At 40.2% G+C, this 59389-nt stretch overlaps 3 protein-coding genes across 8 annotated transcripts; 2 read left to right on the forward strand and 1 right to left on the reverse strand.

Moving 5' to 3' along the window:
- The first annotated feature begins 3043 nt into the window (after positions 1 to 3043).
- On the forward strand, positions 3044 to 25969 carry kcnip1b (Kv channel interacting protein 1 b). Of its 5 annotated transcripts, XM_069700645.1 has the most exons (9): positions 3047 to 3306; positions 3869 to 4113; positions 21931 to 22055; positions 22251 to 22320; positions 22411 to 22481; positions 22571 to 22678; positions 22763 to 22867; positions 24088 to 24150; positions 24399 to 25969. In XM_069700645.1, exons 2-9 carry the CDS (start codon positions 4026 to 4028, stop codon positions 24444 to 24446), a joined length of 678 nt encoding a protein of 225 aa, XP_069556746.1. In that variant the 5' UTR covers positions 3047 to 3306; positions 3869 to 4025; the 3' UTR covers positions 24447 to 25969. The 5 variants fall into 5 exon arrangements, with proteins under 5 accessions (XP_069556743.1, XP_069556744.1, XP_069556746.1 ...); XM_069700642.1 differs by having other exon boundaries at positions 3044 to 3306; positions 22251 to 22481; XM_069700643.1 differs by having other exon boundaries at positions 3044 to 3247; positions 22251 to 22481.
- A 1157-nt stretch (positions 25970 to 27126) lies between these two features.
- On the forward strand, positions 27127 to 33848 carry npm1a (nucleophosmin 1a). Its single transcript, XM_069700641.1, has 11 exons — positions 27127 to 27309; positions 28645 to 28724; positions 29256 to 29375; positions 29627 to 29720; positions 29939 to 30051; positions 30136 to 30185; positions 31451 to 31520; positions 31599 to 31679; positions 31818 to 31928; positions 32065 to 32139; positions 32715 to 33848. Exons 1-11 carry the CDS (start codon positions 27261 to 27263, stop codon positions 32763 to 32765), a joined length of 894 nt encoding a protein of 297 aa, XP_069556742.1. The 5' UTR covers positions 27127 to 27260; the 3' UTR covers positions 32766 to 33848.
- Positions 33849 to 38246: 4398 nt separating this feature from the next.
- Positions 38247 to 42327, reverse strand: LOC138622088 (claudin-7-B-like). 2 transcript variants are annotated; one of them, XM_069700595.1, is made up of 4 exons: positions 41886 to 42327; positions 39688 to 39852; positions 39495 to 39579; positions 38247 to 39254 (listed from the first exon to the last, which is right to left on the reverse strand). In XM_069700595.1, exons 1-4 carry the CDS (start codon positions 42106 to 42108, stop codon positions 39101 to 39103), a joined length of 627 nt encoding a protein of 208 aa, XP_069556696.1. In that variant the 5' UTR covers positions 42109 to 42327; the 3' UTR covers positions 38247 to 39100. The 2 variants fall into 2 exon arrangements, with proteins under 2 accessions (XP_069556696.1, XP_069556695.1); XM_069700594.1 differs by having other exon boundaries at positions 39495 to 39852.
- Between the last annotated feature and the right edge of the window lie 17062 nt (positions 42328 to 59389).

Here is a 59389-nt window from a genome sequence, read left to right on the forward strand (position 1 = left end):
CAAAGCTAGTCCTCAAACATTTGCAGCTTGTCTTTTGTAAACTGTTAAAACATCTTTTTTCTGTTTGAGGACTCTGCTTCACTATGGCAACAACATTTTCCTCAAACAAGTGCCAAAGTTTATTTATTAATATCTCCATATCACCATGGACACTATGAATCGAAGATTTTACTTCTCCTCCTCACCATCTTTTAGTTTTTTTTAATGATGTTGACCAGAAAAATGGTGCCAACAGGATTTCAAAAAAAGTTTAATGTTAAGAAATTTTTTATAGTGGAGGCAGTAATGTGCTCATATTCAAATTCCAGTAGGAAGCAGATTTATAAGAACAAAATTCATGTTTGTGGGTTGCATGTTGCATCCATGATTAGTTTGAGTTGGTATGATATACTTCATGATATGATATGTAAAGGTTTGGGGTCGTGCATGTGATGAAGGGCTACATAAATAGCTTGGCAGTGGTATCAACCCAGAGGTCATTCAGAAATTAGACCAGTGAATTATCCAGGTTGTGTGTGTGTGGTGACATGACCACGGCTGCTAATGAGCTCTCCGGGGCAGACATGATTACAATGAGTTTGTGGATGAAGGAGAATGCCACTGTGGGCTCACAAGGTGATTGGTAACTGTGGTGGAAAGTACATTTATTTAAAAACTGTATTGTAAAAGTAATTTACAGTACTTTTTCTTCACTTAGTGTTTCCATTGCATGCTATTTTATTCTTGAACTCCCAATGTTTATTTGACAGAATAAAATTTGATATTAAAAACAATGCATTGCTTTAGATTAAACAAGGTTTTTGGTTGTGACTCACCAAAAAGGTGCGACATGGATGTGGTCTAAACCCCTTGCCACTTTTAAGAGTTGTTAAGAGAGCCATCAAAAACTGTTATTAACCTGTTATTAATTCATTTAAACCAAATTGAATGTCATTTACTGATCATTTTTATGTGAAGTATGTGACTAAAACTGGTAAATTATACAAAATGTGGTTGGTAATATATCCACTTGCATTCACTTTCACCCTAATTTGACCTTTTGAGGTTTTATAATTTACAGGCAACATTCGCTAATTTTGAAGCCAAATTGTCTTAAAGTTTCTCACGTGTACTAAGTGCCTGCTAAAGAAGGAGGGGAAGAAGTAGGAGAGGCGTCTTGTTTGTTATATGGCTATCTTCAAAGGTTTATTTCTACTTTTGTTTGTAAATTAAGTTGTTAGCAAACTATATTTCCGGTATTTATTTGTAGCTGTTTTGGTTATTAATGGTTAAAACCGCGCGCGCGTGTGTGTGTGTGTGTGTGTGTGTGTGTGTGTGTGTGTGTGTGTGTGTGTGTGTGTGTGTGTGTGTGTGTGTGTGTGTGTGTGTGTGTGTGTGTGTGTGTGTGTGTGTGTGTGTGTGTGTGTGTGTGTGTTATTGTGCCAGGCTATACGGTAAAGTCCCCTTCATTGTCATTCAGCTGGGTCACTTTTGTTCAGATTAGTTCTGTTTTGTTGACTTCTATCAGGGACTTCTAATCGGCTGCGCTTTATATTTTCTCCTCTAACCCACCCTTTTTAAAATATTTAAACTCTTTGTCGTGTATCCCCTTGCTCCCTCCCTGACAGTCTATGTCTTCTAAGGTTTGCATAATGTCCCATTTTCTGCATGCTTCTTTTTACACCCTTCACAATAGAGGCACAAACTAACACTGTTTCAAAAAAAGTATGTTTGTAAAGGCTACTTGGGGCTGTGAAGCCCTGCTGAGACGAAACTGTAAGAGTCATGCTGTGGGATATAAAAGCATTCCTTTAACAGCTTATTTTTCCTGTTTGTAAATGAACTAAATCAATAACATCCTGTACATACAGGACATAGACTCCTTTTGACAGTGTGGCTAGCACTGTGCTATTTTTACCGTGCAACTCTTTTAGTAAAGTGCTCCTCTCCTGGGATCTGAACGGGATTGAGCGAACAACCCACCCCAAGTCACGAAAAGCAAAAGTCTTCCTGTGGTCATTTCCTTTATTTCCTCCACGATGCAGGACGTTTAGGATAGAGAGAGAGACCTCCTAAAATACGACTGCAAGAAGATAAATAGAATCTATAAGCATTAAATATAGACAAGTCTGGATGGAGAGGGAGGAAAAATAGACAGAGGAAGCACTGCGTCATGCCCTCCCCGAGCATTTCCCCAGTTCACTGGAGTGAGAAACAAAAAGCTCTGTCTCCAACAAGCAAATTGCAGGCTTACGTAACCTGTTTTAGAGTCCTTTTCAAGATCTAGTGGACTACAGTGTGTATGGGCGATTGCTTGCTTAGGCTGTATGTGAATTTGGCACAGAGTGAGGTTCCCTTTCAGTGATAGCTTCTCAGTTCTGGTGGGTGTCTGAACACCATGAGTGACAGAAAATGTGCATTCAGGATTACAGATTTCCTGCTGTGGCTGTACAGAGGATTATTTTTTTGTGTCATATATTTCTCAATTGCTTGTAGTTGCACAGCGTTTCACTTGATATATACTGAGAAAAATGATCTGCCATACTGTGCATAGACAGCATTCTCTTCTCAACTCAGCATTTAATGCATTACTGTACAACTTTTGAACACTTTATTATGCTGACCAGCAGCAGAAGTCAACCTGATAAGAGTGTAAAAGTATTTCAATGCAACTGTGGCATACAGATAATATGGTATAGCCTTAAATCTTCAGTTTATAAGGAAGACCTAGATGTGATTCATGAAGTCTCATTGGGTTGTAATAGGATATTTTGAAATTTGGTATATTCTAGTATTGTGTAAGTGTTGGTGCTATTTAAAAGTATTGATTTAACACTTTTTTCATAGCAATGTGGAGAAGTGAACTCTTCATTATAACCACAAGTATTTGGGCTCTGGTCTTACCTCGTAACCCAGCCTCAGCCTCCTTTTTGACTTCTTTACAAGGTTATTTACTGGTTACTTCAACTGTGTAGGTTTTAGAAATAAAAAAGGAAGACTGAAGAACATCAGGCAGAGAGTGAGGAGGCAAAAGGAGGGAGGGCGGGCACAGCGGTGGCTGCTGGCACTCTCTGCAGTACAGATCTGCTGAGAGCACCCGAGAGCAGAGCTCCTGCACAGACCACAGCCGCAGGGCTCCCACTGCAGCTCAGAGGAAAACCTAACTCAGAAATATACACTACGGGAGAAGCAGGCGCCTTGCAAGATTTCAGCACGGAAGGCAAGACGAAGAAGAGGAGGACCAGGAAAGAGTAAATGGACAGAAGTGGTGAGAAGAACTGGATGAGGTTCTCTGCTGTTTTATGGATAGATAGAACTTCCAGGGGGGTGAGGCTCTTCACATTCTACTTTTGGAGGCAATTCAATAACTCATCTTCTCCTTTTATATTTTGGTCTGTGGAACACAACTTTGCTCCTTTTTTAAAAGTTTGACGTAGAGATCTGGATTTTCTTTACAATCAATGTTTCTTGCCTGTTTGTCTCTTTCTGACAATTATAGGTCTGTTTTAATACCTACATCTGAACATCACCACAGTGTGTGTGTGTGTGTGTGTGTGTGTGTGTGTGTGTGTGTGTGTGTGTGTGTGTGTGTGTGTGTGTGTGTGTGTGTGTGTGTGTGTGTGTGTGTGTGTGTGTGTGTGTGTGTGTGTGTGTGTGTGTGTGTGTGTGTGTGTGTGTGTGTGTGTGTGAGGGGGGGTGAAGGTGGGGGGTGTCCATCTGTCTGTCTTTGGAGTGAGTCTCTATGAATAAGAGTGTGAAATGCTCTTGGGCAAGTTAACAGGCACTCGGGTGTAACTGCATGGAAGAGTATTGTGAGTGTGATTGTAATATATTGTTTTGACTTATTATTTATCTTCGGTCTTTTTTTTTTTTTTTTTGTCTCCACAAGGACTTCATCAATCAACATTATGACATCGCATCACAAAACCCACTGAGGCAGATTCTCCTTTGCAATAAGGATCGCATCCCGCAATAAAGAGGCTCAGACATTCACCTGAGATATATCGGAGGACACCTGTCCCACCTGCCTCTGCCTCTCCCTCAGGATGGCTGGCTGTACCAGCCGCTGCAAGCAGGGGGTGCTCAAATTAATCCAGTCCCTGCAGAGATTGGTCTCAGGAACCCTCACGAAAGGTAATGTGGCTCTTTGCTGATGCACTCACATATTTCATGCAAACTTGATTCGATGTGTTCAAGTGGGTAAAATGTTAAAATCTGTAACAATTTGATTTGATGACGGTTTCAAGCAATAATGTGGAAATAATTGGTGTCCTGTCTTTCAGTCTCCTTCACTTCCAAATCCACTTCACAAATTCTTTTTCCAAGTAGATTTCATTTGTATTCCACTATTGAGCTGTGACATGTTTCATACAGCCGGTGCAGCCATATGGTCAAGGGCGAGATACAGTTCCCACCACAGCCATAGTGGAGTTCATTCATCAACAGCCATGTGTCCTGTCATGGTGTCCTTGAGCAAAACCATGAGCCTTTGCTTTACAACTCTAAGTCTGTGTGGGCTTAAGTTCACAAGAATATCAACAATATTACCTCTTTTTTTTGTTTCAATGAGGCTTAAATTGAACACAGTTTGATGCTAGAATGCAGCACTTCTCAATCTGAATGTTTGATATAGGAGCTTGTGCTGCCAATCAGAGAATATTTTCACAATAGTGTTTGATTTGTGTACTGAGTGGTGATGTGTTTTTGGCAGCTATACAGACCAATCAGATGAGCCGGATAAGGTTTGAGGATCTGTGGCTCCCAATGTGGAGGCTAGTGGCTCCAAACCCAAACCTTAAGATAGATGGGAGTCATGAGATATTTTTGTTGCACAATTTTTATTTGTTAAATATATGTTCTCGCATCTGTTGGGCATTTAAACGTCTTCAAATGAAACAACCTGAAAAGAAGCTCATTCTTTCACTGAACTGCTTACAACTTCAGAGTTCATGTCCACACCAAAACTCCTGCAGTATTGATAGGACATAAGAAGACCTTGCTTCATTTTAAGGGCCCTTACAGTTTTCCACGTGGGACACGTGATCACATGTATGATACATGTTGAAACCTTCCGATAACATGGGGAAATGTTTTCACATGGGCTTCACAAATTGCACCATGAAATGTTTCACATGTGCATGATTACATGTATGTGATCACATGAGTTTTAGCACGTGAAATTCATGTTTTTTTTCTGTAAGTGTGGGGGTCACAACTCAAATAGGTTGCAGAGCAGACCACCCCTTTCACATGATTTTGCACTGTTGCAACAAAAATAGCAATTATTTAATTGAGATGCAATGAGTTTCAATGCCCTTGCTGCATTTGTCTTGACTCAGTTTAAATTTGACCTACTTTACAACCAATACAAATTTTAACAATTCTAGCTTCCTCAAAAATGAATTCTATTCACTTTCTCAAGTGCAAACAGATATTTATCACCAAGGGTGAATCACAGACTGGTAGGGTTTATTTGGGTGTTAAGAGTTTCTTTGGGTTTGCAATGTGATGATAGATTACTGTAGTAGCATAGGCTTTGGCACAAAGATTACTCCTGGGGTCTGTTTCACAAAAGCAGAATTAAGATATCCAGGATAACAGAGAAAAGCCAGGCTTGACCTAGCCCAGTCAGTGCATCCTGGTTTAATCTGTTTCACAATTGCCAAGCCTGGCGGATCAAGTGCAGCTAGTTCAAGCCAGGTGTAGTTAATCCAGATAAATGTGCATTCATGGCTGTCTTGAAAAGACCACAAGGCAGATCACAGATTCACTGATGGAGAAATGGAAAAGAGGCGTGTCATATGCTTAAATCCCAATGAGAAACACCTATCAATGGAAGCATATGAACAGGAAAAGGACAAAATATGTAAATAAAGGAACCACTTTTGCTTTAATAAAAGAGCATCAAAAAGTGTGGCAGACCATAGTGGACTGACTGAATGCGTTGTTTCCTTCAAAATAAACATTTACCAACCACAGATCTTAACTAAAACATGTGTTTATGGCTCTAATTATCAGTTGTACACATTAATGCCTTAAAAGTGAGCAGAGGAAGTAAATGGTACTTGTATTATTCACCAGGCAAGATGCATTATTAAGTAATAATATAAACAGTAGTCTTCATAAAGGTCAACTTCTTTTATTATTTATTTTATAGCAAAACTTCCCTTTGACAGGGAGTAACTGTAAGAAATAGTTTTTTGATCAGAGTAAATATTGACTGAAGGCACCAGGATTAAGTAGGCCTGGCTATTAGCCTGGTCTGGACCAGGTTAGTTTCACAGAATAAATCTCCATAGTAATTTATGTGCCACTGCTTTTGTGAAACCAAGCTAAGGCTTAATTAAGCCAGGATATCTGGAAAATCCCGGCTTAATCACTTCACTAGGTTTTGTGAAACAAGGCCTCAGGACTTCCTGTATGAGCTGGATGTTGAGTTCCTGGAAGCATGATCCTCACACACACACACACACACACACACACACACACACACACACACACACACACACACACACACACACACACACACACACACACACACACACACACACACACACACACACACACACCCATCAGCAACACTCATGATGCAATCTAAACCTCTCGTCCTCTTCATTGTCTCCGTGTTAAAAGGTCCGACTCTTCCATTTCACAACCTCTATCATCCCAACGGTGAAAGTTACTTTTCACCTTAGCTGAATAAACCAAATGCTGAGTCACCGAGTCGGAGGGCAGATGTAAATCAGTCACGACTGATAAACACAGCTCTGCCCTCGCTTTCAGAAAAAAACCTGTAGTCTGGTATAAATTTAAAACTAAGCCTACACGCATGTATTTGTGCAGGTGCAGCCACTGCGTCATTTAAACAGTCACTACGGGCCGTGAATTTCAGGTTTATGCTGACCATTTGGATACTCTCACTACCAGCCTCTAAATTATTTGCAAGCATACGCATTGTCAAGGTTTGATTTCTTGCACACATGACAAAGCAAACAAAGGAGCACCATTTACATAAAGGCAAAGCCTGCAGGTATGTTTAAAAATGTTTTTTTTTTTTTTTACTTTTATCAATTCTCCACTGTAGCAAGCTTTGTACAAATACAGCAGGTTGTTTATAGCTTCCTGATAAAAATGTAAATACATAGTTTGCAGGAGCAACAATATTATTACTTCCAATATAAAGCAGAAATCCCTCCAATTTCAGTTTGTACTCTGTTTTACTTTCATAAAAATCCACCGACCGAACTCTATGCCTCGTTACCTGTGATGCGGTTGACCACCAGAGCAGTGGAGACTTTTTTTTTTTTTTTTTTTTTGCATCTGTAATTAAAAGAAGGGAACAAGATAACAGTGAATAAATGCAATGAAGTCTGCTGGGAGTGAGATGAGTTTTAAACTGGTGGCTTAGTCAACTACTCTGCTATTCTGGGAACAATACAGCCTACTCATGGCTGCATGGGTTGACTATCTAGGTCATGCGATGCAACTAAACATCACTATTGTCTAAATACTGAAACTGATTCCAAATCAACTTTTATAGTAAAGAGCTCATCCTTAACTGCTTGGACTAATTACTAGTAAAATGTAATCTGATTCTAATATTTAGAAGAACAAATAGGGAAACTGTTTTCAGGATGATCTCTGTTTCTCTGTCACTCTTTATACTGTAGTCTTGCTCTCTCCAATGAAATGGAGAGTGAATTCTACTGAGCGTTTGGTGCCGGGCGGTTGTTCCTCTGCACATGTTTGCTGCTTCTCCCAAAATGTTCTTTTGTGCTTTGCTGATTGCAGCACATGGCCCTGACCTTTTCTGACTCAAGGTTAAGATGGCCGTGCATTGGATTCCTCAGGGGCCGTGTCTTTGTTTAGTTCCTTAATTCAATGTTAAATGAGTTAATTAAGAGCATCTAGTGAAAATAGTATGTTAGGAAATAGTCGAAAATCAGACCCAATAGTTCCATAATTTTGGTCAAGAAATAAAAAAAATTGGCACAACAGCACATAAGTTAATGTCTGTTTCCAATTGTGAATTATGCAATGTTATATTCTTGTTGTGATAGCTCAGAAAAAACACGAGCTTTGTAAATACAGTTTTAAAAGGGGCGGACACACTAGCACTTTCACTACTACACAATGAAATTTCATACAAAACTATAGAGCTGCAAAAATATAGTTAAATTCATATCGTTCTGCTTTAAAATTAAAACTTAACAAATGTGTTTTTGTGTATATTTTGTTAGATTGCTTTGTATTGTACAATACTGTATATTATTGTGTTGATGAATGATAGAATTCCAGAAATAACTCATTTCTAATAACTAAAGAGTCATAAAGTCCAAAAATAAAAGACTAATATGTAAAAAAAAATTAGCATGTGTATTTGAGCAACACTTGATTGAACCACATATGGTAAAAAAAACAAAAACATTATCATTTCTCACCCTATTGTAAATCAATGTTTATAGCCTTACTGATATAAACCAACTTTTTACAGTATCAGGAAATTAAAGACTTACATTTGGTGTTTGTTCATGGAGTAAAAAAAAATCTGGGAATCTAAGTGCATAGTACAAGTTTGCAGGTTTTGGGTTTAACTTTTGATACATCATCACAAGGAAAACTTAAGATTTCCAATCATTTATTTAAAAACAAATCAATAGATCTAATATTCTTCTGTGGAAAAAGTAAACCCCTCATGTCAGAAGCTCATATTTCCCCATTTAGTAAGAATAACTTCTTGTAAGGGTTTTGCATAATTGTCCATTAGTCTCTGACATTACCTTGCTGACACTTTTTACCACTCTTCTGAGCCAAATGCCTTCAGTTGCAAGATGGTTGAGGGTTTCATTGCACGCCAATTTCAAACCCTCTCACAACATTTCAATAGCATTCAAATCTAGGACTCTAAACCCCTCCATGCCTTCTTTTTGAGACATTCCTTTGTGGATTTGCTGCTGTCCTTTCTTGTTGCGAGAACTTTCAGACAGCTGACCAAAGCAGCGAAGCACCTCCAGACCATGACATTTCCACCACCATGCTTCACAGCTGTTATGCGATTCGAACATGTCCACTGTTACTGTGGCCAAACGTACGTTCATCGAAACGTTTTCCAAAAGGGTTTTGCCTTTGTGTTCATTGGCAAACTAGTTTGGCTCTTATGTTCTATTTAGACAGCTGTGGCTTTTTCCTGGCACGTCTGCCATGCAGGTCAGGTTTGTGTGATCTTTTTCTGGCTGTAGACACACTTTGACTCCAACAATTGTTGGTTACCTGCAGATCCTGTGATGAAACTTGGGTCTCTTGCAGACTTGGTTCAGCAATGGTTGGTCTCCTCTTGGGCTGATTTTGCTCGGGCAGTTTTTTCTGGACCAACCGTCGTTTGAAATCCACAACACTTGTAGATTATTTTCTTTAAAGTGGAATGATTTATATCTAATAATCTGGGCATTTCTTTAGTATCCCTTGCAGACTCATAGGCATCCTCAAGCTTTTTTCCCAAACGTCTTAGAGTGCGTTTTAGGTCTGGGAATGATGAAACACTTGACTCTAGATGTCAAACGAGTTTCTAATCATTTGCACTTCTGGAATCAATGATTCGAATTTCATAGTTATGAAGATGTGATAGATGACGGGTTGAATGAGTCAACAATAAATGTCAACAAAGCTATGTTCCCAACCAAAAAGGGGCAGAGGACTCCTGTTACTGTGTGATGTTTGGAAAAATTGTCTTTACAAAGTGATAAACATCTCTAGCCTTCCATTTAATTTCCGTGGTCATATGGAAAGAGTCGATCGTGCTATGCAGGGTTGCAGCATGCGAGAAAAAAGTCTCTTGATACCTTTCTCTGCAGAATTTACTCTTAATCATGTCTCAGAGGACCATCTGCAGATTGCAGCGCAGGAACAGCACATGCTATCATATGCATGGAAGAAAACATGAAAATATGCACACACACGTACATTCGCCTCCACACACACAAGCATGCCATTTGGACTGAAAAGTGTAAGCCCCCTTGACTCAAACACGTATCACCACAAGCTTGGTTTGATGCCTAATGCACATTTGCCTGCGCACACTTATATGCATAGTGAAATGAGCTATGAAGCCCTGCGTGTTCACCTTTAAAATGCTCTACACACAAGTTCAGCGGCATGTATATATTTATCTCAGACCTTTAAATGTTCCACACTGGGAATGCCAGAGTTGGGGAAACAGGGGTGGTGATGCACCTCGGGCCTGAAGCTGACCATACTCTGTTATTCTCAGGCCCCGACGAGTTCTTACTCTGAACTTTATACTCTCGTTTCACCGTCTTTTGCTTGTAAGAATGGTCTGGTTATCAACTATAAAGCTGTAAACAAGGGAAACTTCATGTGAATGCTAGTCTTGTTGTGTTAAACTGAAGAAGCAGGAGAAAGAAATTCTCTTTTTTTTTAAACAGAAGAAGTTTGGAATAACTGACTGCTGCTGCTCAAGTTTTCCTTCATTATGATGTCTAAACAACACTATCAAGACAGTACTCATAACTTCTGGATTCATTTGGGGATGTGACTGATAATGTGTCTGACTGATAAGTGTGGAGATGTATTTAAAATGTAGGTTGGAAAACGAGGGTTAGATAAAATGAAGGATATGAAAAACATCAGTTTACAAGTAAATGTTAAACATGAAACTGCTCATGCATGGACATGTTTAATGTCAAAAGTTGAATGTCTACCTGCAGCAAGACCTTATGTGCAATGTTGTCCTTGAATTGGGAGGAGTGATCTTAATTGAAAACACCAGCTGCCATAATATGAATTAAATCATAGCATGACATCTTGATTCAATGCTGTGTTCATCATCATAATCAGTTGTAACAAGCACACCAACTGTTATGTTTACCATTACATTTGGGTCACAGAGCGCAGTTTCATGCCACTTAAAAGCTGTACAGTACGTCCATGAGTCAAAGACTCTTCTAACCCTCTGGGTGAAAAAACACTCCATCCTCTGCAAGATAAAGAGTTGCAGCTGCATAATGCAGGTAGTCAGAAATACAGTCTGTCCTTACTGCGTCATGGAAAAACTGCTCAATACAAGAAAAACACAAAGCAACTGCAGGTCGTTGCCACAAATAAAGTTTATGTTGCGCAGCATAATCACATCACACGTGCATGCAGAGTGCAGCTTTGAACAGGGGACAAAACTGGGTCAAACTTTTAAATACACAGATACTGAAACCTGATTCTAAAGAGAGCAATTAGTCAATAACAAAGAAATGATTATTAATGGATGATTATGAAAAATAGAACATAAACTCCATCTTGTGATGTTCTGGTTGAAAAGACATGGTTGTTGATAGTGGGACACTGAGAGCAAACAGATCATTTATTCATATGTACTTGTTTAATCCATATTGCTCCCTAGATAAATTTTGATGATCAATTATGCTGCTACTAAATGGGCTACGGTGAATCAGGAGCCAAGATGCCGTAGTTAGATGGCTGTAAAATGTGGTCACATGATATTGGATTAAAAACAAGAATATTGCTATTAGATTCAAAACTAATTATTATAAAAGTAAGTTTTAAAGTTTTCCCCAGCTGTGAGCATTTTATTTCCTTTGTCCCTCTTTATTGCTCACTATCAGGTTGACTGGAGTGGTGCTTCAAATCAGTTTTTCTAAAAAAATCTGTCTTTACAATCTTTTATTATAATCTAAGAAATGAACATTGCTGTTGAATTATTATTATTATTTTTTTTTTTAAACAGCGGCCTGAACATTCAAAAACAGTATTTTCTAAATCATCAGGCTCTCCATAAGGTTTGCTAATAGTTTTTAAGGTGATACGCTGACAACTGTAACATTTCAGCAATCAAAATGTTTTGTTTAACTTCCAACAGACATTAAGCAATAACATACCAGGAAAGGTTGTGATTGGTTACCAGCCCTCATACGCTAAACTATTCATAATCTTAAATGGACCCGTATCGAAAAGAAACATCAATATATATTTTTATTTTGGTTCTCACAAATAGATATTGCACAGTGGGTTACAGTTGGCTGCCATCTTTATTTACACTGTGGCCAAGAGACACAGCGGGGCAAACGGATTACAAATAATGTTCATATAGCAGAAAACACAATATTTCTCCCCCGTCATGTGCACGTTCTTGTGTTTGCAGTTACACTATGTTTTGTGTCGACTTGGCTCTGATTGGAAACAGCAGGAGTGCAGGTGACGACAGAGAGCCTCTCATCCGGCCTCATGCTGCGCCTGTCTCTCGCTGTTACCACTCACGCACGTCCTCTAAGTGCATAACCTTGCAGCAAGAGTCACATCACCCCGCTCTGCAGAGACAGATTCAGATCTGTGGCTCAAGGCCCCTCTGATGTATAGCATCTATTCTGAGCAAAACTACAGCAGATTTACCTCGGTATTACCCTTTATTGGTACATTGCCCTCCTCAGAACCTATTTGTCAGCTCCCTCCTCTCGTCCCTCTTTTTTTTTCTTCCTGTGACTGTAAAAGCTGGTGGATTGGAGCTGACAGAGTGTGTCTCTGCTTTTAATTTTTTACATCTCTTCACTACATACTTTTATGTAACCGCCTTCTTCCAGATTTATTTTTATCTCTTGCTCTTGCTTCCTCTCTTGTGTGTCTGTGTTTCATTCTGCACTTTAATTCTGTCCAGGAACATTGTTTCACTATTTACATGAAGAATTTTTATTTCGATAGGAATCCATTTGATGCAGTGAACAGAGAGGTGATGGATGTGTAACGTTTAGCGAGGTACTACTTGTGCTTACACGTTCATATGTTGGTATACTCTGTCGATTTTTGCTCTTTGTGTATTTAATTAAGAGCAAAATGTGCTTGCAATGGTGACACTAGTTGTAGGCTGAGGAGTTACTGTACTCTGCTGCCACCTGTTGTTCAATATTGAACACTACAACACTGGACTCAGTGCTGCCTCCTGTCTGCTTGGGGAGTTAAAAATGTATGTGTGTGTGTGTGTGTGTGTGTGTGTGTGTGTGTGTGTGTGTGTGTGTGTGTGTGTGTGTGTGTGTGTGTGTGTGTGTGTGTGTGTGTGTGTGTGTGTGTGTCTGAGCAGGCTCACAAACAACTGCCATCACTGCGAGGACAATATTTGCTTTCCTGGTTTGCTTTACTTGTTACTTTGAGACAGTGCTGACTTGCATCAATCAGACTGTTGTAGAAGGTGAAAAGTTGATTTGCTACTTTTTTGCTCTTGCTGTATCTCATCGAATAGAGCCAGTGGTATATTTTAGTAGATGTTTATCATTTTGGTGTAGATGAATGCTGTAGATAGAGTATTTATTGGGCAATTTTCAGTATTTTTTTGGGATCCGATTTCTCAAACTCATCATTGCTGTCTTTGCAAAACCACTCACTGAAACCTGACCGAAGATTGGTACAAAGACATTTCAAACAGGTATTATTTCAGTCACTCGCTTAATTGATTATCTAAAAATGTCCAATGTTTGTTTGGTCTGACCAATCAATAGTCAGTGATTAAAAGCTTGATGGTTACCTTATAATGACATAAAAGAGAAAAAAGCAACTTATACATTTTTTTTGTGAGTTTTTAATGAGTAACTTAATTGATTATTATGTCCAAATGTTCCATAAAGTACAATTTTACATGAAGTGAAAATATACAGATCATTCCAAACTTGTCCTCTTCCTCCATGCAAAGGTTATAGTAGATTCAAAAGCTGTCCTGAAGCTCTTTTCCCACATTTTAGTCATCTTATAAAGCTTGACTGACTCCAATATGGAGTGTCTCAATGACGGGGCAATGTTAAGGTGAAGAAGAGAGCAGTGGAGACAAAATGATTTAATGATGCAAGCTCTTGTGTAACCAGACTAGAGAGACACTTCATCAAGTCTGAAACGGCCATTTCAGGCCAGAAAGGAGCGAAAATGATTGTCCTTCAAATTAAAAGACTTTCTTCTTCCCTTCTTCCAAAGTTAATTTAGTCAGCTTTGGAAAAGGTGTATTTTAGTTTCATTACCCTGATTGAGATGAGAGAGAATATACTGTATATGATGAATGAGTTCAGTTATACAGTATATTCTTCTGACACTGTACACGGATGCAGAGGGAGAGAGTGGAGCACTTTCAGAAATAGAAGGAAACATTACAGTAAAAAACATGCATTATAAATGATGTGAATTGCATATATGGTAATCGCCTTGTTACTACAGACTGAATAAAGTGAGCATCACCAGATGAAACTTTGTATGTGATGTTAAGAGATGTGTTTGTTCCAACCTATTCTGATTTTTTTTTAATTTTTTTTTATTTATAAGAGCTTAAAGTACAGTACAATGTTAAAGTGAGCCCCTTGGTGGTGAGCCAGCTCGTGTAGCTCATAAATTGGCAAAAAGATAATGAGCATATTATAAAGCCAGACTGCAGTGCAGGGTTCTCGGTGCTGGTGACGTTGCAGGGTGATATGGTGCAGAGAGACAGTTCCAGATGGCAAACATCTGTTGTGGGGATTATACTGGGTTACTTGTACTTAATTCCCTATCTACAAGTGTGTGTGTGTGTGTGTGTGTGTGTGTGTGTGTGTGTGTGTGTGTGTGTGTGTGTGTGTGTGTGTGTGTGTGTGTGTGTGTGTGTGTGTGTGTGTGTGTGTGTGTGTGTGTTTAGGGAGGGAGGGGGGTGGCCTATTTCTCTTTGCAATGGGAGGAGCAGTGAATAAAGGCCTGTTTAAATATCTGTGTCACCACTTAGAAACATTTAGTCATGCTTTCTGAAGTAAAAGTAAGAAGTCACGGCACAGAATGCATCAAAGTCAAAATGCATTGCATCACTGTCAAATGGCCGATAAAGATGACACAATATTTTTTTTTTTTTTTTTTTTTTAAATTAGTATTATTATTTGAGTGGATGAAATTAGGATGCAAAAAGGAAAAGGGCTGTAAGGAAAATGTTGACGACCTATAGCGTGAGAGGAGTGTAAATTCGTCTGAATTATGCATGACTGTATGTTTAATTAATCAGTGCATGGGTAGTTCAGACCTCAGCGTCATGCACCTGAGCAATCACAGGAATGACACACACACGCACACAGTGTAGACAAACACAAAGTTTTCAAAGCTTTCTATTCATGTGAGGAAATAAATCTTCAGTTTATGAATGACTACATATTTTTTTACATTGTCTCGTAATACATTGTAGATCTGGTTGTTTTTTTTCACTGTGCTCCATTCACATGACTTTTTTACTGCTGGGCACAGAAGACGTAGAACGCAACTTTCAAGAAACAAGGAGCTGTAACGGCATTGAAAAAATGGCACTCCATTAATTTTTTATACTAAGAGAGTTTTTATTCTGAATCTGTCACATATATATATATATATATATATATATATATATACATACATACACACACACACACACACACACACACACATGCAGACAAACATACACCCACAAAGAAAGAGGGAGGGAGAGACATTACATTTCTGGTCTGCAGCCAGTGGAATATTTAAAAAGACATTCACACTTCCTGTGCTCCACTCCATGCTTTTACATGCACTTCACACACACACTAAAAACTTTTAAATGTCTTTAAACTCTTTTAATTCTCAGCACGAATTCACTGTGAAATAACAGTTCAAATGATAATATAGGCTACAGCAGGGGTCTCCAACCAGTCGATCGCAGGAGCTCTCGGTGGAGAAATGGTGAGAGACCCCTGAGATACAGTACTATCATCATAAGACCTGTTTAATTGTCTAAGCAGCACGAGCACTTTTAAAGACTTCTGCATCCTCCAACTCTGTCTCATTTAATGCTCTGTGTTTGAAGGAAAACAAGCATTGCTCACTCCCACTGCTTTCCTTCCCCAAGTGCACACAGTCTGTTCAACGACAATTCACAGACACCAATAAACTCGAATGTTCTTGCTTATAGCACTGTAGGAAGAAAGGAAATCATTAGTTCTCAGTTAGAACGTAGTTTAATGTGAGAGAAAAGTCAACCCACAAAACTGGTGAGCTTACAAGGACACACACACACACACACACACACACACACACACACACACACACACACACACACACACACACACACACACACACACACACACACACACACACACAGCCAGCCTTCACTGCTAACATGTATCTCCATGCTCATTATGGTACACACCAAGCTCCAGGGAGCAGAGTGCTAATTGAGGTAGTATTGAACGAAAGTCATGATTAACCGCTGCGTTGAGCTTCGTGAGTGTGTGTGTTCATGTTCAGGACAGTGGAGAGAAAAAAATATATAATGAAAAAAAGAATAGGTATATAAAATGTGGAACAAATGATACATGTGTCAGCTTGAAATGGATGCTCTCCACCTGCCACCACTCACTTGTCAGTATAAGTGCTATTACTGAGCACAGGGCTCCACAATAAACACGAGGGCATGAGGAGGCAGGGAGCTGGAGAGAAAGGGGGAAAGGCTGACAGAGGAGAAGAGTGAGGCACACAGAGGGAGTGGCGCAGAAAGGCAGGAGCAGCTTGTGTGCGTGTGTGTGCGTTTGGAGAAAGGGATCAGAAATTCAAGAGAGATCAGCTCAAAGAAAGAGATCCCCCCCCCCCCCACACACACACACACACACTCCTTCCCACCACCACCACCAGTGACTGATCTGAAACCAGTGAGAAGACATAACAGGGGCACAAACTCCCCCCCCCCCCCGGTTATAAAATCCAGAGCTGTGGCGGGAGAGATAAAGACAGGACCGACAAGGCTGACAAGACCGTGGAACAAATAGAGGACTACTACTCTTTGGGCTTGTTTGATCGGGCTGGTTTCCACGGCGACAACAATGGGCGCAGTGGTGGGCACTTTGACCATGCAAACCAAACAGAGGAGACCATCCAGAGGTACGTCAACATTAGTCAGAAAAAGAGATGGCAAGGAGACAAAAGAGCAACAGAAAGCAACACTAAACTGAGACGGAGAGAGCACAGAGAAATCATTTTACTAGACCAGCTAATAACACATTCAGATAATAACTTAGACCAGCTGTAATTAATAATACACGCTTGTTTTAATCTTATTTTCTATGCACATTTATTACATGGAAAAAAAAAAAAGTTTTTTTTTTTTTTTTTTTTTGCCAGTTTCTGCAGAGTGATTTAAATGATTTAAACAAGGAAGTAGCTCAAACAGCTCAAATATGCTGGATAACGCATTTACTAAATGATACATACATCAAATTAAATAGCACCAAATGGATTCTACTGTACATTTAAAGTGCATTAAGCGGTAGCATTGATGTTGATTTATACGGAAAAACTGAAATTTTGAAGTGAAAATATCCACTGAAGGATTAAGCGGCTGCATAATTGTCAGGGATAAAAGTGCTACAAGTCCTCCACCAAAGGTTGAGTTGTGAGGTACTGTGTAGTGTGGTGGTGATGGAGGGTCAACAGGATGCCCTGAATTAGTATGTCCTTGAAAATAAACACAGAGCATAATCATTGCCCCTGACTCTGTCATCGTGTGTGTGTGTGTGTGTGTGTGTGTGTGTGTGTGTGTGTGTGTGTGTGTGTGTGTGTGTGTGTGTGTGTGTGTGTGTGTGTGTGTGTGTGTGTGTGTGTGTGTGTGTGTGTGTGTGTGTGTGTGTGTGCATGTGTGTGCGTGCGTGCGTGCGTGCGTGCGTGCGTGCGTGCGTGTGTGCGTGTGTGTGTGTGTGTGTGTGTGTGCGTGCGTGCGTGCGTGCGTGCGTGCGTGCGTGTGTGTGTGTGTGTGTGTGTGTGTGTGTGTGTGAAAGAGAGTAAAGGAAAAACACAAACACGGAACCACAACGAGGGTCCAGGCAGGAGCATGTGAATTAGCACGCAGCTCACATATCATACCTCTCCCTGGCCTTATGCTTGAAGAACCCGTTGTCATGGAGACTGGGTTGTGGGGGCATGAAAAGGAGAGTGTGAGCACATACACCGCCACGGTGAATGATGGATTTATAGCAGCGTTCGAAATAAAAATGACGAGAAAGCTGCGAACAAAGCAGTTACTCTCTGCCATCGATGTAACACACGCTACAAGAAGAGGGCAATGTTTTCTATTTTCTTTGCACGGTAACGATATTAAATCCTTGTTTTGATAAAAGCCTTATAAAAGCATTTCAACAAAACAGGACATCCCGGGGGGTTTTTTCAGCTCCATGAAAGTTGTCCTTTTAAAAAGTGTGTTGTGCTGCTTGCTGTGCAGTTTTACGAGCTATGATGAGGCCGATAACCCTTGATCCTCAGGAGGGAGCAGCAGCAGTAATTGGGCACATAGGCAAGTCAAAGAACAAACTAGAACTACAGATAACGGTATCGCACAGTGAATGAATGGTACACATGTAAACCAGAAAATGTTTTTTTTGTCAAGAAGAAGGACCTGCTGTTTGTGTCGTTGGCCACCGGTACAGTCATCCTATATATCACCCAGTTGGTGGATACATCTGTGCTATCTCGTCTGCCAGGAATCACAAGTTTGAAAAAACAAAAAATGCACGGTAGAAGAGAGTTGCAGCATAATCTGAAGATTTTAAAGGAACAGACAGGATTAAAAAAAAAATATCAATTCAAAATAGCTGCTATTATTCTGGAACAAACTTCTGAGAAAAATGTGTTGTTAGAATTAAAATAGTAGTTTGAAATGTAGGGACACACCACTGTTGTATCAAGAAGTAAATGTGAGGCTACGGCCAGCAACAAATGAGCTTCAAACAGATGCTCTGGCTCTTTATGTTATATCTTGTTTTTTACACCCAGACAGAAAACTAAATATAAACTACAATTATAGTCTCCGACTAGTAGTGTAGTTGTATAATGTAGCAATGACGATGAAGGAGTCCTTCACGTGTCAACGAAGCTCAGGCTGAGAGCACAAAGTTGTAACCATGACAATAGACAGCGCTTCAGATATTGATATTTGTACGAAATTTATTTGATATGGATTCTCGAATTATGGCCACAAATGTGTTTCGTGAGGTCAACCTGACCTTGACCTCTGACATCTGACCTCTGATCACCAAAATCTAGGCGCTCCTGCGATATTGCGTTCACAAGAGTGGCACAGGATGTGAGGTCACAGTGACCTTAATCTTTACCCTAAAAACCCAATCAGGTCATCCTCCAGTACAAGTGAACACTTGTGTCAGATTAGATGAAATTTCCTCAACGCGTTCCCGACATGTTCACAAAAAATAGGGCATATGGACAGATGGACAGACGGACGACCTGAAAAAGATCATTCCTTCGGCCGTGACTGTTGCTGGCACGAAGGCGTACTGTTCGCACTCTTTCTTGACCCGGCACAGTGAACCTTTAGACCTGGACCTTTAGTCACCACGACAAAACCGCTGGATTAAACAAACAAGATACAATCTGTTCAGCAGAGATCATTAGAGAAGCTACTAAATTGATCATTTTACCTTCGAACGGGACAAGGCAAACTGCTGCACATGCTGCAGCATTTGCCATTAACAGTGTGACAGAGTTGATACACACTTCTAATTATCTCCATCGTTTTTTTCACATGACACTTCCCTCTCAGTACACGCTCATACTGCTTATGTGCAGAGGAGCTTTCGCACCATGTAGGGGCTCCTTCTTTGGTAATCAGCACAGGTAATATTGGTTGAAAGTCAGAATCTTGTAAGAGTAACGAGTATAATCTGGTAATCCGTTGTTTATAAGTGTTTTAAACCACCGGGTGGTTAAAGATGAGCAGCTCACCCATATATCCGCCTTGCTCATCTTGCTTCAGAGATCAATAGTCTTTTTCATACACTAAATCTTGTCGTTCTTCTCACCCCGCCGTGTGTTTGTTCTTCTTCTCGCCTCACCTTTTTGCTTCACACTCTGCCACCTCCTTCTTCATCTCTCACTCCCTCCTCTAATCAACCCTCGGAACGCCCGTTTCATTTCCGCAGCCTCATGTCACTTCATCTGTTCGTTTTATCACACCCTGCAGGAAAAGCAAAGCAACCTGACGCAAAGCATTAACGCAGATGGGTGACACCTTTGTAGATTTGTTGTCTTGTAACGAGACACTTTTAGTCACCGGGAAAATAAATCCACAAACTGTGTTTGTCTCCTTATTTTTGTTTTTCCTTTAATTAGTTCATCCAGTGTGCACATCCCTGCTAACACTTATCATGGCTGTCTATCGCCATGACAACAAGAGTCAGTGAGATGGCAGCTGGAGCTTCAGAGGAAGATGGAGGGAAGATTGAGAGGAAGTAATACATGTATTTTCAGATAATAAGTCACACCACACTATTGCTTTGAGTCTTAACTCCATGGAAACATACATATAGCTGCAAGTAATACATAACAGAAAGGATCCTTTTTGAAGATGTTTCGAAGATGAAAGTAGAAGCAATTAGTTTCACACAAAGAAACTAATTGGATCTTATTGTTAGAACAGTTTGTGCTAAAAAAAAAAAAAGGGCAACCAACAGGATGTTTGATGTGAAATTAAAATAACGATCACCCCTGGCGGATGATGCATGATACTGGATACAGTTTCAGGTGTTGAGGATTAATCTTGACACCACTGATGAATGGGTTGAAATGAATGAGTCATCACCGCCATCCAAAAAAGCAAGACTTTTAGGATCATTTCAATCTCATTTTCTTTGAGTCTGTCTGAGCCAAATTATTCTGGCAGGATTACAAAACTTGTCTAAACTTGCATGTGTGCATTTGTCAAGTTATTAAAGCAAAGATTCCCAAGCTGTGGTGCGTGTACCACCTGTGGTCCGCAATGCTCCACCTGCTGCTACAGCAGCCTTGCTGGAAAGCCTATAACAAGTGCACTGCAACTGCCCGAAGTCCAAAAAAAAAATCTAAATTATTTTATTATGGCTGCCGGGTCCATAAAACAGTTGAGGCAAGTAGCAACACTGGACCTGACAGGTTATATGAGTCATCAGTTTAGCCGCCGAATAGCGCCACTGAAACAGTAAATATATTCTTTGATTTTGAAACAGGAATATTATGTTGTTGTTATTTAACTTTTCTAAAGCTAAATAGTAATCATTCTAAAGCATGGTTAAGTGAATTTAATTTTATGAAATAAATGGCTCGTATCTGTAGTGCTTTGAAAATTTAGTTTGCTAAATGGTATTTGGTTTAAAAAGTTTGGGAACCTCTCATGTGTTAGAGAGGATTTATGGAATTTTGTTCACATTTTTGTTTTAAAATTCTTCATTCAAACATATTGCATCCAATATTACAAGTAAGTATGTTGGTTATATCTCAGGCCCAGTGTAGATATGAAAGCAACTGTACAAGTTGCAGACCACTTGGTGTAAATAAACCATCCTGCTGCTCCACTATACGGCTTCAGATTTAATTTCTTCCCTACTTTTCTCTCGGGGACTGCAGCTGCCAGTGGGTGTTTTCTTTTGGACATTTGTTCGTGTTTGTTAGCTCATTGGTGTGTGGATTGTGCCAACCGCCGGATGTTGGGGATGTTAGTATTGGCTTGTAGCTGGAGACAGTCAAAGTGACAAACACTTGCCTGCAGAGGAAGCATCTCCTCACATCATTAACTGCCATCCATTTCCACCCAGTACTGCGCACTATGTTGCCATTAATAAAATACTTCAACTCCTATTAGGAAACCTAATTTGTCAAGGAGTACATTCTTTTCAAATCCGTCTCCTTCTCCCTTTCTACCTCCTCCTGCCTTAGTTTTCTTCCGCTTCACTTTTTACCTCCGTGAGCATTCCTCTGTGCTGTCTTGTCCGATTTTTGATACGTTTCCTGCCGATTTAACATTTTCAAGCTTTGCTGACTTGTCTCTTTCCTCTGTGTTACACTTTTCACATGACTGGGAGATTTTTTTAAACAGGCATTATAGAAGGCTTGAGTGTTAAACATGTCTCTCTGTCTTTCTCTCTCTCTCTCTTTTTCCCCTCCCTGTAGATAAAACAGATGATGAGCTGGAGATGACGACGGTGTGCCACAGGCCAGAAGGTCTTGACCAACTGGAGGCCCAAACTAACTTCACCAAACAGGAGCTGCAGATCCTGTATCGTGGTTTTAAGAATGTAATCACGCACTTTCTGATTTCATTTTACAACACAAAATAATGTCATGAAACAAATGGCTAATGTGCTAAAATATGCTTGTATTTAAAAGATTCAGAGCCGAATATGATAAGGGTAACACAGCTAAGACGGCACCAAACAGAGAAAAAGAAATTTCACGGAGTAGATTGAGCGTAACAATCCTCTTCCCCACAGGAATGTCCCAGTGGAGTCGTAGATGAGGAGACATTTAAACACATTTATGCACAGTTCTTCCCTCATGGAGGTAAAGTGCACTGGTTTCAAATCTCTTTCATTGCTCTGCGAAGCTTTTTAAATATTCGGAGACCTTACGCGTCCATTTCTTGTGTTGCAGATGCCAGCATGTATGCGCATTATCTTTTCAATACATTTGACACCACAAACAACGGCTCCATTAAGTTTAAGGTAAAATAAAATGTGCAGAAGTATCATTTATTTCTTTACTGTCTTGTGCAGGTATAGTGAATTTATGTCTCCTGCTGTACTCTTGACAGGACTTTGTTATGGGCTTGTCGACTCTGCTGAGGGGAACACTGAGGGAAAAGCTAGAATGGACATTTCACCTTTATGACATCAACGGAGATGGATTCATAAACAGAGAAGTGAGACGACGCTGTCGCTGTTTGAACTGTGATTCATGTGTCGCCTCAAGGTCTCAGCACACTGTGAATCTTCTGTTCTTGCAGGAGATGACTGAGATCGTGAGGGCCATTTATGACATGATGGGCAAGTACACCTACCCTGCACTAAAGGGAGACGTCCCACAGCAGCATGTGGATGCCTTTTTTCAGGTTATTTTTTGAAAAATTACATTTTATTTTATTCATACAGTCAAAGCACACATAAGTCATTCCCACAGGAGCAACAGCGGGAAGGAAAATAACCCTTTTAACAGGAAAAAAAAAAAAAAACTTCAAATAGAACCAGGCTCAAATGTGGGCGGCCATCTGCCTCGACCGGTTGAGGTGAGGGGAGAGCACAGAGAGAAAAGAACAGCATAGAGAGACAACAAATAATAACCACTGGGCAGGTTGGTGAAGCCAGTAACTGCAGATCAGAAACATAGAGCTGGAGATACGTGCAGGAGGAGAGGGGGCAGAGAAGAAACAGAGTTGATGACATGCAATAATAGCATGTACGTAAACGCATGCAGAGTGAAATGGGAGGTCCAGCAGAAGCCAGGCCTACAGCAGCATCACCTGAGTGAGCCGTCACGATACGCTTTATCAAATCGAAAGTTTTAAGCCTGATCTTAAAAGAGAGACAGTGCCTGCCTCCCGAACTCAAATTGGGAGCTAATTCCACAGGAGATGAGCCTGATAGCTAAAGGCTCTGCCTCTCTGTCTATTTTTGGAAACCCAAAGAACCACAAGTCAGCCTGCACTCTGGGAGTGAGAGAATCTATTACGATAATATGGTCCTATCAGGTCTTTAAGATATGATTGAGCTGGATCATTATGTTATTTTAGGTAAGGAGAACGATTTCAAATTACATTCTTGATTTTACAGGAAGCAAATGAGTAGAAGCTAATCTGGCAGATATATAATCTCTTTTCCTGTCAGTGCCCTGGCTGCAGAATTGTGGAGGCTTTTTAGACAGTTAATGAAAATACATAAGATGAACATGAATAGGAGTCAAAAGTCAACCTTTTTGTCAACAGTGACAGGTGATTTTAAACCCACTGAGTTTACACAGCATGATGGGAAAACAATCAGATGAATAATGTCTTTTATAATATAATACCTCTGTGATTTCCAAAAAATAAAGAACCTCTGCTTTTATTGAGACACTTTGCATTCACTACTTTTTTGGATTACGATATATAACAATAGCGTTCTCACTCCCTGCAGTCCATAGCAACTTTGTCGCCATGTTATTTTTGGTATTGTTTTCTAGTGTGTACAGTATTCTGCAGCTTGTGCCAGCAAAGTTTTATGCAACATGAAATGCTATTTCCATATTTCCACCAGAACATAATAATAACATTACTGGGTTCCTGTTTTTCCACAGAAAATGGATAAGAATAAAGATGGAGTGGTGACTTTAGAGGAGTTTGTCATAGCCTGCCAAGAGGTGTGTATTATCTTACATTTGTTTTGTGTAAAAGTGGGAAGATTATCTAAAGAAACACATCGTTACAGTTTTACTTGACTTGTATTTACAGTGAAGGTTTGGATACACGTACTCACCTAAGTGGGAATCTTTACACTGCTGTTAGCAGGACTGGCTATCCATTACAATACACAGTATTAGAGTGCAGCTGGTAGATAAATGCATCATTCTGTCATGATCACTCATCTTCCCTCTCTCCCCCCCCCCAGGATGAAACCATGATGAGATCCATGCAGCTGTTTGAAAACGTGATTTAGGGCGAGTGGAGATGAGACGATGACGTGGAAAATGAGAGGGCTTGGTGTGAGTGCGTGTGTGTGTGTGTGTGTATGCGTGCGTATGTTGCAATACATCCAGTCTCTCCTCCTCCTTCTCCTCCGCTTTTCCGTTTTTATCCGGCCGTGGTCCGGATACCGCCAGAATCCCTCACAATGACTTGAGCGAAGGGATTTGGACTAGAACGCTCTCAGCCTTCCTGTCGAGGCTTTTCTTTTTTTTTTTGTGCTACACAACACAAAGTGACTGATGGGACAGACTTGGACAGTAACACACCACTCTCAGCTCTGTCACAAAGATTGATCTACTAAAGCTCCTATCATTACAAGGCTGCTCCTGACCAGTGAGGAGCAACGTGTCCAACCAGTTGAAATATTTATTTTTTGCCAAAAGATATTCTTGTTTGCCAAAATATGATTGCATGCTTTCGCAAGAGCTTTTGTTTCATCTCAAAATATTAAGGAAATTTGGCCATAAGGACATCTATAGTCCTGACAAGCATCTATTGGTTGACACGTTGAGATATTTCCAATGTCATGTGTTGGTTTCACTGATGCAGTGACCCCTGTACTTTTGTGTTTTCCTGGCTGTCGCTTGCGTGCTGAGTCAGTCGTATGCCTGTTGTTAAATCTGTGGAAATCTTACAGTGGAAAGTGAAATTACTCTAAAACAGTACATTTCATGGGTCTTACTATGGTATGTGTGTTTGTCTGTCCTTTTTTTTTGTGTGTCTGCTGGAACTGAGAAAGAAATGGATTCATTCTTTTATATTTTCACCTGCTGCTTTGCTTCTTGTGGTCAAATTAGTGTATTGTCGAAAATGTAAAAAAAAAAAAAAGATACTGTAAAAAATGTGCATACAGTTTGGATATCCTGTATCTGAAGTGCCAGCAAAACAAAGATGTTGAATAAGAAGAGGCTCATAAAGAGAATATCTTTACGTGCAGGTGATAGGTGGGACTCAGATGGTAACCGTGACGACACACAAACCATCTTTAGCTTGCTAATTTGTGCCAGAAACAATCAGATGAAAGCTGCTGTAATGAAATCCTGCTATAATTAGAAAGTTTCCAGTAATCTTACAGGGAAATACCACTGAATGTCAGAATGTCGGAATCTGATATTTGGACGACACTGAGGACAGCTCCATCAAAAACGTTTGGCACTGCCTCCTCCATCCAAACTGGGACTGCGATATCACACTGACCCAGACGGTACGGACAGAATTGGGCAACTCCTGCAGTTGCCGGCCTGCTGATGGTTTTTCTGTGAGTCAGGGTTTATTTGAAAGCACCACCATAATAGAAAACTCAATAGGCTATAGTAGTTTAAAATATGAATCCCTGTTCTTTTTGCAGTCAGTGGAGCAGCTCTTTGCTGTGAGGTACATCTGTGTGGCATCAGAGACTCTGATCTCTGATATCTTGGTTTGGATTAGAGTTGTTCAGTCTCACAAACAGAAGATTCATTCTAAGCCATAAGAATAAATATGTAAATTCTTAAACTTAGTGGTGTTTTACTTTACACTGTGTATGCTGTTACAAAAATGTATAACTTAACTGTCATTTAGCATACAGAGGGGGATACATTAAATGGGAAACACACTCACGAGGTCACTAAAGGGTTCAATTAGTAGGAAAATAGAGTGAATCATATGGCACAGCCTTTGCATAAAGTATGAAATAGAATTATTAGAAAGTCAGACCTCACATTATACATTAAGGTCAGCAACATGTTGAATATAACAGTAATGTAATTTCATATTTTTCTCAGTAACTGCAACTGATTACATTGACCTGTATGTTGTAACTTAATCATATGTAACCAGTTACTCCTCAACACTGTTTATTATTGTAGCATGCATACAACTATGCCCACACTGAAAGTCCAAAAAATAATTTTCAAAATGAGATTTTCACCGACACAGAAACAAAGTTCATGCACTGAAAAAAACATCTGACTTACATGTAATTTTATGAGTTTCTTAAACGATCCTGGTAAGCGCAGATAATATAAAAAATAAAAAAAAATTCCCACTACTAATCACCTTCAGTTAATGCTCATCACTCATGCTGTATGGCAGGGGTGTCAAACATACGGCCTGCGGGCCGGATCCGGCCCGCCAGGGGGTCTAGCTCGGCCCGCCAGATGACTTTGCCAAGTGTGAAAATTACAGAAAGACATGCATTGCATTTCTATGAGAATATGGAGGTTTATGAGTACAAACGTTTTGTGATTTTTTTATTTTTTTTTAATCGATCCAGTAATTGCTTCAGAAACAGCGTAAATGCGACGTCTGCTCCGGAGGGAGAAGCTGCTGCTCGCTTTGTGACCCGTTAAATCTGCAGAGGAGAGCCCAGGCAGATAAACAGTGGGCTGATGTCTGAGTTTTTGCTCTTTATGTTTCTAGTTTATTGTAGAAAGACCTTTAAAATAAGGGTTTATCATCCAAAAACCTTCACCAATGATTTAAACATAGAGAAATATTGTCGTTATGTATGCGTTATTATGCTACGATTTTACTGGTCTGGTCCACTTGAGATGAAAGTGGGCAGTGTGTGGTCCCTTAACTAAAATGAGTTTGACACCCCTGCTGTATGGACTGTGCTTTGTGTGCAGTACATATTGTCGTCCTGTAGGTGGCGGTAAGGCTTTTTTGGGGGGAGGCTTTCTACGCAACATTAAACGGAGAGGAAGCGTGGAAACGAAGCAGCACGTTAGTCGGTGGTTGGTAGTAGTACTTGGTCATTCCTTCACTGTAGACAGCAGGAGGTGTCACCGTCTTTGTCTCTAAAATGAACGGATTCAGCGAGGAGCCAATGGCGCCACAAACCTTTCTTTACGGTGAGATAACGTATTCATTGTGTGTGTGTGTGTACTCGTGTTTCACTACCAGAGCACGAGAACCGTTTAATTTAGCTGTGTAGCTGCACGTGGCCCTCCACGATGAAAGGTAAATGTACCTGTAACCACATTAAAGCATTTAAAAAAAACAAAAACAAGTACTATTTTGTTGATTGTTAGACGTCGTGATATTGCAGCAGGAGGTTGTAAACGAGTCCTCGTGCGCAGCGCGTTTCCACACCAGCTCGGCATGCACGTGTTTGATATCAACATGGCGGCGCCCGAGGTTTATTAAACGGTGTTGATATTTCCCCACGTTTTCTTTGCACAAGAGGTCGGACCCGTGACTTAATGTTGCTTTAATTCACGTCTCGTTTCGATGAGCTGCGTGTTGAAAAGCTCAAAGTTGGACCCTGACCGGTTTTCAGCTCGACTGGAGAAACTCGTCTCAACGTGGCTTCAAACCCACGCGGGCCGCGCGGACTTCCTCCTCGTGTCACAGCTGTTAATGTTGACCTTTTTTTTTTAATTTTATTATTATTATTTTTTAAATCTTTTGTGTTCAGGGATATTCAACTCGTCTAACTACAATAATGAGTAAAGGACCAATAAATACGACAACCGATTTCATTCAGTTTCAAACCGCACCATCATTATGAAGTCATTAAATGTGCCTCCCGGTGTCACCCCGTATCACCCCGTGTGTGTGAAGACGAAGAAACCCGAGATGGTTTAAAAAACAAACAAAAAAAGCAGATTGGAAATACTGCGAAACATGTATTGTGATCGTATGCATAAAATAAAGCTGAAACTTTCCCTCCGTGTGCCATTGCCTCTGTATATTCTCTCTTTGTCTCGTTAAAGAATAGATTAATATGTCCCAAACAGTCGGTAAGAAGTTTGATCAAATGTCTTCAGAAACACGAGGGTATAAAGCATAACTATGTACAGTCAACGCCGAACAACACAGGATGGAGAGTATTTTTATTATTATTTTTTTTTTTTAAATGGGAATTATCATTGCTGTGTTTTATTTGCACCACATGTCGATGGTTCCGTTGAATTAACTTGGGCCTTTTTCTGTTCTGGCTCGTTTGAGGGGAATCCCTGCCAGCGCCATGTGGTACCACGCATATCGGTAGTCTGTATGTCTCCCCCTTGTGCATGATGCTGATATAACAACCTGATAGTTGGTCCCAGGTGGCCACAAGGCCGAGTTAGTGCATTCACCTTCCACAATTATTTTTATTTTATTTTTTTAAATCCACGTTTGCTTAAGCTGCTGTTGTTAGTCATTTGTTTTATTTATTTATTTTTTTCTATTGTTAACTGCAGGTTGCGTGCTGGAAGCTGGAAAGGAGGTGGTCTTCAATCCTGAGGATGATGACTTGGAGCATCAGCTCGATGTGCGGATGGTAAGTACAAGAAAGGACTTGTCACGCGTGTTGTTTATAATAATTTAAGCTGCTTCTATTCCTTAGGACTTGACAGTTATTACAGTATTATTTTTTTTCCAATTTGTTGGGCAATATGTATGGATTGTAATCAGCAGCTGCATTTGGTAGTTTAGTGTGAAAATGGGCATCTGGTGTCACGTGGCAATCACTTTTTTTGTTCAACCTACTTATTCTTAATTGTTAGTTATACTCAAATTTGTTCTTTACTAAAAGCCTCAGAGTTGGTGTTTACATTTTGTTCACCACCAGTTGTAGGTTACCAGCATGCCTTTATTGTAATTTCAGGACATGCATGGTTCTTTAATTCCAGTAAAAACCAAATGAACTATCAGATGATTCTGCGGGTTTTATCTGCTTTGGTTTCCCCACCACAAACAAACGGCACTTGAGTTTGACTGACAGCTGTCATTTCAGAAGAAAGGTTAGATGTGAAATCACCCTAAAAATGATTTGCAAGAAAACAACCAAATTGTTGTCTTGCTCCTGTAGGCCTGCGTGGACCCCAGTACGAAAGATGAGCTTCACATGGTGGAGGTGGAAGGTCAGGACATCGAGGGCCAGAAAATCAAGGCAGTGCTGGTTTCACTTAAACCCTCCACCCTGCCAAGTGTAAGTAAACCTCCTCTTCTCTTCTCTTCTCATGTACGAACACACTAATAACACGACGTGTCTTCCCAGTGTCAAGTTTTAAGCTCCTACAGTCGCACAGACAAACATGCTATTCTTGCTGATTCTTTAGTTTCGCTGTCACTTGACATCCTCATTCTGCTCTTTGAAAGATCCCTTCAGCTTTGGCTCAGATCATTTGAATATTAACAGCCAACAATAAGGCAGGTGGCTAATGTGAGTGTTTGTTGCAGGTGTGTCTCGGTGGTTTCACAATCACACCTCCGGCAGTTTTCCGTCTGAAGGCCGGTTCTGGTCCGATCCATATCAGTGGACAGCACCTCGTCAGTGAGTATTTGTTGAAAGAACTTTAGTGTGAAGAAGGAAATTGTCGCCGAGTCTGTTGTATGGATGTTTGATCTTTGACGTAACATGTAATAACCGAATTTGAATACGGAAATTAATCCAACTTGAGAAACGTAAGCAAAACAAAACAAAATCCTCGTTCTGCATAGCAGCTGTTTTGGCAGGAGAGCCTCGTCTAACATTTTCTAAATTGTTCTTAGTGATGGAGGCCGATGAGTCTTGTGATGAAGGCGATGATGAGGAAGATGAAGAACAGGAGGAAAATGTCAAAACAAAGAAAAGACCTGCCTCCTCCCCTGCCCTCAAGTGTCAGGTATGTTTGACATCCTCTTTAATTTCAACTTGTAGTTTTTCAACATTTTAGAGAAACATACCTTACTTTTGAACTCCTTTACAGAAAAAAATGAAAATGGACATGGAGGAGGATGACGATGACGAAGATGACGAGTGAGTGTCAGACTTCACACGGTGACGCGCCATTATTGTTTTCATACCTTCACACAGTGGAGTGAAAAACTACGTGGAACTCGTTCTAAAAGTCAAAAATAGTTTGTCCTGAAAATGATATTATGACGAGCAGGAAGTCTTCAGTCCTTCTAAGAGTCTGAGGGCCGCTGACTGTCACTGCTCCGCGGGAATCTGCAGGACAGAGTCCTCTTTTTCACAGGATGATTCGGTCTGAGGGATTTTGAATTTGTCCTGGGTACTTCTACCAGGGACGTGCTGAGTATGTTGCATTTTGTTTAGGTGTTTATGTATTTTGGACAGAGGTGCGGCTCTACGCGAGCTTGATTGACAGGTGTGTCTTTACAGGGTGTCCACTGAGGTTTTAAAAAGGTCTTGAATTTGACCTTTATTTTCCATGTCATCTTTCACGTGGTGCCCAGAGTGAAACGTTTGGCCACATTGTAACACGTCCACATGTTCTCTTCATTTTCCCTGAAGCCGATAGGAGGCAGGAAGTACATCATTGATGCTAAGCTGAAGACAGAAGCAGGAGACTTGGGGACAAAGTGATGTCCTGTCTGTGTTTGGTGTGAATGAGAATCCTTGGTTTTGTCGTATGGTGTCTCTGTCAATGTGATCAACTCAATATTATGATGCCGTCTTATGTTGAGCTTGTTATCAGAACGTTATCTTGTCAGTTCTCCATACGAGTGAGATTCAGTCCGATGGACGTAATCATTAGACTCCGCTTTTGTTTTACGTTCATTGAGCAGCGGTTTTTAACAAGTGCTGATATATTTGCCTGTTATGTCGGGACGCGAGTATTTTCCAAATGTGTCGAGGTTTTTCTGTTTATATGTTGTGTATGAAAGTAGGACACAGTTCATTGCACAATTTGAAACGTGATTTTTGCTTTGAGTGCATCTTTGAGTCGTGGCTCCGAGATGGTGTTTCAGTACAACACTTTGGATCTCATGCTTTTAATAAAAATGTTTGGCATCATTACAAACGGCAGGAATGTTCATTTCAAGCCATCAATAAAAGACAAAGCGCCACTAATGGTGATAAGAACACAGAGGACTGTATTTATTCAGTGTGTTCAGTTTTGGTGAAAGACTAAAAGAGCTCACATTATGTAGAGTTAATCTCAGCAGATTTGTCAACAAACTGACTTAATTTGCAATAAACAATGCAAACAAACACGCTGTTCACTCGGTCTTTTTGTTGTGCTATTTAACCCTGATGAGGGTTTCTCCTTTTTTCAGGGATGACGAGGAGGAGGATGAGGAGGACGAGGAGGAGGACGAGAGCGAGGAAGAAGAATCACCTGTCAAGGCGAGTAAATATGACAAATTTGTAGCACAATTCAGAATGAATTAGCACCTTTCTTAACAGCTGGCTGCTTGTTTACAGGCCAAACAAACGCCAGCCAAACAAAAGGCTGCGGCTCAGAACGGCAAGAGTTTGAAACCCGGCACTCCCGCCGCAAAGCAGGTAACGGCTGAACTCCTCCGTCCTCCCGAGTAGCACATGGAAACTCTACTTATCAATAACTGTTAAAGGCAGGAAGCATTTTGAAAAGTTGGTGGTTACAGTTTTCTTTGCTGATCATGAAACTTTGTTTCGTGGCAGGTAAAGACCCCTAAAGGAAAAGGGGACAAGTCTCCTAAACTCCCACAAACCCCCAAAGTCAACTTAACACTTCCTGAGATTAAAGCCAAGATGTTGGAAGCGGTAACCAAGGTCGGTGCACTTGAAGTTCTTTTAAATCTATTCAAGTTATAACTGTTCTTTTCCTCATTTTGAAATGGAAATATGACTTTTAAAAAAAAACATGAGTGTGCTCATTTGTTGCTGTTGTGTTCTGTTTCTTTTGTAGGGGGTAACATTACCTAAAGTCCAGGCCAAGTTTGAGAACTTTGTGAAGCACGGTCATAGAATTGCGGACACCAAGGTATAGTACACGTCTACAGTAACTTCAGTTATTCATCACGTGCTGTCATAAATAATCTGGGAAATCTGACATCTTTCATTTACTTTGTGGCGTCTAAAAAGTGCAACACTTACTGATGCTTTTAATTTCTCAGTTGACAACAGTCTGACTTTCATTTGACAACTACTGAAACAATTAGAGCCTTTATTTGTGGCCAACTTTCCCATTTGCACATACTTTGTTTCATGTCTGGAGTTGCACCACCCGACTTGTCCTGTAAAGTGATGCCTTTCCATCTCAGGAATTGGACGAGTTGCTGCATCTAAACATTTAGGAAAACATGGTGGAGTTGACAGGATACGAGAATTCTTTATGTCCATGTGTGTAAGAAGGGAAATTGGAGGGAAAACGGCTGATCCAGTCTGTTGCTTTTAGGCAATGCATTGATGCCACCACTAGGGGGCACCAAAGGTCATACACACAGTGGAAGTTGTGGAAATTTTGAAAAGATCCGATTTTGTTCTACTGTTGCTTTCTGATTTTCCAATGTTTTTTTTGCCTTGTTAACATCCGGCTGTTTCTTTTTGTGTGTTCAGATCATTACGGACCTGTGGAAGTGGAGACAGACACTGAAGGATGCTAAATAAATGACTCGGCCGTTTTATTGATTTTTATGACTTGTTTATGCCCATAGCAACTCTCAAATCTTCTGAAGCCAAACTCAGTGCCTCACACTCGTCATGTAATCACTCGTCCCAAAGCCTCCTGAAGAAACTGGAGCGGTGGTGATGGATGGTGTCACGTCCAGTCACCTCCATCACCCCTCTCATTAGGTCAAAGAAATCAACTCTGGTAGAATCCACTTACAAATTTGCCTTGTTGTAAATGTGTAAATACAATTCTAGTGTGATTGTCAGCACCAGAGCACAGAGGAAATCTTCAATTTTTTTTTTTCATATATATATATATATATACGCATATATACAGTAAAGGTTGATTTGGCCTCATTCCAAAACAAAAGAAAATACACCCTTCCCCTCATTTACACGCACTTGAAAAGCTCTTACGAGACCGGTAGCTGCTCAAGAAACATGAGCTTAAAATCCATTTTCAACAGTCGGTAAAAATTCAGCTTGCATTTTTGGCATCATCAATAGTGTTATTAATTTGTCTGGTCCGCTCAAGAACAGAAACACTTTGCACTTTTTTTGAAAACGCAACTTGCTTGGTGTTTTCTGAATGTTTATGCTAATGTGAGATTCCCAACATCACCAAGCCAGAATTTGAGTTTGAACCGTTGTGACAGAATTCAACATTTTCTCGTTTGTTGTGTATTTTACCGTCCGGAAGGAAAATCAGCCTTTATAGTATTTAGCAACAAGCTGTATTAACCTTGAAGTGAAGCGAAGCAGCTGACATTTCAGCTCTATTGGAGAATCATTTGCTTTGTGTTGCCATGACTACGGATGGCCCACAGGCCCAAAGGCAGCGTACTCTTTGAGCCTGAAGGAATCTGCAAATATCTTGTGCCGTTTCTCAGAAATTCCAACCTGTACTCGTTTAGAGAAGCAACAAATTCTGACCAGTTCAAGTTCTATTGGAAATGTAAGTGTTGTTTGAGGCCTGTCGATGCAGAAGACCATTCCATGTTGTCAAAGCATTTTTATGACTGCTGTGGGTTTGAATGGACTCTGAAAACTGATTAAAATAAAAATAAATGTGGATCTGTTCGACATCGTCTTTGTCTTTCTAAGAAGCGTGAGATTTTTCTTTTCGTTGCGCAACAATCTACTTGTTAAAAGGTTTTACGAGCAGAAAACTTGCCGTCGTCTTTTTCCTGATATGCTGGAAGAAGACAAAGTCCGAGATCTCTCAAACGACCCACTCCTCTGAGACGGTGATGTCATTTTAACATGTGATTTCCAAATTGGAAAGTAATCGGCTCCCACTCCGTGTGGATGCTATTTAACTTTTGTCGGTTTGCAATAATAAACCAAACAGTTCTGAGCCGTCTCGATTCTTCTGGTTTTATTGCTTCTAACCTATTTAACAGTGAAGGATCTTCAAGTAAAGCATTAGTGGCGCCGTGGTGGAGGTGATGGTTCTGTTCAGGTTGTGCAGCGAGCTAAAGGGCAGTTCTGCTTCATCTCTCCAAAATCTACATTCCTGCTGTTTATCCGTTCTTCATAAATAAGATCGTGACCACATTCAGATGCTGAAAGGAGTGCTAGCGCAGTGTATTTATTCATGTCAGTATTTCCTGAAACACAACTTGCGTATCTGCTTCACGTTCTTATTTATCGTTCCCAGTATTTGTATGGAGGTCATTTTCTTTTGCTTCCGTCTTGCCTTACTTTTAATCTGTCTGCCTATTTTGCATTATTTCAGAACTTCAACCGAAGACTGTTGTGGTTCGAGTAAAGGTCACACTGCAGGCGCCCAAACAAGGTGTGCAAAAGCTGTGTTTGTATTTCGTGACCCTCGATCTTCTAGTTTTATAGCTGCGTTGTCACCAGACAAAAGAACCATCCTTGTTGAGGCTTTTCCACAAATGGTACACAGCTCTTTTTAAATGTGTTAAAGAAGTACGTCAGCCATGTTTGTTTTTATGAAGCTACTCTCCAGGAGAACTGTTCTTTGCTGTCTCTTTTTAGACTGAGACTAAACCCTCATCGTGGTTTCCATAGTAAAACCGATTAATATTATTATTACACATTAAAAAAAAATTTAAAAAATGAATCAAGACTCATTTACGATTACTTTGCAAAAATTGGAAGAGCTTCACCTGTAAGGAGGCCCATTCTGTGACGTAGACGAGTGCACACTGGATGTATCTCGTGTGCAACTTAAGCTTAAGATAGAAAAAAAACGTCACGAGACGCTAACAATAATAAGACCGTGAAGCTTTTTATGCTTCTTTTTTTTTTTTTGTCCTGTAACAATCCAGGAAATAATCACTCCAGTAAAGTGGTGAACAGTTCAGGGTGATGAAAGGATGACGGGCGGTAAATATTCATCATCGTCCTTCAGTAGCTCCGAGATGTTTCCTGTGATGTTCACAGTGACAAACAGCCCTGCACAGCTGATTAGATTACAGGAGCCCAGACCTATATTGTGGTTCAGATAAGATGCTGGGAGGCAAATGTTTTCCCGTAAAAAAGTTGTATTTTTTTTTTTTTTTTTAGTTACAGCACAGAAGAAGCAGAAAGGAGTCTTTCCATCTGAGTGGGAGGGGAATAAATATCTCATGACCAATCGCTGTGGGTTTTTATTTGTTTCTTCTTCTTACTTTTGTAGATGTAAAAATCCTATCTACGATAGAAGAAAAATGGTGGTAATGTTTGCCTCCGTCCTATAAAGTCACGGAGAGAGAGACCAGACTGGTGTCGAGAGGGTTCGGCCACTCGGAAGAGAAATCCTCATCGTTGTGAAGTGATCTGAGCTGAGGGGAGGAAAAGAGTAATGATTAGAGGACGGCGGGGCAGAATGAGAACAGACGAGACGGGGAACTGGAGCAGGACACTGTTGTTGTTGTTAGAAATGACAAGACTTATAACCTCAGACGATATCACGACCACGTGAGGCGAGGTGTGATAAAGACGGCAGGGAGAAGGTGGATTCAGCTGGAAATGCTGCGCTTGTAGTGAGTTCCCCATTTAGTGTAACAGCTTTATATGTACCCAGAAAGCAGAAGAAAACAGCATATACAGTGGGTACGGAAAGTATTCAGACCCCTTTACATTGTTCACTCTTTGTTTCATTGCAGCCATTTGCTAAAATCAAAAAAGTTCATTTTATTTCTCATTAATGTACACTCAGCACCCCATCTTGACAGAAAAAAACAGAAATGTAGAAATTTGTGCAAATTTATTAAAAAAGAAAAACTGAAATATCACCTGGTCATAAGTATTCAGACCCTTTGCTCAGTATTGAGTAGAAGCACCCTTTTGAGCTCGTACAGCCATGAGTCTTCTTGGGAATGATGCAACAAGCTTTTCACACCTGGATTTGGGGATCCTCTGCCATTCTTCCTTGCAGATCCTCTCCAGTTCCGTCAGGTTGGATGGTGAACGTTGGTGGACAGCCATTTTCAGGTCTCTCCAGAGATGCTCCATTGGGTTTAGGTCAGGGCTCTGGCTGGGCCAGTCAAGAATGGTCACAGAGTTGTTCCGAAGCCACTCCTTTGTTATTTTAGCTGTGTGCTTCGGGTCATTGTCTTGTTGGAAGGTGAACCTTCGGCCCAGTCTGAGGTCCAGAGCACTCTGGAACAGGTTTTCTTCCAGGATATCTCTGTACTTGGCCGCATTCATCTTTCCTTCAATTGCAACCAGTCGTCCTGTCCCTGCAGCTGAAAAACACCCCCATAGCATGATGCTGCCACCACCATGTTTCACTGTTGGGGTTGTATTGGGCAGGTGATGAGCAGTGCCTGGTTTTCTCCACACATACCGCTTAGAATTAACGCCAAAAAGTTCAATCTTGGTCTCATCAGACCAGAGAATCTTATTTCTCATAGTCTGGGAGTCCTTCATGTGTTTTTTGGCAAACTCTATGCGGGCTTTCATATGTCTTGCACTGAGGAGAGGCTTCCGTCGGGCCACTCTGCCATAAAGCCCCGACTGGTGGAGGGCTGCAGTGATAGTTGACTTTGTGGAACTTTCTCCCATCTCCCTACTGCATCTCTGGAGCTCAGCCACAGTGATCTTTGGGTTCTTCTTTACCTCTCTCACCAAGGCTCTTCTCCCACGATTGCTCAGTTTGGCTGGACGGCCAGGTCTAGGAAGAGTTCTGGTCGTCCCAAACTTCTTCCATTTAAGGATTATGGAGGCCACTGTGCTCTTAGGAACCTTGAGTGCTGCAGAAATGATTTAGTAACCTTGGCCAGATCTGTGCCTTGCCACAATTCTGTCTCTGAGCTCCTTGGACAGTTCCTTCGACCTCATGATTTTCATTTGCTCTGACATGCACTGTGAGCTGTAAGGTCTTATATAGACAGGTGTGTGCCTTTCCTAATCAAGTCCAATCAGTTTAATTAAACACAGCTGGACTCCAATGAAGGAGTAGAACCATCTCAAGGAGGATCAGAAGAAATGGACAGCATGAGTTAAATATGAGTGTCACAGCAAAGGGTCTGAATACTTGTGACCTTGTGATATTTCAGTTTTTCTTTTTTAATAAATTTGCACAAATTTCTACATTTGTTTTTTTCTGTCAAGATGGGGTGCTTAGTGTACATTAATGAGAAATAAAATGAACTTTTTTGATTTTAGCAAATGGCTGCAATGAAACAAAGAGTGAAAAATGTAAAGGGGTCTGAATACTTTCCGTACCCACTGTATATTATTTATGATGATAGTTCAAAAAAAATATGTAGTATGAAGAGAAGAGTGCGTTCGTCCATGGAGCTCTTCCCGAGCTGAAAGTAGTTTCCTGTGTACAACACAAGGTGGCAATGAAGGCAAAGCCACTTTCATTTTGTTGGCCATTATGATGCTGTGGATGCGTCCACCTGAGGGAAGATGGCTTCCAGCCAGGGAGAGAAGAGCAGCGAGGCCGACGAGTTCAGACTCTCGGAGGAAAACAATCTGCAACCGAAGTCCGTCACGTCTGCAGAGCAACGACTCTAAAAGCAGGCAGCGTGCGAGTTTAACAGAAAAGTGTTTATCATTACGTAACTGCTGCAAGCAGCCGTTTGTGTTGCGGAGTGCATTTATGCAGCTCAAAACAGGAAGACGTGTTTCAAACAAAAGGGATTTCTATGTAATCTAGTTGGAAAATTATAAACACTTCTTTGCTTCAGTGATGCATCTTCCTTTTATATATACATCTATATATCTATACATCTATATATAGAAATATAGCTAGAGATCTATATATATATATAGATATCTCTCTCTCTCTATATAGAGATATATCTCCAGATCTCTATATAGATATATCTATATAAAAAAAAAAAAGGAAGATGCATCACTGCATATATATGCAGTGATGCATCTTTTATATATATATATAAATTTCAACCAGCTTTCCAACTTGGACATTAAAATGTTTAAACCGCATGTTTTCTGTTAAGAAAAAAGTTGCCATCAAAAATAAAGTACACTCAAAAGCCACACACACACACACACTAAGTTTTCTACTTTTATTTTATGCACAACACAATTTAAAAAGTAAAAAAAAAACTGACAATTTGACAAGTGCAACTGTTATGGTGACTATAAAAACAGTAAGCACAAGCCAAGCCCATTCACACAAACAATCATTACAGAACAAGTTCACAAACATGTCATGTCAGCAGAAACATTGGCCATCCGAGTAAAAGGAATCAGTAGAGTTTCATTTATCGTTACAATTTCCCTCCTGGAATTGATTAAAAACTAAAGTCATCTGTAGCGGTTATTGGACGATTTGCTGTATTCATATAAATAAGGCACAAATAGATGAATATGAATGGCAGTGAACTGCTTCTTGGGTATGATCAAATATTATGCCTTCAGCCTGCACTGTTAGGGGTTTAAGGGTCGTCTATTGCCAAGTCTCATTTAAGTGCATTCAAATCAGGTTCACCTGTACATTCTAATGTGATGTATACTAAGTCCAATGCAGCGTATGAGAAATATTTTCTACATATCAAGCTGAACATCATGGGAGCGTCACCTTCATTTAACTTAGTGCTTTAAAAAAAAGGTGTCAACGAAGTGGATCGCGCACATTAGAGTACGCACTGACTACAGCTCCAGACAGGGAAACGCCAATCAGTACTTTCTTAGAAGTAAACAGATGGTATTTAAAACTTGAAAGTGTTTTTTTTTTAAATAATAATATAAACCGTAACATCACAGGGTATCTCCGTAGAAACTAAAATACTAAAAAAAAAAAAAAACGGGTACTGATCGTCTCCTGGGATACATCTTTTCAATCTCTTGGGACCAGAATGAAAAGTCAAAGTGTTCCTTCAGCCTTTAACCGAGTCCGGTCCTGTTCAAACGTACTCCTTGCTGCTGGGGGGTCGGGAGATGGGATACTTTGGTGTAGTGGATTTGCTTCTTGGGCAGGATGCTGCCAGCATGGCACCTCCAATCACAGCCAGGAAGGCACCGGCCCAGGCGATGAAGATGGCAGAACCAAACTCATACCTGGAGAAATAGAAGTTCTAGTCAGTCAAAAGGGTAAAACATGCAAACAGAGCTCCAGTTAATAATAATAATAATAATAATAATAAAGAACTTGTGCAGCATAAAAAGCAGCAGAACCAGCACACTTGAAGTAATGCGTCAGAAGGTGTACATTTTCATTCAAACGTGTCCTTGTGCCTTTGCATTGGAGAAAAGCAGAATACAACAATCAAGTTTAAGGTTCAATTCTGATGTACTTACTTGGTATTGACGGGGGTGAAAGGGTTGTAGAAGGCTTGGATGATGTCGTGAGCGTACCAAGAGCAGGCGACAATCGAACACAGAGCTGTGGGAGAGTAAAGAGCATCATCACCGAGACTGCCAAGACAAAAAAGAAGGGAGGAAAAAAAAAAAAAAAAAAACTCAAACAAAACGAGACCGAATGGCTTCCTACCTCCGATCAGGATGATAATGCCACTGACCATGGCGATGCGGGACTTGCGCACTTTGTCGTCCCCGCCACAGTTCGTGCACTTCATTCCCATGCAGGCCACGCCCAGGCCAGCCACCGTTACGATGATGCTCACAATCATGAGGGCACGGGTTGCCTGGAGGGCACCTGGAGGAGAGGACGGGACGGGACGGGGTTAATCCATCAGTAACTGTAAGACTTGTCCAACACGTGATCAAGGGTGTGGCGAGACGCTTTACTGGAGCAAAACTAAACAAACCAGCTGGAGGCAACTCATTTTCAGGTGACTTGTGGGAGTAACACTTCCATTTAAAAAAAAACAAGATTTAACTTTGTGTTGCAGAGTTTCTTTAGAAGCCACTATTGGGGGGGAAACGGGAGTGTAAACACACATTGTTCATGAGCAACAGAGCGGCCTGTGTCTCACCGCCGCTCCCTGCAGCAACAACGCACCATAGAAACTGGCTCTAACTGGAAGGCTGAAGAAACGCCGTAGGGGGGTAGGGTGTGTGGGTGTGTGTGTGTTTGCGTGCGAGTGTGTGTGTGTGTGTGTGTGTGTGTGTAAGTCTGAAACAGGTCGAACCAGGTTTCAGGTTTCATCATGAAGGGCGACACTCCCAATCTCAGGTACTCGCAGCCCGCTTCTCAGCAGGTGGATAACTTGTAGTCGGAGATGCAAACTAAAGAAATGAAAACACCCTCCCCCCCAGTTTCTGTATATTTTGAGCAGGCATTTCCAAATAGGAGATCCCTTTCTTTACTTCATGTTTAAAAAAAAAAAAAAAAAAAAAAAAAAAGAGGCCAAAAGGCACATTGGGCTGTCCATATTTCATTAAAATGTTTTCATAAGCCAACACACACACACACACACACACAAAAACAGTCTACCAAGTCAACACGTAACCCGCAGCTGTAAGTGTAAAGTGAATCAGATCAACACGCAGTGAAACACAAAACCGTCCCTCGGTGACATTCAGGCAGTTTGTGCCCGACCTCGAATAGGTTGAATCTGGAGCGTGCCGCCTGCCGTGCTACCACTGACCCACATAGCTGCTTTATGACAACAGATAAGAGGTCATAAAGACAGTTACAGTACAAGAGCAAACACATCGTTGTCACGGCAGATGCTTTTAGATTAAAAAAAAAAAAAAAAAGGGAATTGAAATCAAAGCTCCAGCGTCCTCATCATGCCACGATCTGTTGAGGAGATGATTCATTTCCCTTAACTACCTCTACTGTAATGTAACCTGTATATAGAGCTGGTCAAGGGTGAGAATTGTTGTTGTTTTTTTTGATACAAACCTAAAAAAAATAATAATTAGTTTGTGTGAATTTATATGCCCTATTAGACAAAGCAGGAGCTTGTGAAGCTGGTATGTAGACATGTTGACGAAACAGTGGCTCATACAGGTGTTGTTGAACCTGTAACTATCTATGCTGCCTAAGGCAACTCCTACACTGGAAATTTGCTGACATGGAGGAGGAGGAAGAGGAGGAGGAGGAGGAAGCTGTACTGGACAATGGCACAAGGATAATCATTACCGAGGTGTAAAAGTACCACATTCCTGCTTATCAAGTGGAAAAGTGTGGAAGAATTTGAAATATTTGCCTTTTTAAAAAAAAATTTTTTTATTTAACAATGCTCTTAATGCTGCCGCACAAAGAAGGTGAGGCTTCATAGTGTGGTTCAAACTATACAAGTTACTGTCATTAATTAAAAGGCGAGTTAACCGGTGATTAAAACCGGTTAGTCGAGGCAACAGGAGTCTTGTAACAGCGAAAGGAAAACCGTACCAAAAAACAACAACAACATGGCGGACAGAAATGCTTTTCCAAGCTTCTGTAATCCAACAGGTGTAAATCAGTAAAGTTACATTCCCCGTCACACACTAACTTTTTTTTGGTAACGACACAGACTGGGAAATGAAGCCACTTTAAGAGGAGTTTTGCAACCGAGGAAGAAGTTATATGCGCCTGAACTTTAAATGGGACAAAGCAGACCTGTGCAGTAAAACAAAAACAAAAAAAGGTGGGAAATAAAAAACCCTTTCAAGGGCGTTCAAGCTAAAATGATCATATCTGCGACATGACTAAAACCATTTGGAGGTTTTTTTTGTTTTGTTTTGGTTTTTTTTTTCCCCACACGAACTTCATGGAGACACCGTCTCGGTGTCGCTTACCGTTCAGCTGCAGGATGGAGTCGTACACCTTGCACTGGATCTGACCGGTGCTCTGGAAGGCGCAGGACATCCACAGACCCTCGTACATGGCTATCGCCGTGATGATGTTGTCCCCGACGTACGCGGACATCTTCCACTGGGGTAAAATGGTACCAATTATCAGTCCAATTAAGCCCAGAAGAGCCAGGGCGAATCCCAAGATCTGAAGACCGGAGTTGGCCATTTTCTACTTCTTCTTCTTCTTCTTCGACGAAGCGACAAAAGACGACGTGCACCTGCTGTGAAGATACGAGTCCCACTCTCCTCACCACCTGTCGGAGGCTTGTTGTTTTTAAAAAAAATAATAATAATAATAATTCTTTATCAAAGTTTGCTGACAAAGTTAGCTCCTCTCTTGTTATCTAGGTACGTATTCCTTTGGCTTTTTGAAAACAAGTGATATTTAAATTTTGTAAAGTCCCTCGGTAACTTCCTCGCGCACCTGTTCCTCTGCCGCACCTTGAATGGGGAAGGAGGAGCGGGAGCGAGCTTTTTTAGGCGGTTTCTGCGGCAGGTGGGCGGGGACGTGCAACGCAGTTTCGACTCATCGGCGGTAGCGTCGGTGAACACCTGAGGTTTCGTGACGTAAGCGCTTCCTGAAACTAACCGCTGCGCTGCAGGACGGCAGCGATACATTCGCACGGTCGTAGATTAGATACACATCAAAACAACGTCCCGCTTCACGTTGGAATCATTAAAGGAAACAAAGAAACAAACAATAAATGTGATATTTTAATCGTTGAAATGATACATGTAATGATGCGGGCGGCGCAGCGGTCGGCATTGTCGCCTCACGGCGAAACGATCCTGGGTTTGAATCCGGTCCTGGGCCTCTCTGTGCGGATTTCGCATGTTCTCCATGTGCCTGCGTGGGTTCTCTCCGGGTACTCCGGCTTCCTCCCACCGTCCAAAAACATGCACAATAATGGTGGTTCTACAAATTGCCTGGTAAGCAAAAAAAAAAGGATTTAAAATCACATCATTTTTGAAATACTGTCTGAAGACAGTCGTGTCTTTAGACACTTCTAGGACTTCTGGGCTGTTTTCAGGGAAAAGATCATTTATTTTTCTGTCTTTCATGTTAACAATTATTTTGGATGTCCGACAATCAGTGATGTAGTCAGTCTTTTAACCTTAATTTATATTCTGACTTTACTCATTAATATTTATGAGTATATGTGCACAACCATTGACACCACCACCACTGCTACAAAACATTTGTCCAGAATCCCGTCAGTATACGCTTCACCCCTGAGACAGGAGGAGAAGGTGAAGTAACCAGGAAGTTGTTTGCCCTGAGGCGGTCTTGTTTCCATGTGACGGTTTGCTATGACCAATTCAACAACAGGGAAGATTAGGAAATCCGGAGAATTTCTTGTCAGAGATAAAGTCTTTGACTCCACGACAGACGTGCTCTGATATCTCTGCGCTTCAGATTTGGATTTTCAGATTAAATCTTCCTTAAATGTGTAACATGGTGAAGCATCTAAATGTTAATCATTGGATGAATGGCGCTTGAAAGAATCTGTTTCCCTTTCGACTTTATTCTGTGTTGGACGACAGTGTTAGGGTTTGTTTACGGTGATTGACTTCGAAGTTACAGTGGAGGTTGATTTAGTTACTTCACCAGTCAAACAGGTTTTAATTGGGAACCCGCTGGTATCCCGGCAGTTCTTAGACAACATTAAATATGCCACCAAAAATCATCTCAGTGCACAAGGGACTTCCTGGAACAAGAACAGGCGTGTGGATTTCTCACTTTTACTAGGTTGCATGATAACACCTTAACGTATAGAGTGAGTTTCAAAAGTAGTATGATACTGGAGCAACACTGAGACTTCTTTTTAGATTGATACCGACAGTCACTCTCTGAGTCATCATACACAGCAGACAAAATGCAGGAAGTACTATTTTTGACTTGACCAATGAAATGACTCATCTCAGGAGAAACAGGTGACAGCGAATGGAACAATGTCAATATGTTTACGCTGCCTTACAGGGCGTGTCCGCTCTCACTCAGCTGTCTCAGTTCTCCTCAACAGTTTATTTGCAGTTTAATACAACTTTTTTTCTTTTCTTGAAACAAGGACCGTGCATATTATATGTATAATTTCCATATCCATTCAGATATAAAATACATACAAATGAGTAATCATATCAATGATAATTCATACATTAATAACAGCATAGCCTAGAAATGATAATTCTACATGACATGAATTAATACATTTGTCATATGAACCAGTGCTAATACATTCAGGTTTGCATTACCATTAACATTAAGTATCAGGACATCGGTACAGAAAATTGACAAATCTCTGATGTAGATACAGAACTACAGAGGTCCTAAAATGGACCCTTGAATTGTTGGTACCCTGATGAATATTTATTCTAGTGCATTGCTGTCTGTTATCTAAAAAGGTCGACATCTAATTTATTGTGCTTTCACATATTTCACGGTGTGATGCAGTTTTGATAAGTGAACATTAGGATTCACTGTATCATATACCCTTTTTCTAATTAATAAATATGGCTTGAGACAACTCAAGTTTGATTTAAATGTTTTTTATTGCGTCAATGGTACAAAAACTGACTAGGCCTCTGAAGACCGAAGGGTAGATAATGCCTTTTTGCTATGGTGAATTTGGATCATGTTTATCTGTGGCCAGTTTATAAAGTGATTCACACTATTAACAAGTTTTCTCCTCAAAACTTTTGATTTTAATTTTATGGAAGAATATAATTTATTACCTGTCTGAAAATTGCTCCCCCCCCCCAAAAAAAAAAAAAAATCCTTTGATATATGAGTCATGAATTCTGGGTAGTTAATTGCTTCTTTCACTCTGATCACATGTTCTCTAGTTGGGATTGAACCTCACCATTTGACACTGGTGTTTTCATCTCATCCTAATGACTCGTTGTAATCTTCTCACCCTGAGTGTCCATGTTGTGCCATCATACTAGGGAGCAGAATATAGGACATACGGTTACATGAGGCTACGTGAAACAAATATAGCTCTGAAGTGCAATGTTGCCATCTGGTGGTTACTGTGAATATAAACCAAAGCTGTAAGCCATTTTATCCCCTATTCAGTCACTACTACTCAAGCACCATACGTATATACTGTTTAAAAGACATTTAATTAAACCTATATTTTCTGACTTTGGTAAGTAAGATCAAAGTTAAATAACACCAGATTAAAAAAAAAAGAACTCTGTCCCCCAATAACACGAGGACTCACGCGGCAACACACACAGTAATAAAATAAATGGATGTTGTTCCTTCAGTTTAACTGGACTTCTGTTCCATCTTAACCATTATTACCTGTGTGTCCTGTATTTGCTAATGGGACAAAAGAGAGAGAAAAAAAATGCCTCCCTCTTATCAGTCATTTTTATTTCACAAGTTTGAGCTGATGGTGAATGAAGCAGCTGTCATAAAGACACAGGCACATCATCAATGATGATCATAATAGTGTTCCTTCACTAAAATCAAAATAGATTCTGTATAATGACTTTATTTTAGCTGCAGCTGAAGGGCTTCACTCATCTTATAGCTAAGCAAAAAAAACCACCAAAAAAACTGGGATGCTCAGGAGCTCATTCTTCCCATTCAAAAGTAATTGTAAAACCAAATGACACTTGATTACACACATATTATATTATGATTTTGGATTATGAGCTGTATTCACTGGTGCTCTCAAAACAAGGGGGCTTTATGCATAATAATGTGTCAAAATGTTTTTGTTTTTTTTAATTGTGGATTAATTATTGAAAAGATGACAAAAATCATAAAGTATATATGCAGCTCAGTTGCAAGAACATAGACTGGTGTTTCACTAACATTATGGAACATTTTCAAGTCTTTTATAATTCCAATAAATCAAATAACAAGTTAAAGGTTCTTTTTTTTTAATGGTAAACATTTCCTCCTGTAAAATCCCTTAGTGCTGAAAATTCAAGCTGAAATTCCAACAGGGTTTTGTTCATTATGTCTTTGATCTGTTTTTTTTTTTTTTTTTTAATAACAACAGGTATTGATACTGCCTGTTACCTTCAACTTCCGGTGACTTTGTTACTCATTCCATGATTGCTTTCCATCCATGTGGTGCTTATATGAATACCAATGAAAGACCAGCTGAATTGGGTGCAGCCAGGAGAACGTTAGCATCCAGCGCTCGGAAAAACATCATTAAATGCAACACAAGGTTGTAGTTTTCCCACATTTGTTCAAATTTAGCATGTAGCTTCCTATAATGGAAACCTGCGCACGCTGAGGGTAATTGGTTCCTCCAGCTATCGTGAGAACTATATTTGGTTTAATGCCTTAATCCTTATTTGCTGCATTAAGAAATATAAAGCTCCATTCAGTCGGAGCGCAGACTGCTCCACTCTGTGTGGGTTTACGGAGAATAATCTTATATAAATGCACGAGTCATGCTTCCATGAGATTTGAGATGCCCCAGAAAAGCACAAGGAGGATCAGGGGGAGGAAAGAGGTCTGTCCGACCCTGACTGAGGTCACGTCTCAAAGGGGAACTCGTTGTGAGAGCCAGTGACAGCCCAGAGCGCACAATAATCTGCCAGATCAGATGCTGCTCAACTTCAGCTTCTTCTTCGGTATGACTTGTAGCTTAATTATCAGAGTCTGTGAGACATCCATTTAGCTGCTATCATGCAGAGATTGTGATGTCTAATTGACTGCTGGGTTGTGAACGAGAGACGTAATTGCAGCTATTCATCCTCCTGATACATTTTGCTTCTTTGAAAAGACTGATGACTCCTCAGTAGATCAGACAGACGTTAGTTTATTAATCCCACACCAGACGGGTCAAAAGACGTTTTTTGTTTGTTAAGTTCTGCAGCTTTAAATTAACTTACATCATGACAGCCATATGCTGCATATACATGTTGCAAAATGGAAGTTGTACAACTGCTGCTTTTACTTTCACTCCGTGATGCTGAACATGGAATTATCTAAGCAGATGACTTATCTGTATTTGCGTTCAACGATTTGTATTGCTAATTGTCAAGCTTTACTGCCCTGTTTGACAGCTGGGAAGCAAAGAGGAGTGAAAGATGGAATGGCAATTATAAACCATCATTAGCCAGATTTGAGTTCACTTGTACATCGCATATGTGTCAACATCCAAGTTATAATTGTTACTGTGTAATTCAAATGTTTCAGAAAGGTCTAATATATCTGATTTGGTGCTAAAAAGTTCACAAATGCTGCAGCAAAAACAACCATCACCTTATATTTTTATATTATAGAAGATATTATAAGTATTTTTCGGAAACAATTTGTCTGCTAGGTGGTAGCTGTGTCTTTCTGTTTTGTTTTCTTGGTGCTTATTGATTCAGAAGGCTGGAATCTCCAGTAACGAGTGAGAAGCAGCAGCACAAGCAGACTGGCAGTTGCCATCTTGAGCTCGTCGACACGGGAATGTTTCCCATCATTACCTTCCTTCCCACATGATATGAACATGATATATGGCTGCCGATGCAGCCCTCTGACAGATTGTCAACTCCCATCATTTTCCCTTCCACCATGTCTGGATGAGCACTTAAAGTCCTGCAGGGTGGTAGCCTTCAGAATAGGTGCTTCTATTGTATCAGATTATATCAGAGTTCTTGCAACTTCTTGTATAAAACATCTCAATATGAACAACTGGTTTCCTCTTCAGAAGGGCCTTGTTCTCACCACATACACATGCAAATATTGAAGATGGACAAACATATGCAACCAACTGCTGTTCTGAACTTACTTTTGAGTCGAGGTGCAGATGCACTCTGACAGCTGTGTGGTTAATGTACATAACGGCACTGTTCTCAGATCTGGTCTTTCTGAGCTGGGGAATTTTGATCCTTTTATTTCCTGTCTGCCTCTACACTTTCAGCTGTCCAATAAAGGCAAAAATGTCAAAACGGTGAGCATGAAGTAACCACCTTCAGGAAAAAAAGCCAAAATTGGCCAACCTGAAGTTCCCCGGGGGGAACCACTTATAGGCAGGATGCGCAGAGAGTGTCAGAATATCACACACGAAAGCCAACCTAAAACACAGAGTTTGTGTGTTCAAGTTGTTCGAAAAGATGGTGAGGGCCTCCACAGCTAAAGGTAAAATCATGACAGATAGTGTCCATGCCCCATTTCCTGATTTAAGAGACCAGGAAATGCTGGTCTACATTTTTTTTCCATTAAAACTGACATGAAAGCTGAAACACCTGCCAAGTAGCACACCGGAAGGGACTATCTTTTGCCACCCCACACATTTCCTCAAGCACTCTGCTTACAGTCATAAAGTCCAGCCGGTTTATATGGGAGTGAAATATTTGCCTGCATGCCTACGAACACATGCCTCTTTTCAACTGGAGGGACCACAGACAACCACGGAGGAGCTGCTTCACTTCCATCGGTTTGTGCATGGACTACCAGTGATTAACAATTCAAATCAGGGTCAGATGAGTCTATCTCACCAAACCTCCCTGCTTCTTGGGGGAAGAGAAAAGAGGTGTGCTGCTTCAGAGTATACAGCTGTATTGGCATCAATGCTGCCAGCCATTCGGAGTGAAATAAGGGCTTCTGTGCATGTGCAGTAGGGCTAATCCATAGTGAGATATCCTATGCATACACCAGTAATCTACAGACATCTTTGGCACGCAATAAAATGGAGGTTACATTATTTGCTATGGTATAAGTTAGTCTTCATCCCTGAGGCCTTCTCTCTATGAATAAGAAGGACGATCTGTCCGTTGAAAGTGAGCCAACAGGTTCAAGATGTGTAGAACTGACAAGTGACATCATAGGTGCATTCTCAATCCCTTACCTTATAGTGATCACAGTGGAGGTTCTGACACAGAGAGACCGCACCTTCCTGTCATGCATCATTTTTACATCCACTCCTCTAACTGCAAATCATTTTAGTAGCAACATGAATCAGGACATTGTGCTGACATTAACTATAACTCAAAAGAACCTGCCATCTCTGCATTGAAAGTTCTGGAAAGGCAGGCTGAGAGTTTTCCATTTTTTTGTAACCATATAAGCAAAATAGTCAATAGCCTGTATCCTATTAAAAAAAACATTCAATTGAGTGTAAAACTAATATCTTTATGTAATCCATTTGTCGTTTCGGTTAAGTGATCTATTTTGGTGTACAACTGACACTCCCGCAAAGGTCACATTTCTGTGTAGTTCCCCCCTCCGCCGCATGGCGGCGCTGCAAGACCCCCACCTTGTATGTCATTAGTCGGATTTCAGAAATCAACAGGTGTAAAACTATCTCAGAAATTAGATGTTTTTATGCGAGAAGCAAGAAAGACGCAAAGGAGGAAACAGGCAGCTACAAACAGAGCCGAGAACTGAGGAGGAAGTTGAAAGCACAAATGTTGAATACAAGTTGAAAGACAGCCGGAGTGAATATATCAAGGCCTCACATTTTGGGGCTGATAGTAGTTTAATAAAGATCGCCCTGCATAATAAAGATAGCCCTGCACGTGACAATGGCGTTAAAGAAGAGAAACTGGACCCGTGAAACCACCCAGTTAACTTCAATTTCGCGAGTGCACCTTTTTTGGAGCGCTAATTTGGGATCTATCAAGATGAAAAATACTTCTGCGCGTGGTTTAAGATAAGACAGCTGTTCGCTAACATTCCTGCTTGCTGATGTTTCGAGGTGAAGCGGATCAGACCTGCCGGTTTGTGCGCGACATGCAGGTGGACGTGAGATCGAGGTGGTTGGTTTAAGTGGTAAATACGGCAGCTTGTTGAAGTCTATCCCCCAAAACCTGCATTGATACCAGAGGCAGAGAGTAGACCAGTGGTATCCAACCTTTCTGCCTTCTGGTGTCTTACAAACATCAGTGTGTAGTTAGGGTCCCATTTCAGATGTGAGTTGCTAACAGCTGATCCCACTCTAAACTCTTCACACGGTTGCATTTCAATGACTGTTCAAAAGATCCAATATTTCACCAAAAAGCATTCAAGAAAATTAAAGGAAAAAAAACTGCAGCTGCTGCAACAGTAACATGCTGCCGACAAACTGATGCTTCACTATTAATAATCTAATGAAGTCATATTATAATATATTATTCAGAGGGGACCAAACCAGTACTTTTACTTTTATATTTCGACGACAATTTGCTGCTAATACTTCTGTACTTTGGCTTACATATAGGGTTTTTCATGCAGGACTTGTAATGGAGTATTTTTTTAATTGTTGTATTGGTACTTCTTCCACCAGTCATTTGTACTGATTCATCAGTGTGTTTTGAGCCAGTTGCTCCATCTCTTTTGATGTTCTGCTGCGGCTGATATTTATTTCTATCTTTTACTGATTAAATCTTAATTGAGACACGTAAATGATGAGCGATACTTTGCCTATATACAATCCAGTCATCTAACATATTGTGTAGCCTGATACACACGTTTTTCTTGTAAGAAATCAACTGTGCAATCTGTGGTTGATCACAATCCAAACTTTTTGAAGTGAATATTGGAGATATTGGCTAAGGTTTGTTTGTTTCTGCGATAGTTGTGAAAGCAGACTTTTGTCCGGGTTACATTACACAAAACGTAACCAATTGGAAACGCAATTAGAGGCTATTGATGCAGTATTTTTGGTGTGTGGTCCCTCTAGGTGATTGTGGGTTTACTGTATTATCAGTAAAGCTTTATGAGATTATATTATAATAAAAAAAAATTGTTTAAGTGTCAGTGTAGTAAATCCAGAGGACTAATTTCAATTAGACTGATTATCAAATACACAATCTGTTGAAAGGAGCTCTGAGAGAATCGGTGTGCTCTCGAAAAAATTGTGGATTAGTTTGTAATTTTAATAAATGTGATGAAAGCAGTGACTGTGACCAAGTCGGGTCCAGTGTTTTTAGTCTTTGTTTTTTTTTAGAACAATAGAAATGTCTCTTTTCAGTATAAGTACACATACTTACTGAGTTTTCCAAGTGACTGATTGAATATGTGTAACTGATGCGGTGAACTTTAAATGACTTTAGTTGGGAATATCCACTTATTGGTACACTTGTGACCTACGGCAATCCAAGACAATAGCTCATAGTAATCAATTGACCATATAGGCATTTCCTCCATGAGGTCACCAATCAGTTTTCTGAAAGGCAGTTTTGCAGCTCAATTTCACGTGGCTCTGCTGTAAAGTTGGGCATTTGGGGTATATGGAGATTAACTCGCTTTTGGAACCAGCTTCTGTTGGCCATAAAAGCAACTGTTTTTGGCACCTCTGGCTAAACTTTTCAGCCCGGGAGGTCGCGGTTTGGAGTGAATGTTAAATACATCCCCTGCTGGTGGAAGAATAAGAGCTGAAATAGTCCAAAAATAAATACTCTAATGCACCTGAGGACATATGACCACAACCCATGTGGCACTCAAGATAAACACACAGTAGGATTATCCCCTTTTTGACGGCGTATAAACTTTGTAAAAGTATAATTAACTGCAGAGCTGTTGCTTGGGTTGAGAGTATGATCTTGTTCCTCCAAATAACCAAACCGCCTCATAGGTACTAGATTGACCTGACGTACCTTTTAGGCTGCCTCAGTGGCCCTTATTCCCCTATCAAGTGCTAGGTAGAGAACTTCAATACTGTTATGGTACCTATCGGAAAATGCCTTGTTTTTTTATTCCAAATTTCCATACCCACACTACATCAACGTAAACTTCAGTCAACGACAGCAGTACCGTACATAGCCTCTATTTGGGCTACCCTCCCTAGTAAATACAATTAAACGTATGTAGCCTAACTCCTACATTAGTATACCTTGTTTCACTCTTTTCAAACAAATTTTTGGCCAAACATCTGTCTGAGTTGCACTTGCACTGCAGTCACAGGTGGCTCTGTGTGCTGGCAACATAGCATCTACTGATAGAATGTAAATTATAGCTTTTAGCGACAACTTGCATGTGAGGCTTATTTTAGCTACAGAAAACAACTAGGGTCACACACTCCTCCTCTAAAATGCACGAAAACTAAATATATATATATATATATATATATACACTGCAATGTGTAATTTTCTTTTCATAAAATTGGTGTAGAGAAAGCTATTTTTTAAGCAAAGTATTGGTATTGAACATTTTTGAACAATACCCAGTCTTACCCCAACATAATGTGCGTCTAAAAAAATGGGTTTTTCTTAAAGGAAAGAGGAATTTTATCCTGTAGAAGACTTTAAAAGTCTCGAGATTGAAAAAAAAAACCCAAAAAACCAAGAGGGTGTAATCTCTACCCTCAAACCTGTTAGCTTTGTGGTTTGGTGGCCTTCTCCTCTGGTCTAGAAGAGGTATTGGACCGTGGGCGAATTGTTGACGAAGGGCACCGTGATGTATTTTGAACAGCTCAGAGAGAAGTTCAATCTTCTTCACAATAACTTTTTCCAGATATTTGTGGCTACACAGCTTTATCATCTCTGCTCTAAAGCTGCACTTCAATGTTTTTTTTTTTTTTCGTCTGTGGAGAAAGCTATTCCTAACCCCAATACCAGAAAACATATCACCAGGTTTTATGGGACCCTGTCACTCTGAAACAATGAATGCACAATTGGTATCTCTGAGAATCTGATTTTGGAGAATCTATCCTGGATAAGGAGTGTTTGGTCAAGCTCTTCACGCTGCTTCTTTATCAACAAAGGCAGGGAATCAATTCAAGGTTATACACAGTCCTCTAATCATTCTGATGACATAAAACCAAATTCTTTACTTTTAAAATAATCCTGTAACAAATGTAAAACTACTGAAGGTTCATATTTCCAGTGTCATTTTGAATGCCCTCTTATTAATGTAAACACATTTAAATTGTATCGCAGAAAGAAGTGGCCCTCGAACCTCCAGTATTTGCTGCATTCTTTGAATACAATCAGCAGCATTGAACCTTATAGCTCCGCTGCACTGAAGCTGCTTTAGGTGCTTCCTTTTACTGCAAGGAGATGTGTTCTTATTCAGTGGGTTTCAGACTCTGTCCCTGCGGTTTCACATTGGATTCGGCGTGTTATGGAACTTATCCCTTTAGAAGCTATAAGCTTCTGACTCAAGGACAAACCATTAAAGTGTTTTTGTCCTATTTGGGACCCCTTTTCTAGACTGTATTGCAGATGATTGGGTCAGGGCCCTTTGAGTGGTCTCTGGAGACTAGCATGGATTGAAGCCTCAAAGTACATATTCAAGTGGAGGTCTCCGTGTTTTATATGCAATCCAGGCCTGTCACAAATATTGCATTATCCTCTGATTGCAATTATTTGAGCGGGCCGCCATCATTTTGCATAATTGTTGGTCATTTCCATTCGTCTGTATGAAATCAGCCGGACGAACCGAACAGAAATGTCACATTTCCATCAACTATTGCCACGCTGTTTTCCACTGTTTGAGGTTTGGATGTTGCTCTTTAAATGATAATGAGCATCGATTGACATTAATTTGAATTTAGTTGCCAAGCCAATCACCAAACCGTGGGAACATTTAGATTTTAAGCCAAATGTAAAAGGAGAGGCCAATAAATTAGATTTGCTGCAAAAGATGGCAGTTCAAAGCACTTTTGCCACAAAAAAAAAAACAATAACCAGGATTCATCACCCCACTTGGAAAGACAGCGGCAGCCCCACTTCCATTGTGGTAACTGGCTATACACTCACTATCACTGTCTATTTCAGTATTAGGCTTTTTATATACAAGTTGATATTTGTCATATCTTCCCTGTGCAATTTATCTTGAAAAATCCAATACAAGGCCAACAGAAATGTCATTTTTGTTCCAATATGTAATGCCAATGAATGACTCATCCTTTTCACGAGGTATATTATAAACTATGGTTAGACTTATACTAGTAGCATACAATGAGCAGAACAAGACAATTAAATCGTTAATCACAATTATTTGTGACAATTAATCGTCAAATCAAATTTCCTGATCACAACAGCTCTAATGCCATCATCCTATCAGTATATTTGATTACCCTTCCACTTGTATAAAGCTTCCCTCGTGCTATTCTGTTTGTTTTGAGGTGTTTTTGTCATTTTTGTTGTTGTTGAAGAATTATATTTTTGTGTTTGTATGTGGAGAATGTGTTCTCAATCAAGGGTGTTTTGGAAAAGAGGGTACATATTGTTATTATTATGCTCTTTTATCCTTGATACTCTTTGGAACTCAATAAATATACTCCTAAAAATATAAACTTCCTCATTAAAACTTTAACTTCAATAACCTTTCCAAACTATCTTTCCCTAGTTCAATATGTGTTTTCATAATAATACATGGAGTAGACTATCGATATAAAAGGGAGGACCAAAATGCAGATGACCTTCTGCAGCGCCTTGAAGGGAAACTAGTAATGCATTTTCAAAGGACTTAAAAAGAAAGTGGAAAAAGAAGACTAAACATCAAAAGGCAGTGCTTACAATCATACAAATATATGTTATTTTATTGAATAATATTCCACAATAAGACATCTCCTTTCAATTCATGTAGGAGTTATTGTAGAAATGTACACAGGTCTGATGGCAAACATGGAGAGAGGGTGAATCGAGGGCTTGTTGTCTCTGTAGATACTGAGAGGGAGTCATCCCTAAAGAGCCAAAGAACACTGATGAATGCATGCTTTGCAAAAAAAAAAGAGAAAAAAATCCCATGTCAGTCTGGACAATTAGCAGTTATTATTGCAGACCACTGATTGCCTTTGTAGCCTGCAAATCCTGATCGCTGTAAGCCTGTTGGATTTGTTTCCCCTCCTTGAGTGCAGGCTGGTTGTTCTCATTGCATATTGCTGGTCTTCGTTCCTGCTTTGCTGCTTCTCGGAGTGTTCAGAAAAGCCGGTATGTTCCTGCTGCTTCTTTGGGCTCTGTTGTGTGGAGTCCAACATGTATCTAAATCCCTGGTAACACTCAGGAGGTGCCTGAGGAGTCAGGCCTGCTCTCTGTGGCTAATCAGTGCTGAGGCCCATTTTTATTTATGGCTTTTTTTTTCTTTTCTTTTTTTTTCTTTTTTTTTTTACATTTTTTTTAACTGTCAGTTTTTTGGAAGACAAGGAGATTGGTTAGACAGGGAGAAGAGTCTCTAAGAGTAGGAGAAAGTGATTGTGGGAACTTTCTGGAAGACTTGCATGACTATTAACTCTTGAGACCACCAAAGTCTTTGCATTGTGGGTATGATAGGACACAAGTTAGCTTCAGGAGTCATTCTCCTGCTTGAATACGTCACATCTTTCACAGACACATGACTCAGGCGCGCGGCGGTATTCAGTTTGGGTGAACTTCACCCAGGATTCATATAACGGTGGCGACCAAACACAGAAACACACCAAGTAAGAACAAGTACTGTGCCTCCTTCTGAGGGGCAGGCATTAGAAAGGAAACATGACACGATAAAACAAATGAAAGTCAATAATAGAAAAACATCAACACACATTATTTAAGTACATTTCTGAGAGAGAGAGAGAAAAAAAAGACATAGTACACAAGATATACATTAACTGTATTATTGACACAACATACATGTTGCATTTAGCCCATCCAGACATGTTTTGTTGCCTGGTATGGAGATTCTTCACATTTTTAGCATTCCTCAACAACGCCACTCCCTTTCACAGAAGTAGTTTCCGGCGAGAGCAGCAAAAATGACTCTACGGGTTTAACATAAATGGCTTCTGCGATTTGCACTCAAAATGAATGCTCATTTAATTAGGAATATTCAAAAACCGTGTTGCAGCCAAAGCTTGACTTCTGTTCAAGTGTCTCACTCTGAATATTTAAAACAGTGAGCATGGCACACATCCATTTTGTGCTGTAATTTAAGGGCTGATTAATAATACATTTTTTGAGTTATTGAGTTGTCACAAACATGCCCCAAAAATTAACTCCCTATTTTTGTATTTTTTTTTTTATCATACTTAAGTTGTGCATGAGAGAAAGGATTTATGTAACTTTATTTCATAAAGCCATGCATTGTTCTGTTTATCCAATTTTATGTTCTATTTTTTCCAGAACACTATCATAGTGATTATTTGTGAGTTAACGAGGCATCATAACCACAATATGAAGCCACGATGGGCGCTTTGTCGTCCCATTAGAGTGATGATGTAAACAGCCAAATCTCATCATAACTTGTGGGAGATCACAAGTAAAGCACTGGTTTTAAAATTCTGTGTGAACATGTAAATATTAGAACATCTCAGTGCAGTAAATGAAATTAATCTGCAGCTTTAAACCAAACAGTTTTCCCCCGTTATTCACAGTGCCGCCTTTTATCAACCAACAACATCCATTAGAGGGTGCTAGTTAGTTATACATAGACTTTGCCTTTCTTTTGACAAACTGCATGGTACATATTTGAGTATTTTGAATGGGAACACAGTGGTACTGCAGTATTTGCAATGATGTACTGACAATGACTGCAGACAACCACGGCATATGAGACTATAACACAAGAATGAACTGTTTCTGCACAGGGATGAGCTGCTGTTTTAATCACAAGTGGCTGCAGTTCAGTTGTTCTTTTGAATCATTCACAAAAGAGGGCAGATGATTATTGATCTTGATTTAAATAATAAATCAATAATAATAACAGAATCCTACATGCAGACTTAGTAAAATGTGACAAATCAAAAGATGCATAGCTCCGTATGGTCTCATGTAGTGCACAGATAAACACGAGTGTATTCCAACATAACACTGTATTATTAGTATTATTACACAGCATTTAGTGGGATTAAATGCCTTGTCGGTTCACTTTGAATCACATGCAACCTGGGTTTGTTCCAACGATTTCCCTGGATGTTGGTATTTGTTTCACAGTGCAATAAAACTTTTGATTCTCAAACATTTATGATGAACTAGCTGCTGTTGAATATTCATTTTCGCCTGTTAGTCCCTCCAACTTTGATCAAACGCAGGGATTCCCTGTGTGTTGTAATCGTTTAGGAGCTTTCCAAGACAGCGACTTTCCAATGTTATAAGCGATGCCCAGAGCTTCTGAGGTGCTTCCAGTTTAACAGTGATTTACTCTTTAAGTTTTGGGAGGGGGTGCATGTAATGCACCTGAACTACTTTTAGCAGATGTGTGTCTTATGGCTACTGATGCTCCCCCTATTTTAAACCATAGAAAACTATTTGTGAGGGCCCCTGTGTAGAGGCCCTGAGGAGCTGAGAAAAACCTTTTCCTTTCTGGAGGTGGCTTCTTTGTTGAGTTTACAGGTAGAAATCACACAACAGCTCTCCGAGTTCATTATGAACAAATGGATTTTGCTGTCTTTGGCAGACCTTGGGGAAATTTTTGCACCCATCGCAGGGTAGCTGTACTCTCGTTTGTGTTTTATTGAGTCTATCGATCATTGTTTCATTCTGGTGCCCTTTCCTTTTCTCCTCGCCTCTCTGTCTTGTCTTACCTTACTCTTAGTCATAGATGCACACACAGACACACAACACACACACACAGACCTTATAAAGACACTGTTATTATACACCTACACAGGCAACTTAATGTTGGAAAAAAAAAAAGTTAATGGGCTGTAGATACTGTGGTTAAGGAGATCTGTGTAGGACAAGGATTATGACTTTAAACCTCTCATGCGTGGGCACACAAACTATATCTGTTTTTTTTATTTTCCATGTTACCACCTCGCAGTTTGCTCTGCAAGACCCGACGTCCCATAAATGTATTCTCACTGGCATAACAAAACACTTTCTGACTTCCTCAGAGCATAATAACCAAATCCTCCTGATACCTTTTGTACTCTCTGGCTTACTTTCTCCTGCTGCTTCTCCCGTAACTTTTACATTCAAGAGCCTCACAAGTTTCACTTAACAGTCACATTATATTGCCTACTTCTCGACTTCCTTTACTTCACATTCATCATAGTAACGTACTTCTTTGCCTGGATTCTGTTGGTTTTTCTCTTCACATTTGACATCGGTCTATTATACATTCTCTGTTCCTGTCTGTCTACTTGCAATTTCACCATCGGACAACTTACTGTGGCAGTCTGCAGTACCACAAACGTAAGGGCTGGGTGCTTTTTGGGACGAAGGAGCCTGTGGAGGAATCTGGACCTTGCCAATGTTTAATGTCATAAAGTGACAAATGTGCATCAAAACAGTTAATTTTATAAATGTACTTTCCCTCTTATAGTGCACTGGAGTGTAGAGCTGCAAGTTGATAGAAAATTAATTTGCAACTATTTTCATAATGAATGACCCCCAAAATTGCTGATTTATCTTCGAAAAAATGGTTAAAAAAAAAAAAAAGATTTTTTTTTTTTTTCCAGAGTAATTATTAGTTTCAGCTCTACTGTCATTACTAAGAAAGGATAAGAATGCAATTTGGTCTCATTTTGGCATTTAAGAAATTCTCTCACCGTTACTGCTTTGCACCGCCGATCAACTTCAAAATACACAGATACAACACACCTGCAGTGCACACACTTTGATATCATGCAGTAATCGGTAATGCACAGTGAGAAACCATATTAGTATGTTCCAAATTCATCAGGGAGAAGGAGCTGTGACTTTTCAAAAATACAGATTTGTAGGTCTGCAATGCAAAATCCGCTACAAGGACAAAATATCCAAATTTGAACAGAGTAATATTCCCCCTTGAAAAGTCCAGAAAATTAAAAAGACTTAATGGAAAAAAAAGCAAAGCCCTCCAACTAATTTCCTCCACAGACCCCCTCCCCGTCATGAATAGCGCACAGTGCCTTACGTCTTTGTCTCTCATTCATTATCATATCCAAATGCCGCATACAGCCCTGCCAAGATTCTTGCTTACTTTATTGCAGAAATTCCTTATCAACATTCCTCAAGAATACACCTGCTAATCCTCCACTCTCTCTAAAAAACGCCTCCGTGTGATGACCTCTTTACAATTCCGCACACAATTTCTGACTTGCTTTCACCCTCAGCACAGCACATTCGTAAAGCTTTGGTTTCACATTCAGTAACCCGTCTTCACATTATGTTACCGTTCAAATTGCACTCCCTCGCCAGTGCTCAGGACTTCCCTACATGTATCTGAGATTTTTAACGAGCATTTTTACAGTTTGTTCTCCCTGACACGGCGAGGGGACTTCCTGCTGTCTGTGTTTGTTGGTGGTATCCATGCACATTCACTTTGACTGAACACGGTGGTGACATTTTTTTTTCCCCTCAGTGGCTTACCAGAGCAGACAGCAGCCAGCAGCAGCCGGTGCTGAAATACCCTGACAGTTTCCATTTAGACGCCTCGACTTCTATCAGGTCAGTGCATATTTTTCAGAAAGGGATGCGAGCGCAGTCCAAACATTGGGGGATTGCACCTTAACAAAATGCTAAATTAATGAAGTCCCTTCCAGTTCAGTCCCCATGAGGTCCCGTGGAAATCCTCTTTCATGCCGTTTTAAATGTGTCAGAGAAAACGGTACACAAGGCGGATAAAGTATCACCTATTCACAGACGTATCAAAGACACCGTGT

The sequence above is a fragment of the Brachyistius frenatus genome, unplaced genomic scaffold (genome assembly GCF_029030835.1).
Source record: "Brachyistius frenatus isolate BFR_SWC_R1_liver_20210118 unplaced genomic scaffold, ASM2903083v1 Contig_34, whole genome shotgun sequence".
NCBI lineage: Eukaryota > Metazoa > Chordata > Actinopteri > Embiotocidae > Brachyistius > Brachyistius frenatus.

Coding starts and splice junctions, on each gene's coding strand:
- npm1a (XM_069700641.1), top strand. CDS start 27,261: ATGAACGGATTCAGCGAGGAGCCAATGGCGCCACAAACCTTTCTTTAC. Junction 28,725..29,255: donor ATCAGCTCGATGTGCGGATG/GTAAGTACAAGA, acceptor TTGCTCCTGTAG/GCCTGCGTGGACCCCAGTAC. Junction 29,721..29,938: donor CAGTGGACAGCACCTCGTCA/GTGAGTATTTGT, acceptor AATTGTTCTTAG/TGATGGAGGCCGATGAGTCT.
- LOC138622088 (XM_069700594.1), bottom strand. CDS start 42,108: ATGGCCAACTCCGGTCTTCAGATCTTGGGATTCGCCCTGGCTCTTCTG. Junction 39,853..41,885: donor CTCCATCCTGCAGCTGAACG/GTAAGCGACACC, acceptor CCTCTCCTCCAG/GTGCCCTCCAGGCAACCCGT. Junction 39,255..39,494: donor TTCACCCCCGTCAATACCAA/GTAAGTACATCA, acceptor CTATTTCTCCAG/GTATGAGTTTGGTTCTGCCA.
- kcnip1b (XM_069700642.1), top strand. CDS start 4,026: ATGGCTGGCTGTACCAGCCGCTGCAAGCAGGGGGTGCTCAAATTAATC. Junction 4,114..21,930: donor CTCAGGAACCCTCACGAAAG/GTAATGTGGCTC, acceptor CCCTCCCTGTAG/ATAAAACAGATGATGAGCTG. Junction 22,868..24,087: donor ATGTGGATGCCTTTTTTCAG/GTTATTTTTTGA, acceptor GTTTTTCCACAG/AAAATGGATAAGAATAAAGA.